The 71,493-nt window shown below is 44.5% G+C and overlaps 1 protein-coding gene, 1 long non-coding RNA gene and 1 pseudogene across 5 annotated transcripts; 1 reads left to right on the top strand and 2 right to left on the bottom strand.

Moving 5' to 3' along the window:
• Window positions 1-25,820: 25,820 nt before the first annotated feature.
• Window positions 25,821-27,378, top strand: LOC113606246 (methionine adenosyltransferase 2 subunit beta pseudogene; annotated as a pseudogene).
• Window positions 27,379-33,079: 5,701 nt separating this feature from the next.
• On the bottom strand, window positions 33,080-35,092 carry LOC113606716 (uncharacterized). Its single transcript, XR_003427681.1, has 2 exons — window positions 34,695-35,092; window positions 33,080-34,186 (listed from the first exon to the last, which is right to left on the bottom strand). It is a non-coding gene; the product is annotated as an uncharacterized LOC113606716 (long non-coding RNA).
• Window positions 35,093-35,209: 117 nt separating this feature from the next.
• On the bottom strand, window positions 35,210-60,226 carry CEP43 (centrosomal protein 43). Of its 4 annotated transcripts, XM_027081380.1 has the most exons (13): window positions 60,065-60,212; window positions 59,298-59,351; window positions 57,079-57,133; window positions 56,512-56,600; window positions 55,922-56,059; window positions 53,510-53,590; window positions 51,043-51,102; window positions 43,079-43,305; window positions 40,926-41,038; window positions 39,442-39,510; window positions 38,011-38,050; window positions 37,014-37,110; window positions 35,210-35,445 (listed from the first exon to the last, which is right to left on the bottom strand). In XM_027081380.1, exons 1-13 carry the CDS (start codon window positions 60,164-60,166, stop codon window positions 35,371-35,373), a joined length of 1,200 nt encoding a protein of 399 aa, XP_026937181.1. In that variant the 5' UTR covers window positions 60,167-60,212; the 3' UTR covers window positions 35,210-35,370. The 4 variants fall into 4 exon arrangements, with proteins under 4 accessions (XP_026937181.1, XP_026937182.1, XP_026937186.1 ...); XM_027081381.1 differs by lacking the exon at window positions 59,298-59,351; XM_027081385.1 differs by lacking the exon at window positions 51,043-51,102 and having other exon boundaries at window positions 60,065-60,210.
• Between the last annotated feature and the right edge of the window lie 11,267 nt (window positions 60,227-71,493).

Genomic DNA, 71,493 nt, shown 5'->3' on the forward strand with positions numbered 1-71,493 from the left:
AAGACTGAAAGTTTGCAACCTTTACCAGCCTCTCCCTATTTTCCCCACCCTCAGCCCTGGCAGCCACTTTTCTACTCTCTGTTTCTATGAGTTTGACTTTTCTTTTTCTTTTAGATTCCACATATAAGTGATACCACGTGGTACTTGTCTTTTTCTGTGCAGATTATGTCACTTAGCATGATGCCTTCCAGGTTCATCCATGTTGCTGCAAATGATAAGATTTCCTTTTTATGGCTGAATAAGATTCTACTGTATATAAGGTGCCACATCTTCTTTATCCATCCATCTGTCGATAGACCCTTAAGTTGTTTCCATATCTTGACTATTGTCAATAATGCTGCTATGAACATGGGAGGAGAGATATCTCTTCGAGATAGCGACTTAGTTTCCTTTGGATATATACCCAAAAGTAGGATTCTTAATCATATGGTAGTTCTATTTTTAATTAGTGAGGAACCTCCACACTGATTTCCATAGTGGCTGTACCAGTTGACATTCCAACAGCAGGCAAGGGTCCTTTATCCCCACATCCTCACTGCATTTATCTCTTGTCTTTTTGATAGTAGACATCCTAACAAGTGTGAGGTGATAGCTCATTGAGAATTTGATTTGCATTTTCCTGATGATTAGTAACGTTGCGCACATTTTTATGTACCCGTTGGCCATTTATATGTCTTCTTCGGAAAAACATCTATTTATGTCCTTTGCCCATTTTTAATTGGGTTTGTTTGTTTGTTTGTTTATTGCTATTGAGTTGTACGAGCTCCTTGTATATTTTGGCTACTAGCCCCTTATCAGATATATGGTTTGCAAATATATTCTCCCACTCAGTAGATTGCCTTTTCATTTTGTTAATGGTTTCCTTTGCTGTGCAGAAGCTTGTTAGTTTAATGTAGTCCCCTTGCTTATTTTTGTTTTTGTTGTCTTTGTGTTTGACGTCAAATGCAAAAACTCACCACCGGGCTTCCCTGGTGGCACAGTGGTTGAGAGTCCGCCTGCTGATGCAGGGGACGCGGGTTCGTGCCCCGGTCTGGGAAGATCCCACATGCCGCGGAGCGGCTGGGCCCGTGAGCCATGGCCACTGAGCCTGCGCGTCCGGAGCCTGTGCTCTGCAACGGGAGAGGCCACAACAGTGAGAGGCCCACGTACCGCCAAAAAAAAAATCATCACCAAGACCAATGTCAAGGGGTCTACTGCCTATATTTTCTTCTAGAAATTTTACAGTTTCAGGTCTTATGTTCAAGTCTTTAATCAATTTTGAGTTGATTTTTGTGTAAGGTGTAAGATAGGGTGTCATTCTTTTGCATGTGGCTGTCCAGTTTCTCCAACAAAATTTATTAAAGAGGCTGTCCTTTCCCCATTATATATTCTTGGCTCTTTTGTGGAAAATGAATTGACCATATATGTGTGTTTATTCTGGGTTCTCTATTCTGTTTTATTGATCTATGTGGTTGTTTTTATGCCAATACCATGCTGTTTTGATGAGCAGAGCTTTATAATAGAGTTTGAAATCAGGGAGCATGATGCTTCTAGCTTTGTTCTTCTTTCTCAAGATTGCTTTGATTCCTTTGAGTCCCTAGTGGTTCCGTACAAATTTTAGGATTATTTTTTCTATTTCTGTGAATATTGCCACTGGAATTTTGACAGAAATTATATTGAATCTGAAGATCTCTTTGGATAAATGAACATTTTAACAATATTAATTCTTCCAATCCATTTATTTGCATCCTCTTTGATTTCCTTCATCAATGTTTTATGGTTTTCAGTGCACAGATATTTCACCTCCTTGGTTAAATTTATTCCTAAGTATTTTATTCTTTTTGATGGAATTGTTTTCCTAATTTTTTGTTCTGATCATTAACTGTGGGGTATAAAAATGCAGTTGATTTTTTAATATTGATTTTGTATCCTGCAACTGTACTGAAATCATTTTTAGTTCTAACCTTTTTTTTTTCTGTACAGTCTTGTAGGTTGTCTATGTATAATATCATGTCATCTGCAAATAGAAACGATTTTACTTCTTTTCTGATTTGGATGTCTTTATTTCTTTTTCTTGCCTAATTGCTCTAACTAGGGCTTCCAGTACTGTGTTGAATAAAAATGGTGAGAACAGACATCCTTGTCTTGTTCCTGATCTTGAGATAAAATTTTCAGTGTTTCACCATTGAGTATGATGTTAGCTGTAAGTTTTTCATACCTGGCCTTTATTATGTTTAGATACATTCCCTCTATACCCAGTTTGTTGAGAAGTTTTGTCATAAAAGGATGCTGAATTTTGCCAGATTATTTTTCTACATCTATTGAGATGATGATATGATTTTTATCATTCCTTTTTATAATGTGGTGAATCACATTAATTAACCTGTCAATGTTGAGCCATTGTTGCCCTCCTGAAAAAATCCCACTTGATCCTGGTGTGTAATCCATTCAATGTATTGTTTAAATTAGTTTGCTTATATTTTATTGAGGATTTTTGCCTATATGTTCATCAGAGATACTGGACTGTAATTTCTTTTCTTGTAATGCTTTTTTTCTGGTTTTGGTATCAGGGTAACGCTGTCCTCATAAAATCAGTTTGGAAGTATTTCCTCCTGCTCTATTTTTTGGAAGAGTTTGAGAGGGATTGGTACTAATTCTTCTTTGAATGTTTGGTACAATTCATCAGTGAAGCCATCTGGTCCTGGGCCATTGTTTTTTTGGGAGATTTTTGATTATTGGTTCAACCTCCTTACTAGTAATTGATTTGTTCAGATTTTCTATTTCTTCAGGATTCAGTCTTGGTAGGTTGTATGTTTCTAGGAATTTATCAATTTCTTTCAGGTAGTCCGGTTTTTTTGGTGTACAATTATTCATAGTAGTATCTTATGATCTTTTGTATTTCTGTGGTATCAGTTGTCATGTGTTCTCTTTCTAATTTTATTTGAGAGCTCTCTTTTTCTTGGTAAGTCTAGCTAAAGATTTGTCTATTTGGTTTATCTTTTCAAAAAACCAGCTCTTAGTTTCATTGATCTTTCCTATTGTCTTTGTAGCCTCTATTTAATTTGGGTCTGCTCTGCTCTTTGTTATTTCCTTCCTTCTACTAAATTTGGGCTAAGTTTATTCTGCTTTTTCAAGTTCCTTGAGGTGTGACGTTCTTTGAGATGTAAAGTTAGTTGTTCATTTGAGATCTTTCTTTTTTCTTAATGTACATGTTTATTGCTATAAACTTCCCTCTTAGAACTACTTTTGCTGCATCACAGAAGTTTTAGAATGTTGTGTTTTCATTTTCATTTGTCTCAAGATACTTTTAAATTTCTTTTTTTATTTTTTTCTTTGACCCATTTTTGTTCAGTAGCTTGTTGTTTAATCTCCACATATTTGTGAATTTTCCAGTTTTCTTCTTATAATTGATTTATAGTTTCACTTCATTATGGTTGGAAAAGGTGCTTGATACGATTTCAATCTTCTCAATTTATTGACTTACTCCGTGGCCTGACATATGATCTCTCCTGGAGAATGTTCCATGTGCACTTGAGAAGAATGTGTATTCTGCTGCTGTTGGATGGAATGTTCTATGTACGTTGTTTGGCTCCACTAGGTGTAATGTGTAGTTTAAGTGCAATGTTTCTTTGTTAGTTTTCTGTCTGGATGATCTCTTTATTGTTACAAGTGAGGTATTATTGCATTGTACTGTATGCTATTACTGTATTGCTGTCTATCTCTCCTTTCAGATCTGTTCATATTTGCTTTATATATTTAGGTTCTCCAATGTTGGATGCAAAAATATTTCCAATTGTTATATCCTCTTGATGAATTGATCCCTTTATCATTACATTATGACCTTCTTTGTCTCATTGCAGTCTTTGGCTTAATGTCTATTTTGTCTGTTATGAGTAAAGGATATAAGTATATATAAAACCCTTTGCTTTTTAAATTTTCATTTGCATTTAATATCTTTTTCCATCCCTCCACTTTCAATCTACTTCTGTCCTTAAAACTGAGATGAGTCTTTTGTAGGCAACATATAGTTGGGTCTTATTTTTGTATCCATCCTGTCACTCTGTCTGTACACATGTGGGTACATACTCCCTTCAGGGAGACACTGGAGATTTGGTTTTATTACTGCAGCGGGATGAAGGGAGAAGGCATGAGAAGTGTCCTCCAGGAAAAGTGGCAGCCAGCCCCTGATGCTCCTCAGGGGAAAGCTGGGATTTGGGGGTTCCCTCCAGATTGTGTGGCACTGTGCCAGGGATGGCAAGAGTGTGTCTTTGTCTTTCCTACAGAATTAGAAGTGGGTATTTTCTCATTCACCTGAAGAATAGGAGTCACTCGGCTAGTCCCTGTCCCTCTTTCAGAGGGAACTGCTCCCTGTGTAGCTGTGTATCTGGCATATCTCTGAGAGCATGGGAGCTCAGGAGCCTCCTACGTCACCACCTCTATTGGCTCCTGCTTTGTCGTCCTTCTTGACATGTTAGTGTGTTTGTGCATCAGGAAACACCTCCCACACTGAAGACTTTGACTTTACCTCCTGCACATCCTGATTTTATCAAATATACCTTGATTTTAGAAAAACGTTTAAAATTCCTTCTGAATAAACTGGTAAAATGTAGGCTGAATGACATTACTCTTAGGCAGATTCTCAGCAGATTGGCTTACAACCAGAAATGGTAAATCATTTTTTCAGTATGGAAATAATCCATTGGTGAAATGCTATGGGGTTATGTTGACCTTGTGGTCATCAGAATTATTTTAAATCAATGACTTGGATACAAGTAGGAAAAAAATGCCTATCAAATTTGCTGAATTATAAGATTTGAGATGGATAACTAATAGTATAGATAATGCTCAAGATTCTATATTATTTCATGCGGTTGGAATTCTGAGGTGAAAGCAATAAGACACAGAGATAAGAAAATTATAAACGTGGGCTAGAAGGACACTGTCTTGAATGGCGTCCAGCAGAGACATGATGTGAGTCACATATGTAATTTAAATTTTTCTAGTAGTCACATTTAAAAAGGTCAAAATAAACTGGGAAAAGCAATCTTCAAAAATGTTAACTCAGTGATTCCAAAATATAATCATTTCAATATGTAATCAGTATAAAAAATATCAACGGGATACTTTACCATTTTTGTACTAAGTCTTCAAAATCAGATGTGCGTTTGATACTTAGAGCACATCTCAATTCAGACTCACCACACTTCAAATGTTCCATTGCCACACGTGGCTGGTAGCCACCATATTGAACAGCACAGGTCAAGAAAATGATATATGGGGTTTTCCTGGTGGCGCAGTGGTTAAGAATCCGCCTGCCAATGCAGGGGACATGGGTTCAAGCCCTAGTCCGGGAAGATCCCACATGCCGCGGAGCCACTAAGCCCGTGCGCCACAACTACTGAGCCTGCACTCTAGAGCCCACCAGCCACAACTACTGATCCCGAGAGCCACAACAACTGAAGCCCAACACGCCTAGAGCCCGTGCTCCGCAACAAGACAAGCCACTGCAGTGAGAAGCCGGCACACCTCGACGAACAGTAGCCCCTGCTCGCCACAACTAGAGAAAGCCACGTGCAGCAACGAAGACCAACACAGCCAAAAATTAATTAATGAATTAGTTAATTTTTTAAAAAAGAAACTGATATATGTAAAAATTATCAGATAAAGGTAACTGATCACAAGTTTGATGTAAGCCACTGTAATAGATAATCCAATCTTGGGTGGCACTAGTTATATGATATATCAGTTATCTATTGCCAAAATAACACTGCATGGAAAACAACCCTGAGACCTTAATGGGATGCAACACTAACCCTTTATTGTTGCTCATGAGCCTACAGGTAAGCTAGGTGGTTATACTGATTGGGCCAGACAGCCGACGTGACTGGGCCTGCTCAGGTACCTGTGCTCAGCCACGAGGTGGGCCACCGCTGGCCGGTGCAGAATGGCCTCGGCTGGGACAGCCTGTCTGTGCCCCATGTGTTCTCTCATCCTTCCCAGGATAGCCCAAGCCTCTCCTGTGATAAGGGAGATTTCTAAGAGGAGATCAGGAAATTATAAACATGTGGACTAGACTCAGAACTGGACTCCACCCCTTTGCCACATCCCATTGACCAAAGCAAGTCTCAGGCCAAGGCAGGTTCACTGTCTGGGAGGCTGAGTCTGCCTTCTGATGGGAGATCTGTGACACCACATCACAGAGGATGGGGTGCTGGAGCCTGTTATTTGGGGCCACTGGTGCGATCAACCCAGCTCAGGTGGTCACTGCAGGCGTCTATGCTGAGCAAATGGATCATTCCTTCCAGGCCTGGGCACCACATCCTAGAAGTGATGGGAGCCGCGCTCAGGAATGCAGCCTGAACGGCTGAGTACCTGGGGCTGTGCCCCTTCATGAAGAATTACAGGAACTGTATGTGTCTGCTTCCAAAATGAGACGATCAGGGACGACCTGAGAGCTATCTTCAAATGGTAAAGAGCAGGCCTGTGGAAGGAACAGTCTTGTTCTCAGTTCCCCTAATAATTTCTGAAGGTTAATTCTATGTCAGGAACTGTGCTAAACGCAAAGACAGAAGTAGAATAAGGGAAGTTCCAGTAGATACCGGCTCCCCCAAAGGAGAACTTTCTAACAGATGAAAAGAAACTTTACAGTCTGACAACTCACCAGCCTCAAGTGAGTTCTGAAGCTGGAGGCCATGTACAGGGAATCCCTCCCCTGTGTGGGCCCTGGAGCTGCCGTCTGAGGGGTCTTCAGCTCCCAGTTCTAGCAGCGGTTGTACGGTTGTGGCTGTTTGATTTGTGGGGAAGCGCCTGAGTGTGCTTTGTGCTCACAGACACATTCAGACTCACAAAGTGCTCCAACCAGAGACCGACGACCGGTGTTAAAAGCAGCCCCGAGGGGCTTCCCTGGTGGCGCAGTGGTTGAGAGTCCGCCTTCCGATGCAGGGGACGCGGGTTCGTGCCCCGGTCTGGGAGGATCCCACATGCCGCGGAGCGGCTGGGCCCGTGAGCCATGGCCGCTGAGCCTGCACGTCCGGAGCCTGTGCTGCGCAACGGGAGAGGCCACAGCGGTGAGAGGCCCGCGTACCGCAAAAAAAACCAAACAAAAAACAAAAGCAGCCCCGAGTTACAAGGTGTTCAGGAGATTTTGTTGTACAGAAGGGTGACAAAGTACAGATGGTCAAGTGACTTAGGTCACGTGAGACCACTAGATTAAACTGGAAGTGAGACAGGCTGTGGCTACTGACCCATGCAGCTCACACGGTTCCCGGACTGTCTGACCGCAGCCCCAGAGGGAACGCCCTTGCGTCCTGGGGTCTTGGGAGACCCATCGTTCTCCTGCGGCTGGTGTAGGGGTCTGTGTCAAGATAAAGAGCATCGCACTGAATTGTTGCTGTTTCTTTACAAATACAAGATAATCGCGAACCTTGGAGGAATTCACGGTGGGAGCTGCTGTGGAAACACAGGTGACAACAGCGGATATGCTGGAGGAGGTGTCACTTCAAGGGGGACAGTCTCCGTTCTTCCGCAGCAGAAACAGTAGGAAGGCCTGGAACAGATCTCCTTGGTTCTCAGAAGTTGTTACGTAACTGTGGACCGCGCAGGCCGCGGCGGCCAGCTGCCTTGAGACCTTCTGCGCTGGCTCCGCTAGGCTGCGCTTGGACTCCGAGCATGCAACACTGTGAAGCTCTGGGGGGAAGCTGCATGAGGGGCTGCCTCAGGGCCGGGTGCCCCTAGCAGAAGAGAAATACCTTTCCTGCTTAGGTTCAGCAGGACTAAAATTTCCGATGATGCGGGTGGTCTCAGCTGAAGTCCACTGGCCAGGAGAGCATCCAGAGCTCCTGGGGAAAGAAGCCGTGAAGAAAGCAGGCGTCGCCTGGTGACCGGGACCCAACGCTCCCCCGCAAGATGGGTCCGAGGCGCCTCTGCCCCGCAGCGGGGAGCTGAGCGCACCGGGAATAAAGTCAAGCTGCGCGCGCTCAGAAGGCACCCACACTCGGCGGTGCTATCAGCTTCCCGTGACAACCCCTCTGGCCTGTGTGACGCTCTAGACCTAGCACAGCAGGGGAGCGCTCGCCCCCCGCCACGATGCCTCTTCTCCCAGTCGCGGAAGCCGTGACAACGGAAAACGCCCCCCGCCTGTTAAAACGAGGGGACGCATCAGAGGTCCCACCCCTCCCCCAGCCGTGCCTCTGCGAGCGGAGCGGGACAGGCCCTCGAGGACAAGCTCTCAGGATCCTTGGGGGATTGAGGTGCGAGCAGGGCCAGGAGACGGGAGCAGCGTAGATGCCGGGTCTCCTGACAGCGCGGCCGGAACAGCGATCAGGAAGTAACTCTGTGAACGGTCGGGACGGTGGGGGACTCGTACGTGTTTATCAGCCGGCTCCCCAGGAGTGGAAGAGCCCTGACCGGTAGGCGTGCCGATCCCTGCTGAGCAAATGCTCCCCCCACTCTGGCCGACGTCGAGCAGCCAAGCTGATGTCACTGAACGCAGGACTCTGGGAAGAGACGCAGCAGCGCCTCCAGGCCCAGGACACCCTGGATGCAAGGGCGCCCGTGGGAGACTCGGAGAGCAGCAGGCGCCCCAGAGGAGGGCCCCCTGCGTGAGGCCGTGACACGGAATCTAGGGGGAAGCAGCTAATGTCCGGTGACAGAAAAGCCATCAGCGCTGCGTGGAGCGGGGAGGGGCAGAGACCGACAGGCGAGGAGCGCAGGGAACCTTCGAGGGTGGTGGAGACATTTCCTGTTCTGGTTGTGGTTGTAGTTGCACTGGTATAAATTTGTGGAAACTCACTGAAACAATCCTGAAAATGAATGCCTTTTTGTTGTATGTAAATTACATCTCAATGAAGTTGACCTTTTAAAACACGGGACACCCCTCCCAAGCAGCTAAAGATGCAGGTAGGCCGATTTCCAGGACTGGGCCCAGGGGTAGGAGTGAGACCCTACGCCCGTGAGCTCAGCACAGCCTCATTCCCGCCTCTGCCAGAGCGACTTGCAGACTCGCCCCCAGTCTCGCCCTATTGTTTTCCACTATGACTAGTTCTAAATTCCGTTGGACTTGATGAAAGAAAAGAGGGTCGTCAGGCTCCTCTGCTGGGCCCTCCTCACCTTCTCTTCCTGGACATCAGGCTGCCCTGGGCTGGGCCCTCTGTGACCTCACCTGGACCTCACTTCAACACTGTCTCTACCCTGAGACCCTGTATTAGTTTCCTGGGGACGTTTTCACAAAGTTCCACAAACCTGATGGCTCAAAACAACAGGAATGTAACCTCTCACAGTTGCGGAGGCCAGAAGTGCAGGGTCAGGGCTGGTCCCTCCTGAAAGTCCGATGGAGACGCCACCCCCGGGCCCCTCCTGGCTGTGGGAGGGGCCTGCAGCCCGTGGGGCTCCTTGCTCTGCAGACGCATCACTCCCGTCCCTGCCCGACCTTCACACCACCTTCCTCTCTGCGTCTGTGTCCCCTCCCTTAGCTTAATTACATCTGCAGAGACTATTTCCAGATAAGGTCACATTCCGAGGCTCCAGGTGTACATGAATCTGGGGGAGACATTATTCAACTGACTACAACCCCCAAACCGTGTCTACAGTCCGGACCCCTCTCTGGAACTCCAGACACAAGGATCCCTGCTCAGAACGTTGAGAAGAATCTCAAATATCTCCTGTCTAAAACCAAACTCAGTTTTCCTTCCCTAAACTTGCTTGTCCACAAGCTCATTTCAGCAACAGGCAACCGAACCCCTTCCACCCCGGTGGCACAGGCTGTGGCCTTGGGGGCACTCCAATCCTCTCTTCCTCCCCACCGAGCACATGAGCCAATCCCCTCGGCTACCTCCTCGGGATGTAACGTAACTCCTGTATCCCAAATCCCTCAGCTTCTCACTCCTTCCCTGCCAGCCACTTGGACCGGTGCTTTCACCTTCCAAGGGGTCCCCCGCCCACTCCTGCCCTCTGCGCTCTGTCCTCCACGCGACAGACCTGTGGGACTTCTACAGTTACTCGAGTCATGTCTGTATTCTCTTCAAAATCCTCCAGGGTGCCCCCAGTACACGTCTGCACCCTAACCATGACCTACAGGGCACCCTAACACAGGACCCGCGCCCCACGCTCTCGCCCTCCCTGCTTTATCTCCCACCCCCTCCACTGTTAACGCCCGGGACCCTGGCATCCGGGCTTTTCCTGGAGTCTGCTCAGCACATCCCTGATTCAGGGCGTTCGTCCTTGGGATTTCTCTGCCGAGAACGCATCCCCCAGACAACCTCGGGGGGCCCTCCCTTCCTTAGGCGTCTGCTCCAAGTCTCCTCCCTCCCTGCCCACTGGCGGGCAGTCGATCGGCTCCAGGCCCATTCCCGGCTTTTGCTTCACTGTCCCACCGGTCGTTCCTTTGTCTGCAGCCTCTAGTGTGCACATGCCCCAGAGAGAAGGAGCCTGCTGACTCCTGCAGATGCCCAGTCACCTGGAACAGGGCCTCACCACCGGCAGGGGCTCCAGAAAGGTTTGCTGAGTGAATGGATGACTGAAGTATGATCGGCACGCAAAAATTAAAGAGTGTGGGTTTTTCAAAAGCTTATCTCAAAAGTGCTAAAAAACCCAAAAAAATCTGATCTCGTTTTTGCAGCAATCTTGAGACCTGATCAGGTCGTAGGTGGGGAGCTCGCCACAATCTGGGACAGGCCGATTTTGTGATTTGTCATCTTGAAAGGGGAAGAGGTTTTAAGGTGAAGAGAAATAAAAGTAGGTGGCCTTCCTGTGCGACATGTGCTCAAAGCTCAGTGGGGCCAAGCAACTTCCCTTCCAGCTTGTCCTCCCTCTCGACCCCTCGCTTGCCACCTTACCAGAGGCCACAGAGATGCTACGACCGTCTCGTCAGATGAAGTTCCTTAGTCTGACGGAATACACGAAGATTGGCCATTGGACAAACGCATCTCGGGGAAACAGATGGAATCCCACACTGGGCTACATTACTTTTGGATTTCCTTTTAAACTTAAAATTCCCCCTTGGTTAAACAAAGATTACAAGCCTAGGACATGAACGTAAATAACCAGTAGGACACTGCAGGATGTGACTGGAGTGGGAGGGTTACTGGGGTAGACGTACCAAGACAGAGGTCCTGACTGGACTAGGGTGTAACACAGCTCAACAGACCTTGGAATTAGATCAGCATCTGAAGCTTGGCTCTGTTGCTTATTAACTGGGAGGTCTGTGTAAGTTACTTCATCGCTCTGAGTCTCTGCTTCCTCGTGTGTGACGTATGGGGATGTAGCCACCTCCTAGGGGAGCATTTGACAGGTAGCGGATGTGACAAAGTGAAGACCTAAGAGGGGGAGGAACAGACAGGTGATGCCTAAGTCATCGTAAGAGATGAATGACGTAGATCTAATTTATGTGGGTCCAGCTCGTCAGAAGACTGTGGAAGACTTCCACTGAGCAGCTAAACTACAGCTCCAGACCTGAAGCTGATAATGCCGTTTGGGAACCATCTCTTTAGAAGGTTAATAGGAGGGCTTCCCTGGTGGCGCAGTGGTTAAGAATCCGCCTGCCAATGCAGGGGACGTGCGTTCGAACCCTGGTCTGGGAAGTTTCCACATGCCGCGGAGCAACTAAGCCCGTATGCCGCAACTACTGAGCCTGCGCTCTAGAGCCTGCGAACCACAACTACTGAGCCTGCGTGCCACAACTACTGAAGCCCGCACGCCTAGAGCCCGTGCTCCGCAACAAGAGAAGCCCCTGCTCGTCACAACTAGAGAAAGCCCAGGCGCAGCAATGAAGACCCATCGCAGCCAAAAATTAAATAAATAAATAGCCCTTTAAAAAAAAAGGTTAATAGGAAAATTACTCATTCAGGTATGAGGTTTGCAGATACAACCATTGTGTCAGCCAGTGCTTTACAGAGGAACCCCCAAAGTGGAGGAAGTAGGTATGGAGGAACAAGAAAAAAAACAAAACAGCCACGAGAGGTGGGTGGCCGCTCCTCCTCCCGCCTGGCGGAAGTCAAGGGGCCGCCAGCTTCCACTCATCTGATTATTTAGCAGAGCCTAAAAACTTCCCCTTCTGAAGAGGGAAAAAGAAAATCCTTCACCTGCTATTCCGTGGAAGGAGGGGACAAATCCAGTTCCTGCTCCCATCTGAGGTCCTCCAGTGAAGGAGTCGCCCACTCCGTCCTGCCCACGCAGCGCATTCCAAGGAGCCCAGCCTGGATGCAGCTCTTGCTTCCCCGCCAACCCCACTTCTCCACTCATCGGCTGATCCCTACTCTTGGTGATCTGGCCCAACACCGATGGCTACTTCTGCTCTCATCTTCACCTCCAGACCAAAGCCATGGTGGATTCAGGAACTCATGGCAACCTTGTCTGCCCAACCCTGGCCCCAAGGAACACGCTGCACACATGACCCAGAGCCAACCTGGGTCCCTGAAGAGACACTGCTGATCTGTGACCTCTGTCTGGAGGGAAGAGGGCAGTGGGATCTCGCCATGACCCAGAGCTTCGTATTCTGAACCACACAGAGGCCCACACCAAGAGGCTGCTGTGGTCGACCACACTTGGCCCGCAATTTCCATGGTCCCCAGGTTCCTAGATTCATCAAGGACACACAGTTGTTCCCAGGGATCCTGATTTCTCCACGCTGACCACTGCAAGAAGGAGGGGGCTTTCTGGACGTTAGCCCAGGCTGTAGTCTCTCAGCAGCTAGAACGTCCGTTTGCCCCTGAGTCTGGCCTACCCTGACTCGGCTCCATAACCAAGGACGCAGCACCTGTTCCCCTGAGGGTCACCACCATGCGCTACAGGAGGACACACGTTAGGAGGGTCCATGTGAAACAGGAGGCCTTGCCTCGGGGAGATCCGCAGCACCGGGACCAGAAGGTTCCATTTGTAGACCAACTCTTCCACGTGATTCTGATGTTGGCTGAACTGAAGAACCACTGAACTAAATGATAACAAGTATTTTCTTTTTGTTTCCTTCAAATTTTAAGTCTCAGATTGACCCTCGTACATTATACTTTTCCATGTACAACAGTGTTCATTGATACTAGCAACTGATCTGAAATGACTACTTTAAGCCTACTTATTTTGTTTTGAAAATTTCAAAGTATCGTATCTTAGTAGTTTGCATTTACCTTATACTTACAACTCCTCCCCCTCCCATCATCTGTGCAACTATTTTCATATATTTTACTTCTACACATGTTATAAACCCCATTTACTATTTTTGCTTTAGTCAACAATCTTTTAAAAAGCTGTAAGAAAAAATACTTTAAATATTTACTGTTATTGTTGCTGGTGCTCTCCATCTCTCTGTGTAGAGCCAAATTCCCATCTGGTGTAATTTTCTACAGCCTGAAGAACTTCCTGCAACATCTCTTGCAGCACAGGTCTGTTCACATAGTTATCTCAGCTTGTTTGTCTGAAAAAGTTTAAATTTTGCCTTCAGTTTTGAAAAATATTTTGACTGGATTAATAGATTGTTTTTTCCTTTGGGTACTTTAAAGGTGCCACCACACTATTACCTTCTAGTTTGCTGAACATCTGACAAGAAATCTATTGTAATTGTTTTTCTTCTTTTTGTAATGTTCCCCACCCCCATCCCCACCCCCGGATGCATTCCATATTTTCTCCGTGTCTTTGGTTTTTAACAGTTTAGTTATGATATGTTTAGGCAGATTTTTGTGCTTTTTGGGTTTTAGGAGTCTACTTATTTATTTTTGTATTTCTACTGTCAGGGTTCTCTGAACGTCATGGATCTGGAGTTTGTTATCTTGCACTATTTTTCGAAAATTCTTAGCCACTATCTCTTTAAATGTTTCTTCTGCTCTATTCTTTCCCTTTTATTTATTATACTGGGGCTCAACTGAATGTGTTAGATTATTTGATATTGTCCCAGAGCTCTTGCTGGCCCTGTTATAGTTTTTTTCTTCAGTCTTTTCTTCTTTTCGTGTATCACTTTTTACAATTTCTGTGGACCTATCTGCAAGTTCATTCACCTTTCCTCAGCTGAGACTAGTCTGCTGGTAAGCCTGCCGAAAGAATTCTTTGTTTTATATCATTTCTTTTTCATTTGTAGCATTCCTGTTTGTCTCTATAGTTTCTGTCTCTCTGTTGAAATTTCCCATCTGTTCATGCATACTATATATCTTTTTCTCTAGATAATTTAACATATTTATCTTGGTTATTTTATTTTTATTTATTTATTTATTTATTGGCTGCACTGTGCAGCTTGTGGGATCTTAGTTCCCTGACAAGGGATCGAACCTGGGCGCACGGCAGTGAGAGCACCGAGTCCTAACTCCCAGGCTAACCAGGGAATTCCCTATCATGGTTATTTTAAAGTCCCTGTCTTAGACTTCCGACATCTGGGTCATCGCTAGTTCTGGCTCTGCTGGTTGCTTTATCTGTTGGCAATGATTTGCTTTGGTTTGGTTTTGCTTTGCTTTTTAAAGTATCAACTTTGGACTGACTGCTGAAAACCATGCATAAAGAAACAGTAGAGACCAAAGTAAGTAGTTTTTATGCTCATAACAGATCATTGTATGTGTGGTTCCAGGGGTGAAGAGGTTGTCTATCTAGTCAGGAGTCGGGCTGGGTTTGAGATTTTTGGGTCTTTAATCATTACTTCCAGTGCACTACAGGCTGCCTTCCCTTACAGTGGGTAACGTGCTGGTGGGTTTCTCTCAGTGTCCCTGCTCCATCCCCCCCCAAGCCATTCCTGGGTCCCTGTGCCAGACCGAGGTTCTGTCTCCTGCCCCTGCCCCTCCTGCAGAAATAGACAGCTACTGTTTATGATTCGTGCTCAGCTCCTGGTGGTAGGAGGAGGGATTTTCTGTTGTCCTGAGCCTTAGGTAAGCCCTATGAATCTGGGCCTTGACATAAGGCAGGGGTCCCCAACCCCGGGGCCACCAACTGGTACCGGTCCGTGGCCTGTTAGGAACCAGGTCGCACAGCAGGAGGTGAGTGGCGGGTGAGCGAGTGAAGCTTCATCCGTATTTACGGCCGCTCGCCATTGCTCGCGTTACCGCCTGCGCTCCGCCTCCTGTCAGATCAGCGGCATTAGATTCTCACAGGAGCACAACTCGTACTGTGAACTGCGCACGCGAGGGATCTAGGCTGCGCGCTCCTTATGAGAATCTAACGCCTGATGACCTGGGGTGAAGCTGAGACGCTGATGCTAGCGCTGGGGAGCGGCTGCAAATACAGATTATCATTAGCAGCGAGTCTGACTGCACAGAGACCATCATAAATCAGTTGCTTGCAGACTCACATCAAATCTTATCAGTGAGTGGCAAGTGAAAACAAGCTCAGGGCTCCCGCTGATTCTGCATTCTGGTAAATTCTATAATTATTTCATTACATATTACAATGTAATAATAATAGAAATAAAGTGCATCATAAACATAATGCGCTTGAATCATCCCCAAAGCACCCCCCACCCCCACTCTGTGGAAAAATTGTCTTCCACGAAACTGATCCCTGGTGCCAAAATGGTTGGGGACCACTGACATAAGGTTTTCAAAGCATTCCTGCCCCTCCTTCCCATGGAAGCTCCACTCTGCCTGTATTTGTGGTTGGTCTTGGGTGGGAGAAAGTTTCCTGTCCCACCCCTAGCAGCAGCAGATCATTGTCTATCCTTGGACAAGAGATTTAACAGCTCTTCTCTCAGTAGCTCAAGGCTTTTGCTTCCTGGCAGAAAAGGGTAATGGGAAAAGGACAGAGTTTCATGTCTGTTTCCCAGGAGCCTGAAGTCCTCGTGGGAAACTGTGCCACTGAGTGGCCTCTCTCCAGGGTCCTGCCCCCGAGCACTCCTGTGATCCCCTGGAGAGGCTGAAGAAAAGAGCCTGCAAGCAAGTATGGACGTCCCTGTGTCCCAGGCCCCGCTGTTTGAACCTGATCTTCCAGCCCATCTCTGGCCTTTACGGATCCTTTGCAATCAGCTGCTCTCTTTGCCACGGTTAGGACAGCCAGCTCTCCCTCCTTCCCGTGCCGAGCCTGGGATGCTTCATGCATCTCACCTCTCTTCCACGGGGCTCTCCCTCTCTTCGGAATTCGGCCCACATAGCTGTCTTGCACCTGAAGCTCCCTGAAGGGCTTAAGAAACGCTGTGATTTGACCTGGAGTCGCCTTGTTGTTAGGATGGGAACAAATCTCTCCTGAGGCTTCCTTCGTTGTAAAAGGAGGTGGACGTCTAACATCCGGCGTTTAATACTAAACACCTGCGTGATTCCAGGGCTGCAACAAACAAATTCAGCCCCTTCACGGAAGAAGCTCACGTTTTAACGTGTGTCCAATTTCCCGCCTCCTGGGGTCTCGGTAGAATCCAGAAGGGCCCTGAGCAGGCTGAGGAGACGATGCACCAGGGTCAAAGCTTAGTGGGGTTGGGAGGCACCTGGAGTCACCTGGCGAGGGTGACCAGAGGCTGCAACCCAGGACGGGCAGAAGGTGAAACCAGGGGCTAGCTCTCCGGAGCAGGGCCAGATACACGAGAAGCAGCAATGAAAGCTATGAATCAAAGAAAGGAGGTGCGGTCCATATACACAATGGAATACTACTCAGCCATAAAAAAGATTGAAATCCTGCCAGTTGCAGGAACATGGATGGACTTGGAGGGTATTATGCTAAATGAAATAAGTCAGAGAAAGACAAATATTGTATGATATCACTTACATGTGGAATCTAAAAAGTACAACGAACTTGTGAATATAACAAAAAAGAAGCAGACTCACCGATATAGAGAACAAACTAATGCTCACCAGTGGGGAGAGGGAAGGGCGGAGGGGCAAAATAGGGGGAGGGGAGTAAGAGGTACAAACTGTTATGTATGAAATAAGCTACGAGGGTGTATTGTACACCATGGGGAATACAGTCAGTATTTTATAAATGGAGTAAATAACCTTTAAACACTGTGAATCGTTATACTGTACACCTGTAACGTATAATATTACAACTACACTTCAGTTAAAAAATTAGATTAATGCATAAAATGAAAGGAACAACACAGAACAAAGACAGCCCACAAGCAGATAGTTAAAGGACTGGCCGCGTCCTAAGATGGAAGCCCCTCTTACGCGTGCTGCTTCAGGAGGGTACGCTGTCCTCGGCTGGCTGACTTAGAGCGCTGCAAGTGCTGATATGCGGTCACGACAGAGCCAGGGTGGCCGGAGAGGACGGGGCCCATGGACCCGTCTAAGCAGCAGAGGCAAGAACGTTCTCACGTGGTTGTCCTCCGGTCATCTGTTACGGGCTGAGCTGTGTGTCACCTCTCTGTTCCATGAGGAGCCCCGAGTGTGGTCATTAGAGATCAAAGTGTGGAAGAAAACAGAAGACATGTCTCCTCCTACCAGAAGTTTAAAATTCAGGGCTTGTGAAGCAGGCTTTTTTGATTAGCTGTGCAACAGCCCGTTCTTAGATGAGAACCCAGAAAACCATCATTTCTAATTCTGAGAGCCTCGTGCTTCTCAAATTTAAGGAGCACATAAATCCCCTGAAATCTCGTGAACGCACGGACACTGGGACCACAGCCCTGGGGTGGGCCCGAGAGTCTGCATTTCTAACAAGCCCTGGGAGACACAGTGCTGATACAGTGCAGGGACCGCTCGCTGGGCAGCAAGTTTCCAGAACACAGACCGGGCGCTGATCTAGGATCCACCGAGCACTCCTAGAAGGTCTGCAGCCCTCCCAGCTCTCCCACCACTAAATAAACCCTGGGAGGGGCAAGAATGTGTAACTAGAAACTCTGCAAGTTGACTAAAAGGATGTCTCAACTTGAGGACCTGAAACTGAGGCTTTTGTGAAGGGCCTCGCTGTAGCAACCGGCACTTCCCCAGGTTTCCAGGACAGAGCTAACACACAGCAAAAGCGCTGATGGAGTTCCATCAAAGCAACTATCAAGCACCCACTCTGAGCCAGGCACTAAGCATTTTTAGGTATGTTGCTGCCCCCCGTGTTCATTATTTACTTACTTTTCCACATTAATACACTCTACAAATGGGACAAAATACAAGCCTATTGTTTGTCAATTTCAGTTTGTCTGCACAGCTCTAATCCTTCCCCTAACCCCTGGAATCGACCCTCCCAGCAGAAGGACGTACCCTTGTCACTCCATTACTCACAATCCCCGAGTGTTTCTGCTGTGTGTCCTTCTATATTAAGTGACATCTCAATCAGCGGACACAGTTTATGCTAAAGCCAACCAGACATCTGCTGCTATCAGCGAGATCTTCTAAAATTACCACCTACTTGAAGATGTGTACACTGGGCACACATCTGAAGAAAGACCAGTTCCCAACGTAACACAGAACTCGTGGGGTCTTATTTAATAACAGATCTGTTGGCATGAAAGTCGTCACCAAAAAATAAGTTCCTGCTGACACTTGAAGTGGGAATATGGTCCGTATGAACCCGTTGTCTTTTCCTTAGAGGTTCTGTTCTCAGCCTCTCAGTGGCAAAAATTATCGAACACTTAATTTCTATTAGGAGCAATGATGTTCAGCTTTTCACTCTAGATAAAATCACAGTTCCAGGCTCCAAGTCTCTAGGTCCCAAATCCATCTTTATCCGATCATTAGTTCCTCGAAAAAGCTATTCCTAAAAATCACTGTAAATTCAGCCGTGAAATGGTGGGTCTTGTTTGGAATTTTCCTCTGGGAATCAAAGAGGACCACGTACCCTGCCATCCCCCAGTGCAGCGCTGCCAGAAATGCAGAGTCCTTCCACGGGCGAGGTGGAATTGGTGTGCTCAAATGCCCTGCTTCTGTATACATGTCCGTACACATGCACAGGGCAGATTCCAGCTCCCCACCTAGTTGGTTTCCTTCGTGAACGAGACTGGAGGAGATCCCTCGCACTTTCAGGCAAGCCCCTTAAGTAGCCACGTCCTCTCTCCTCTCGTGGTGCTCCAAACGGGGGAGCCCTGTCAGCTTGCCTCCCCAAGTGATGGCAGCGTGGGCCAGGCCCGGGAGGGACACGGATCTGGGCGAGACATGAGGCTGCCACCGTAGCAGAATCTAGCCTACCCTGAGTGACCTGGTTGGTTTATCTTAAGTGACAAGTTCGGAAAACTCAAAAGGTAAACTAAGATCTCCCTAAAGAGAAATGATCTAAAATTTTCTTAACTTCTGAGAACACTTCTTCAAGAGGCGTACTTCAGTGGCTCTAAATCAGGGTTATTTTAGTCCTTTCTGGCCCTTAGAAGAGAGTGGGCTCCACCTCCCAGAGGGTATTAGAAAAGCTGCACTCAACTCTGGGTGCCATGCCTGGGTCCCTACCTCTGCACCCAGCAGTGTGCTAATAAGCACTTTGCATGGGTTATCTGCTGTTTCCTCCACACACCTACGAGGAGGAAACATTACAGCTGAGAGCAGAGAGGAAACGTGCCCACAGTCACATCGCCAGGAAGTAATGAAACCAGGATCGGACCCCAGGACTCCGTTATGTTCTTAGTAAATGGAGTACTTACAACATACTGACTTATCTCTATACCCTCACCCTACGTACAGAAGACATACCATCCCATCTGGAGATGCTGACTTTATACGGGTGGCCCCACAGATCTTTGTTAAAATCCACACATATTGCTTAGGAATAATAAGTCTTCGAAAACAGAGGTGAGGGGGGGACGATGAATTGAGAACCCACTGTGTGCTGGGTGCTGCTTCCTTGCTTAGTATTCACAACCTTTATGCCAATGAGGTGCTATCTCCATTTTACAGATGCACAAACTGAGGCTTGGAGGGAGATTAAGTAACTTGGCCCTAATACATGTACTGCATATCAGAATTAGATTTCAGTCCAAAATCTGTCCTTTATGTGTCCCATGCTCTCCCCACACGTGATGGTACAAGGTGTTTCAGAAGTGGATTACAAGAAAGCCAAGTTTTTCTGGAGGTTGCTAGAAAGATCCGGTGCCTGGCCAGCTGCATCATGAGGAATAAGGCCACGGGACACACCAGGGAGGAGAAACGCTGTAAAGGGAGCCGAAGAAAGCTCGTCTGCTTCGTCTTTCCATCCCACGGCCAGGCCCACGCCAGAGCAGAGCTGCCTTGTCTCCCTCTCCGATCTGACTGAAATCAGAGTACTTTTAAGGGGAGTACTCAAATCGGGTACTCTTAAGGAGAAATCAGAAATTTAACTGTTGTTTTTTTTTTTTAACTGGTTTTTTTATAAACTGATGAAGTTTTATTTTGGACAGAAAAAGGCAATTTAACTGATGGCCAGTTTTCCCACTAATTCTATTCTCCCCTTCTTTCTGGACACAAGGCACTCAGCTGGGGAACAAACTTTCAAAAACTGGAGAACCAAACCTGATTTCTATCATGGTTACTTTTAACTACGAATCAAGTAATGTTAACTAAACTAAACTAACTAAACTAACTAAAACTAAACTTAAAATATGTAAAATAGCCTATTAATATTTTTATACTTTTTGCATGATGAAGTATATTGGGTTATATAAATATGTTTTTGTATGTTGGATCTGTTGTGTTTGAGAAAATCTATTATTAAAATTAGTTTTACCTGAAAAAAAAAAAAGAAGCATTATTATAGTAGCTACTTTGACGTCTTAGTCTGAACATTACGATTATTAATTAATGGATTTGCATTTTAAACATTTTCTATGTTAAAGTTTCCAAATCTTTTATTTAAAGGTAAAATTTAATTAACGAGAGCACTCCACCTATGAGTCATCTTACTAAGCAGGGCTTTACCGCATACAAGTATGGTGAATAAAGGCTGATGGACAAGGATACCTACAGTACGGTTGCTATTATATAACAGAACACGCACTTAGCATATAAATTATTTCTAAAACCACAGAAATCCAAACCACAGTGGAAAATTCAGCTACTCTGGAGAGAAATAGCAAGATTATCTTCTGCAAAGTTTCCTATTCAGGCATGCATTCTAAGGTGGCCTATATTTCTAATGCTTCTTAAAGCCCACACGACGAGTTAGTCGCTATGAAAAAAATGTGTATTTTTGGAGAGTTTGCCTCTCTGGCCCTGTATTCAATCTCACAGACAGGCTTTAAATATTGGGAGATATTTAAAATATTTCACAGCACTACAGATCTCACTCCTTTTTCAACATGCAGAGATAGACCTCAGAGAATCCTGGAGTTTTTTATCAACTCGTTTTTTGAGAATTACTTAAGGAGTAGACATCACCTATAAAAATAGCCTGATATATATATATACCTCCCTCCCTGCCTTTCGGATTCTAGCAACCTCAGAACTGGACAAGGGAAAATCTGCTGGATTTTATATCTTGAAGCAAGTAATTTAGTAGATGATTTTGTCCACACCGCAGCAGTTGAGAATATTTCTTCCCAGGAAGTTTCTGCGGCTAATTGATCCCGAAAAGTCAATCACTGATAGAAGTGATAAGACAACTGTGTATGGTGGGTCACTACTGTATCAGCTGATGGCCCAGTCTCCTAAGAGGAAGACAAAGACAGCTTCACATTCCTTCCCTGCAGGAATCATCGATCCCCACCCCCACCACCACCACCACCCCGCCCCCCGTGGTCACTCTCCTTCCTGGGGTCCAGCCCTTGCGCTTTCCTGCCCCCTCCTCCCGCCCCCCTCCTCCCGACCCATTTCTCTTTTTCACTTTCTCCCTTGTCTGTCTCCTGTGCTCTCCTTCTCCATCCTTACTTGACCATAATGAATCAACCAATATTTATTTCTTTGTTCTTATAAAGTTGGCCATTTTATAGCCTTACAGCGTTATAAACTTACAGAGTGTTTAAACACTCTATGGCCAAGTTTTTAGAGTCTTCTGTTTTCTCAGTAAAAACTTTTAAAGGTTCTCTGCTCTTTCTTAGGAGACCCATTGCCAAATGTCTGCAGAAGCCCGTGGTAATTATTCTTTTCTTTTTCAAAGAAATGGAAATAGCTGCAGATCAACTGCACCTCCTTCTCTAGTGCTAAGACTTCAGAACGCATACTGGGTAAATGACCTAGTTTGACTCGCTCCTACTACTAGGCATATCACAACGGATGATGTTATTTAATACCTAAACATGACACAGTTTTAGGTGGGTGGTTTTTTTTGGGGGGTGGGTGGTTTTTTTGGGGGGGAGGGTTGCTTTTAATACATTAATTTTAGTAATTACTCTCAGTAACTTTGAGCAAGACTCACTAGACAACAGTATGCACACCATGTTTTCTTAGAATATGCTGGCTGCTCGCGGAGAAGTCCCATCTGCTTTCTTTACAAAACGTTGCTTTCTTCTGCCCGGCGGTTACACCTTCGGGGCAGCATGCTGACGCAGCAACAGAGGCACGCAGCCCAGCAGCTTCCCCCAGGGCAGCTGTTAAAGGGAAATTCTTCTTTGCAAATATGAGAACTTGATTATATGTCATGGGCAGATAAGTGGCTTTCCATTCCCCCTCCTCAGCCCCTGAGGCACCCTGAGAGGCCTGGGCTCCTACAGCCCTGTGTGAAAACACGGAACCAAGGGTCCAGCACCCTCAGCTGACTCGTGAGAGGCAAAGTCCACAGGAGGGGCCGAGCTGAGAGGTCCAGAACCCAGTTAGTTTGACTACAGCCCCAGGATTCCTTCTTTCAAACAGACCACTTCCAATTTCCAATGAGCATTCGTTCCTCATTATGTTTGTTTGCTAATTCCACCTAAAGTATATATCCTACTGGGCAAAAATTGACCAGTTCTTTTTCCTGTTTGGTTTCCAGTTCTTTTTCTCTAATTATTAGAGAAATGCAAATCAAAACTACAGTGAGGTATCACCTCACACCCGTTAGAATGGGCATCATCAGAAAATCTACAAACAACAAATGCTGGAGAGGGTGTGGAGAAAAGGGAAACCTCTTGCACTGCTGGTGGGAATGTGAATTGGTACAGCCACTATGGAGAACAGTAAGGAGTTTCCTTAAAAAACTACAAATAGAACTACCATATGACCCAGCAATCCCACTACTGGGCAGATACCCTGAGAAAACCATAATTCAAAAAGAGTCATGTACCAAAATGTTCATTGCAGCTCTATTTACAATAGCCAGGACATGGAAGCAACCTAAATGCCCATCGACAGACAAATGGATAAAGAAGATGTGACACATATATACAACGGAATATTACTCAGCCATAAAAAGGAACGAAATTGGGTCATTGTAGAGACGTGGATGGGTCTAGAGACTGTCATACAGAGTGAAGTTAAGTCAGAAAGAGAAAAACAAATATCGTATATTAACACATGTATGTGGAACCTAGAAAAATGGTACAGATGAACTGGTCTGCAGGGCAGAAATAGAGACACAGATGTAGAAAACAAACGTATGGACACCAAGAGGGGAAAGTGGCGGGGAGGTGGTGGTGATGGGATGAATTGGGAGATTGGGATTGACATGTATACACTCACATGTATAAAATGGATAACTAATGAGAACCTGCTGTATAAAAAATAAATAAAATTCAAAACTTCAAAAATAAAATAAAATCATATCCACCTTCATCACACACACACAAATGAGTGTTGGTGAGCATGTGGGGAAACTGGAAGCTTCACAGACTTCTGGCAGGGATGTAAAATGATGCAGCTGCTGGGGAATGCAGTTCAGCAGTTCCTCGAAATACTAAACGTGGGGTTATTGTACGACTCAGAAATTCCACTTCTAGGTATGTACTCAAGAGAAAACGTTCTCCCAGAAACTTGTATGTGAATATGGTGCGAATATTCTTAGTAGTAGTATTCATAACAGCAAAAAGTGGAGACAACTCAAATGTCCATCCGCTTACGAACTGACATATCAAATATGGCATATCCATACAGAGTATTATTCGGCAATGAAAAGAAATAAAGTAGTGATAGATGCCGCGACACGGATGAACCCTGAAAACATTATGCTGAGTGAAAGCAGGCAGTCACGAAGGAACACATATTATAACATATTGTGTAATTCTATTTATAAAAGAGGCAACTCTCGAGAGTCAGGAAGTGGTTGTCTTGGGGGAAGGTCGGAGGGGTGGGGAAAAGGGAGAATGACTGCCAATGGGTATGCGGCTCTTTTTGGTGGTGATGAAAATATTTTAAAACTGACTGTGGTGACGGTGGCACAACTCTGTGAATAGACTAAAGACTGTTGAACTGTACACGTGACAGGGGCGAACTGCATGGTGTGTGCATATCTCAATAAAGCTGTTCAAATTGCTGGAAAGCGAGAGGAGCTGCATTACGGCGCGTTCCGGCCTGCAAGGCACACCCTGACCATTTTCTGGCCCCGAAGTTTGTCTCAGCTATTCCAGCTTGTTCTTTGGTGAGTTACAACCAGCAACTGGGTGTGGGACTGTAGGCTGCAGAGAAAATATTTCTATATTTCTGCATGGTTAGGGCTTACGGAACAAATTTTACTGGGACCTTGGACAAAGGGCAGGTCTTCACTGAATAGAGATTCACCTTTCTCATGATCTGTGCTTACATTTCAAAAGGGTTTGAAGCCCTGGAGCCATGGAGATATTCCAGCAATCTCTCCTCCTGGAGACATTGAATTACATTCCAAAGAGTAAGAACCCAGGAGCCTTCCCCCTTTCTCCCTGAGGAGGATTTACTTATACTGGGAGAATCAAGTTGCTTTCCCTCTCTCAGGAGGAGAGAGGAACAATGTGCATATAAGCCTGCAGATTCTTATTTCCGGGTTTCTCACCTACAGTACAGACCCCCGAAAGGGGTAAGGTGACAGCAATCTGGCCCTCACCACCTCACCACAGAAGGGGAAACACTAGAGCAAAGGAAACAAATCTGGTTATCGCTCTTAGGGATAATCAGTCCCTACCCAGGAAACCCCAGCTCAACTTTCAGGACAACACAAATAACCATGGGCGTGGAAAAATTACCAAGGTATGTCCACTCCGGCCCTCGCCACCATCAGAATCAGGTCTAGGCCACTGTACAGATTTCAACCAAAACTTCAATGCAAATCAGTACCCGATGTGTCTGCAGCGAGCAGCCCCACTCCTCAGACTCCACAACTCGCTCTCTGAACTACGTCCTGGTTCTGCTGGTGGATAGAAGCCCTGCTCATCCTGTCAGAAAATGCTGAGGTCCCACCTCTACAACTTACACAGTCTTACCGGTAAAAGAGGAATAAGTAATTCCCCCTGAGCTGTTGGGAGCATCTGTCACTGACCTAAAGGGACGGCGGTGACTGAAACAAAGTTCCTGCCTGGTGAACGCCCATCCTCCTGGGAGAGCGCTCCACCAACTGCAAAGGTTGTCTTCAGCTGTTTTTGCCTATTACTATGAATGGTGGTTATTAGTAACAGTTGCCAATGCAAATCGTTTTAAGAGGCAAGTAAAAACAAATGAGAATACATCTATCATTCCTTACATTTCTCTGGCATGTACTAAACAGTCTTGCTGGCTGAGAAACTTTCAGGGAGGGGTCCTTATAAAGGTCAAATTTAATACAGTCTGATTTCTGATGAAGGAGTAAAGGCAGTTCGGTGGAGAAGGGATAGTTTTTTCTCCACTGGTGCTCGAACAACTGAGCATCCAAGACGTATAGGGTTGGCCAAGAAGTTTGTTCGGGTTTTTCCATATGACGTTACGGAAAAAATAAAATTAAAAAATAAAAATCCTGCTGCGGTACCACCAGGCTGTTTCTTTACCCATCTTCCTAGGCTCCTGGCTGGTTTGACGCCTGATTCTCCATCCTGTATCTCTCCAAGAAACTGCATTTCTGTCTAAGTTAGGGATAGACTGAGACTGTTGTCTGCAACCAGGAAGCTTGCCATTGAACCAGAGGGTACAAAACAAGCAGCTGACGGCAGCAGACTGCCGAGTGCCTCTGTGACGCTGAAACCCCTGGAGCAGGCGTGATGCCCGGGAGACGACCAGATGTGTCCCTCTGGACGGGTAGCCAGCAGGCCGCATGCCCGCTGCGTGAAGGCTTGTGAGAACGGGGAGAAGACGGGTGCCAACGGCGCTGCGGACTCTCCCACCAGAGGTTCTCAGGATTCGAGTTTCATGAAGAAACTTTCAATATTTCTCATTTGATCTACAGAATCTGCTCAAATTTCAGACGCCTACATATTTTCAATGACCAACGCTCCTTGATAACAGACTTAAACTGTTTTTCCGTCTCCACTGTTTTCCGTTGGCTAGACTCCTAGCCTACTGACTAGGGCAGGGCCTCGCTTAGCAGCCCGTAACATCTGGGATTACCTTCTGCTAGAGGAGGGATACGAAATGACCTATACAAAGCTAGCTATAAACATACATACTCTGAAGAGACACAAGAGCCCAGCAAACTATAAATTTTAAAAGTCTGACAGATCGGCCGGCCCGGACCTAGGGGAGGAGAGCCGAGGGCGCTGGAGTGAAAACGAGTCTGCGGCGACGCCAACACGGCGGGCACGGCGGGCGGGAGACGGAGCTCTGTATCCACCTTGTCCCCGTGAACTGCCCTTTGGTGGAGGGGGAAGTTAGCAGCCCCAACTGGCGGGTTCCGATTACTGGTGCCACCAGGCTTCTTGGCAGAGCTAAGAATTTAGCAGAATTTCAGCAGAATAATCGGCATGCCGTCGGCTGTGGTTTTAGAAGAGCAAGACCAAAATCTGAGCAGCTTAATCTCTTGGAGTCTGAAGCAGTTCATCACATCACTTATGACTTTCAGCCCCGTGTCCTAGTACATTGTGCAGCAGAGAGAGGCCAGATGTTGTCGAAAATCAGCCGGATGCTGCTTCGCAACCTGACGTCGATGCTTCCGGGAACTCGGTGAAGAACGCAGCTGCGGTCGGAGCATTTCTAATCTACATTAGCTCCGATGATGTTTTTGCTGGAACAAGTCCACCTTAGAGAGAGGAAGACGTACCAAGTCCCCTAAATCTTTATGGCAGAACAAAACTAGAAGGAGAAAGGGCCATCCTGGAGAACAATCTAGGAGCTGCTGTTTTGAGAATTCCTGTCCTGTACGGAGAAGTCAAAAAGCTTGAGGAAAGTGCCGTGACCGTTATGTTTGATAAAGTGCAGTTCAGCAACAAGTCTGCGAACAGCGACCACCGGCAGCAGCGGTTCCCCACACACGTCAAAGATGTGGCACTGTGTGCGTCAGTTATCACAGAAGAGGATGCTGGATCCATCAGTTAACAGAACCTTTCACTGGTCCGGCAATGAACAGATGACTAAGTATGAAATGGCACGTGCAACTGCACACGCCTTCAAGCTCCCCAGCAGCCACTTGAGACTGATAACTGACAGTCCTGTCTTAGGAGCACAACGACGTCTGAGAAACGCTCAGCCTGACTCCTCCAAATTGGAGGCCTTAGGCATTGGCCAGTGAACACCATTTCGAATTGGAATCAAAGAATCACTCTGGGGCTTCCCCGGTGGCGCAGTGGTTGGGAGTCCGCCTGCCAATGCAGGGGACACGGGTTCGTGCCGCGGTCTGGGAGGATCCTACGTGCCGCGGAGCGGCTGGGCCCGTGAGCCATGGCTGCTGAGCCTGCGCGTCCAGAGCCTGTGCTCCGCGGCGGGAGAGGCCGCAGCGGTGAGAGGCCCGCGTACCGCAAAAAAAAAAAAAAAAAAAATCACTCTGGCCTTTCCTCATTGACAAGAGATGGAGACAAACGGTCTTTCATTAGCATTGTGTGTTGTTGTTGTTTAAATGAGATGTGGCACTTTTTAAAGAAAAAAGGAAACCGTTCTGTACCAGTGCTCTTAATTGTGACTCATGATCTTTCAGGTGAATGATGCTCTTGCACTGGTGAAACTAAGGAAACCAAGGACAATAATGCCTTGTTTGAAGTCATGAGTTTTCTGTTTATCATTTTGTTCTGGCTTAACTTGCTGTTTGAATATAGTAAATTATGATTCTCAAATATTTGAGAGCCAGGATGAAACACGTCTGCTGTAGACTTTTTTTTTGGATGAAATGCATTGTTCATTCCTATAAATAACCTCTACATTTTCAGGACTTTTGCATCTGTTGGTCCTTTTCTGTTTTAAAGTGTGTTAAATAGTATAAAACTCATTGGTGTTCATTATTTGCTTTGCTTGAGCTCAGATCAAAATGTTTGAAGAAACTTTATTTTTGCAATTGAAGTGCAGTTTTTCTGCTTGAGATGTTTCAACTTGTCATGTATACTGGAACTCCTGCAGCTTGATGCTTCCTGCTTCTGTAGCGGTGAGTGGTGAGCCTTTGAGAGAACATGTGTATGTATTTCTTTAATATATATGAAACTGTCCTTTTCACTCCATGTCACCAAGTGATATTTCGTATGTGTGGTTATACTAATAGTAAGGAGCCTTGTAAGTCTTTTGACCATTCATGAACAATAATAAATAGGTACTGCTGGCATGATAAAAATATAAAAAATAAATAAATCTGACAAATACCACAAACATCGCAAAATACAGGAAAATAAATATTTTCATTAGCGCTGTACTTTTGTAATACATACATTTTTCCTACATTGCTTTAACGGCACACTTTCTGATATCACCTCTTCGTATCAGAATGACTTAAAAACATCTTCCTATGGAGATAAAAAAATAATTTTACTCTAGGATGACTGATCAAAATGGTTTTTCAATTACTGACATATTTTAAGAGTTTCATCGATGGATGAGTTCAATTACAATTCATTTTGGAAACGTCATGCATGTAAGTTTTAGAACTGTCAAATTTTGGAAAACTTTTTCGAGTTCTTTTTTCACATGGGTTTGGAATTTATAGCGTTTCAATTTTTTTTCAGTGACTAGTAACATTTTAGTAACATACATGCTCTCTTTTAATTATGTCCATTCACCAGTTTTTATTAACGTTCTTGTCATACAGCATATCATAGTGTTAATATGGTCTGCATCAATATATTGTGTCAAATCAGTAGTAAATCTAAATGTTTTTACAGTGTATTTATATGATGTACTCCTCTTCATTCATTGGGTTATCAAATAATACAAGAGCCTAGTGATTATTTCTATTCAAAATCTAACTCATGAATTACTACGTTTGGTACGATCTGAGAAAGTATCCTGTTACAATTAGCTTTTAACTCGGGATAACTTCTGATGTTCCATCATCTTCATCACACAGACCCCCAGCAGCAAGACTGAACAAAGATGCTCACCCTGTACATTCAAGCTTGAACCTCACCCTTAACAGCTCAGCCTGTAGTGCACTAAGAAATTACTTTTTAATCCCATAATTCTCTTGTGAAAGGAACTACAACACATTTTGGGGTGTTAAAATCATAGTTGATATAAATTTTTATGGCATACTGTGACTTTTCAAACAGTCTGGGTGTTTTTCATTCCATTACCACACCAGGTCTCCTTTAAGTGGTGTGCAGTCACAGCTAGAAACCCCCGTTGGGACACCACTGACGGGGACACAAGGAAAACCCAGACCATGAACACGTTACACTGCGGGTAGCTCGAGGTGGGGGGAAGAAGGCTTGGTGGGAAGTGGCATCTGAATCAGGCCTCGGGAGAGGAACAGAAATTCATCTGCCATTACCCAAGGCACTCTCTCTTCTCCTCCCTCCACAACCAAGTTAAACTACGTCCCGTGACTCTTACCTTCTTAGTAAAAAAAAAACATTAATATTTACTGAGTATTATTTGCCAAGAACACTGCTCAACACTCTGCATACGTTACTTACATTACACAACAACCGCCCCGTTCGGTCAGGCAGTATTCACTCCCCCTTGTACTGAGCAAACTGAGAACATTGATAATAAATAACTTGCGCGACAGCACTCAGCCAGGAAGTTAGGTGTCCAGGATCCTGATCTGTGCAGTGGTTGCAACATGTACACCCAACCCCTCTGCTACTCAACCCCCTGCACCTCTGCTGCCCCACACTTCCTTGCTGGTGACACCCTTCCTCCTCAGAAGGGCCCTTGGCTCATTCCCCGTGAGTCCGGCAACCCTGGGCAGAACCCATCAGCCCACCAGTTTCCAGGGAACCGAAGTCCAAAGATCATCTCGGACATCATCTTTCTGGTGGTCCTGCTGTAACCTTCTCACAGGGCCCGTGAGCAGCACGCGGTGGCACAGATGTGGTATTTCCCAAGTCCCCGTTGCCGACTGTGCACAGAGCGTGCGCGCACCGGCACAGCACCTGGCACCCAGCACCTTAAACGTTTGTAAACATCGGCTGGAATTCTGGTATACTTCCCCCACAACGGGATGTGCAGGGAGTCAAAGGGACAGATGACAAGTACCTGGCACACGAAGGAGACAAAACACTTGCTTCCTCTAACCTGGGCCTTGAAAGAGGAGAAAGGGTAAGCGTAGCCCAGGTGTGTGCAATGGGGAAGAGGGGTCAGGGAAGGTGGCACCCCAGCCAAACAGCCAACACACCTGGGGCTGCAGGAGCGCCTGCCATCGAGACCCAACACCAGACTAAGGATGGTGGGCGCAGCACAGCATTCTGTATACCAAAATTTCAACAGAAGATCAGATAAAAAATCACACATCACATGGACTGAGACAGAAAGGGGAGAGAAATGCTAAATGCCTGAAGTAAAAATGCCTGAAGTAAAAAGGGAACTCATTCATCAAAAATTTCTATTTTGGAAGAGCTACCATTCAGTTTTACAAACTATAAATGATTTAAAAGAGAGTTTAAGGTCCATATCCAATAGTCTAGTGATTTATAAAACATGCCTAAATTGGCTTTTAGCAACTAGAAGGTTTGAAAATTAAACATTTACAGGAAAAATAATTTCATTATCAAACCGTAAGATTTCATAAATTGCCAAAACAACAAACTCAGGTGAAAATATCCAAAATGACCCCTGTATATAAGGCATGGCCCAGACACCTCTATCCTGCTGCTCCCCTGTCCCTATTCCTCTCCATCCACCCTGAGATGCAGGCCCGGGAACCCCCTGCCCTCTCTTCTCCTTCCTGGTTCCGGGGAAGCAGGCCCAACTTTACCCAGAGTTACCATTCTGCAGAGGCAAAGCCCTGGTAAAGGCCCAGTGTGCTCCAAAAGGTGGGGAGGGGTCCACAAGTCCCCTCCCACTGCCGGTAGCAGCACAGACTGCCCCGCGGAGACGTGACGTGAGCCTGATGCCACGTGAGAGGCCAGACCCATCTTACCTTGCTTTGCGATCCATTTCCGACAAGGCAGGAAGGTTGCTTTTTTTTTTTTTCCATCAGGGTAGAAATTCTATGCTCAAAATTCATTTTCCCTCCTAACTCTGTAGTTATTGCTCTATTACTTGTAGCAGCCGGTCAGGCAATTTCATTCTCGTTCCTTTAAAATGATCACTAAGCAGGATCCACCCAGCTGTGGACCTGGCTTTCACTCATCCAGACACTCAGGTGTCTCTGAACCTGTGCACGTTTCTGCCAATGTTTCCTGCCTCAGTTTTAACCCTGTGGATGGACACGTAGCTGCTGCAGTCCTTAGTCAATCCTCTGTCCGCATCTCCTGACCGTTCTGTTTCCACCTTGGTCTTTTTGCTACACGTGCAGGGAGTTCTTTACCTTTGAGGTTACTAATTTTTTTTTTTTTTTTTTGCATTATCCCATCATTCAATCCGTCCACCGAATGACTTGGCGCAACAATTTTTTAATCAAAAATCATTTTGGGGGCTTCCCTGGTGGCACAGTGGTTAAGAATCCGCCTGCCAATGCAGGCAGGGGACACAGGTTCGAGCCCTGGTACGGGAAGATCCCACATGCCGCGGAGCAACTAAGCCCATGTGCCACAACTACTGAGCCTGCGCTCTAGAACCCGTGAGGCACGACTACTGAGCCTGCGTGCTGCAACTACTGAAGCCCACACACCTAGAGCCCGTGCTCCGCAACAAGGGAAGCCACTGCAATGAGAAGCCCGCGCACCACAGCAAAGAGTAGCCCCCGCTCACCACAGCAAAGAGTAGCCCCCACTCACCACAACTAGAGAAAGCCCGTGCGCAGCAACAAAGACCCAACGCAGCCAAAGATAATTAATTTTAAAAGATCATTTTGACTGCACCTTTTTCATAGCGGCCTTTTGTAGGTACAAACGTTCTCAAATCTCAAGTAGTTCAATTAGGTTTTTACTTTAAAATTACTTTGTTCTCTGAATCGTTTCCCCCAAGAAAAGCCATTCTGCTGGTTCATCTCAGCCTTTGTCACATGCTGTTCACTTTCCTCCTCCGTCCAGCGTGGATGACCAGGAGAGTGGCTGCCCTCATTTCCTCTGCACTTGTTTCCACCAAATACGCCCCTTCGTACAATGGGGGCTGGCAGTGTAGACCATGTCAGGAGGGCGGCGTGGGTTAGCGTGCAAGGGCAGAGACCAGGTGGGGTCCCAGGCAGCCCGAGGCCGAGTCCAGGAGGGTCTGCACCTGGGCCGTGGGGCGTGCTCTTCCCCAGGTGAGCGCTGCCCTCCAGCACATCCAACGGGGCCGTCAGTGCACAACCTCGAACCCCGCTGCTGCCCTGTGCCAGTGTCCACGCTGAGCCGCAGACAGGAGGCCTGCCCACGTCCGTCAGGAGCAATGCTCCGACCAGCCTGGGGGGGGCGGGGCAGCCAGGCCCGCTGTCCCTGAGCCACTCCTCAGACTTGAAGCGGGGGCCTCCCTGGGTTCAGGGTAAGGATGGCTGTCCCCCTGAAAGCGTCCTCGGGCGGCAGCTGCCCAGCCCCAGCCTGTGCTTCCCAGACCCCTGGATCTGTGCATGTGGTCGCCTTGGATCCTCCCCGGGCACGTACTGGGGCTGACTTCCGCTCCAGGCACCAGGGATACACACTGCTTACAAAGTCCCTGCTCCAACGGAGCTTACGGATGATAACCCAGCGCATCTCAGACAGCAATGAGAGATGAAGAAAATACACAGGGCAAACGTGACAGTGACGGGAGGGAAAACGGGCACCCCCTTCCGGCTGGAGCTTCTCTGAGAACGAGACGGAAACAAGCCAGCCCGGCAGGATTCTGCGGGAAGGACGATCCAGACAAGGAGAGGCAGATACACCCCAGACAGGACCCACCTTGGCAGCTCGCAGGTGCTGTGCGGCGCTGGAGCGAGGAAAGAGGGGCGAGGGGCAGAGGCAGGCGGCGGCCATCGGGGCAGGACCAAGGTCAGCACAACTGGGGCCTGGTTACTGTCACTATGAAATACAAAGGGCGTGAGTTTTCACTCACTTTAGTCATCATCAATAAAACGAGACTTTTATTGACATCTGACACACAAAGAAACATTTGAAAAACTCCACCGTACAATACAGGTTTTACCATAAAAATGTTATTTCCTGGGTTAATGTTTCAATATGTACTTCTCAACAAAAAGAAAATGCTAATCACACTCAAAACCTTCTATCTAATCAAGGGACACATGTGGAAAGAGAGCTTTTTCACAGCTGAATTTTAAGCTATTAAAACTATCGGATCAGATGTATGTACTGCTGATGACAAAGCGAGTCTCATAGTTGGCATTTTCTCCCCATCCTCCCAGATACCATAAAAAGATCAGATTCTGTGGGTAACAGAAAAATGACAGATTTCAGATGCTACTATTCAAAAGTTTTCTGCAAAATTAAAGCGCCACACCCCGATGATCATTCCATTGAAACAATTTCAAATCATTGCACAGAAACCTAGCTCCTATCGAATATCAAAAATAAATCACACATTTGACACAGATTCCAGAGGGCCAGAACAGAACCACAATCTTTATAGAAAATGACTTTTTACAGAGATGACATCCAAGGAAATACATTTTACAGTGAGCACACTGGGGGACTTTTAGCAACAGACTACATCTTCACGCAGCGCTATTTCCTCACGTGAAACAAAAAGCCTGACCGAGACTGAGATCACGGCCCACAGACTGAGGGCAGCTTGGTGGAGCGGCTCCCAGGCTGCCCTGGCCCACATTCTGTCCTGCTTCCTCTTGGTGTCCATGGCTCAGCTTCACTTAAATGGTATAAAATCAGATTCTAATGTCACATAACCTTGATCCATACATGATCACTTCCCTTTACATTTCGGAGCCTAGTAAATATTTCTGAAGTGTTTAGGCTAGTATGCAATGAAAAACTAACATTATACAAACCACAAAGTCTGTTCACTTCTTGAGATCAGTGAATTAGGTCTAATTCGCTCCTTTTATTAATAAAGGTGACAATAAAAAGCTTTAATTTAACTGAAATTAAAAAGTACAAAATTCAACACAGTCACAGCTTTACTTACATCCACATGAACACGCATGCATCACTTCCAACTGTGCTTGTTGATACTTCAGGATCAGTAATGTCTGCAACCTACATAAACAGCAGCACAATGGGTAGAATGTAAACGAGACTGCCTGAAATGCTGTCATTGGCTCAACTTTTAAGGGTTACAATGAAACTATGTACAGTGTATAAAGCTTGTCAAACTGGATATGGTCTTAGGCCATTACTACTGTTACAGTCCAATTTGGATTTTAATATAACCAACTTATAGATCTGAAATAAAAGCACTGCTTAATGGTTTCAGATGCATTTTGGTATTTAATATGTTTCAAGGCATCTTTACAAATAATAAATTATGACTATGACAAGGAGAACCTGTGAATAAAGCTTCTTACATGGACATAGCGCGGCGACTGCAAGTGCTGTCAGAGACAATTCCATGAATCAAAAGTCATAACCACATCTGGATTTTAATCTTTAGAACAAGCAAAACTAAGTAGCACACACGAGTAGTTTAATATAACCTTAATGGTCTAACAAACCTTCCAAATGGAAGGAAATATAAAATAAAGTCAACCTATCAAATGTAACTTACAGTGATGGGCTTCAGGACTGCAGAAATCCCAGGCCACCTGCCAACTACCTGCAGAACCACCTGCTGCCGAAGTGCCTGACCCCAGGCGGCTGCCCCACAGGTGCGCACGCGGAGCTTTGGGAACCTACGGCTTTACTGGCGCCTTCGTTATGCACTTAATACTGGCATTTCACAGACTCGCTCCTTGTAGTGAATTTGAGCGTAATCAACTTCCATAGAGAAGCACGTAGCTAAACCAAATTAAGAATATTGAATCTTCCACGCATGGTCTCAAATAGGAGTATTTTGTTTAGTATAATGAAAAGTTAATTTTTTTTTTTTTTTTTGCGGTACGCGGGCCTCTCACTGTTGTGGCCTCTCCTGTTGCAGAGCACAGGCTCCGGAAGCGCAGGTGCAGCAGCCATGGCTCACGGGCCCAGCCGCTCCGCGGCACGTGGGATCTTCCCGGACCGGGGCACGAACCCGTGTCCCCTGCATCGGCAGGTGGACTCCCAACCACTGCGCCACAAGGGAAGCCCAAAAGTTAATTTTTTTTAATATCTGTAATCTTTTTGGAACACAGGCACCAACAGGGAGCAGACATTCCAGCAAAGAGAGATTGTCCAGGATAAAAAAAAAAGAACTGATCAGAGTCCTTTGTCCCTTTGCCGATTAGAATACTTCCTTCTTTCATCGCCTAGGCAACATCTTCCAGATAATCCGCAACGTCACTGAGCTGGGACACAGTCAGGTCCTGTGTCAGGTCATCAAGCTTCGTTGTTCAAAAGAAAGAAAAGAACTAGTGTCAGGATGCAAGCAGAGTCTTAAATAATGTTTAACATCTACGCTGTAGCTTAAGCGCCGTCTTATGTTCTACAAACTGCTGCACAGGCAGAAGTCCTCGCCCTCACTTTCTTCTTCCTTTTCTGAGATTTTTTTGAAAGCTGAGCTAACCGTTGAACTCTACATGAACAAGAAGACTGGCTGTTAAAATAACCCATCTGTAGCTCTTTTCATAACTTTAAAGCAACATTTTCAGGCCTCTTTAGGATGACATAAGGTAAAAAGAGAAAGACAAATTATTACAAACTTATACCGTCTCAAGAATTAGAGAAGGCACGTTATATATTATCACTTAACCTTCAGAACAAGCCTGTGAGGGAGGCATTGACACCTCCTCTCACGAATAAAGAAACCGAGGATCAAAGGTTGCAGCTCGCCTGAGAAAGCACATGCATGAAAGAATAGGAACGCGGGCCCAGATTCATATAAAACGCTGCTTCTCTCCAAGGCCTTCTCCCTGCATGACAGTCCCTGACAGTCACGAGCACTTGGAGAGTCTCTCCTCATTCTGGAAAGCAAGGTTCACCTCCAGGCTGTAGCGACCTACAACCTCAAAGGCAGACTCACCCCCAGTTTACCGTGGGCACTGATATCTGATCCTGAGATGCTACCTTACATCGCAGATCTATCATACACCTAAGTATCTGCTCTCTGCCCAAGAAAAGGTCAAATGTGATCTCCAAAACGCACTCCTAATTTTACACCCTGACTCCCCGTTTCTGCTGTCTTGTCTCCCTGCCTGCTCAGAACAGTCCACACCCCAGTCTCTGCTTCAGCTCCTGCATTCACAGGGATCTTATATACACACAAACCTTCGATACTGACGTCTCTTAACAGGACCACCTACCTACAGTGTCTACACCCTGAGGTGGTCGATTCTGACTCTCATCCTGACCCACCATGGCCCAGTTACACCCACAGCAATTGAAGCCCCAGTAATAACACGCCAGCATTTCACAAGCACTCAGTTAACAAAGCAGGCGACAACTGAAAACAATTTTACACATTCATTACAGACATTCTTTTTAGATTTGGACCAGGAAACTCCGTCATAAACTTTACGGAACTTTCAACTGCTTTTCTCCTAGTTAGTATAATTTTTATTTTATTGGCGTATAATTGCTTCACAACGTTGTGTTAGTTTCTGCCTCACAGCAAAGTGAATCAGCCCTACGCGTACACACACCCCTCCCCCTTAGACCTCCCTCCCCACCCCCACCCCACCCAGCTAGGCCATCGCAGAACACCGAGCTGAGCTCCCTGTGCTACACAGCAGGTTCCCACTAGCTATCTAGTTTACACGTGCTAGTGTATTTACGTCAAACCTAATCTCCCAATTCATCCCACCCTCCCCCCTTCCCCTCCTGTGTCCCACATCTGTTCTCTAAGTCTGCCTTTCTATTCCTGCCCTGCAAAAAGTATAAAGTTTTGAAGCTTTACAGTAACTCAAGGCAACAGGCACAGATAGCACTCCATGGGAGAAGCACAACATCATACTTTATCACTGGTATTGACGTCATCTATTTCCACAGAGAGGTCTTCCTCGATCTCTTCACCAATACTTAGCTCACTTTTTTCTGAGCGATGGCTGGTACTAATTTCAGGGGGGGAAAAAAAAGAAAAATAAGAACTTTGAGTATAAACATTTAGAGAGAGTAACTAGCATTCTTCAATCTTTCATGTAATTATTTTAATTCTTTAAATAAAATAGAATCAACTATTAACACATCATTAATTCCATACATCTCATCTCACTTGAGCCTTAAAATAACTCAGCAAGGGCACAGGGATAGTCCAGTCCATTTACCAGATGAGAACACTAAGCTTCATACTAGTGACTATGGTCACAATGGCATGAAAGAAGCAAACGCAGATTTTAAAAATTTCATCTCTCAAAAAACTGTATGTTAGGAAGTAAACACAAATTCTAAATTGGGGGAAAAAACTATCAGTTACATAAAATTCTCAAACTCTGATTTAAAATTTCTAATCATATCTACAACAAATATTACTTCCAAATTAATTATTAGCTAAGTCATAGGTTATATTTTCTTTACATATATAAAAAAATTACCTAAAACAAAATATTAAGAAATGTCACATGAATCAGAAAAACCATTTGAGGGGGCAATTTGTTTAAGCCGAATGTAGACAATTCCCCCCACTGAGATCAGAAAGGGGAGAACGAAAGCACTGACAACCCAGTGGCCCAACTGCTTCTGCTGGCTTCTGAGTTGATCCTTCAATGTTACTTCCTTTTCTTATTCTTATCAAGTTCCCTGCACATAATACAGATGTTCTTATTCTAATGTAAAATCAAAAACACGCTTCAAAGTCCAATGTATAATTCTGGATTAACTATCTTTCATTCACCTTCAATCAATATGAACAAGAGAATCAAAGACTAAAATAAGCACCAACGTAATTCTGTCATACTTTCCTGTTCAGAAACTGTTTACAATTTATGTATTTCTTGTCCAACCATTTTTCTTACCTGTTAAAATCATCAGCATAGTCATCTTCCTCTCCAGTCCCTGGTAAGTTTAAGAAAAAATATATATGTTATATTTATATAAACACACCTCACAATTTATCTACAATTAGACACACATTTCCTTCAAAAACTACACTACTGAATTATATGGCATCATTAAAAAGAACAGCTGGGCTGCAGTTTGGATTTGGGGGAAACTAACCACCCACTCCCCCACCTTCCTCCGGCTTCTGTAGCCAATTCAAGGACAGAACAGTCACTGAAGAGTGGGCTGGAGCCTCACATTAGCCTCTGACTTCCTGGTCACACATACAAGCCTGTCCTGCAGGCCAAATCCGCCCACAACCTGTTTTTCTACGGCCTGCAAGTTGGGAATGGCTTTTACATTTTCCAATGATTGTAAAAATACAAAGAACACTCGGAGACCATGTGTGGCCCGCCAAGCCTAAAATGCCCATTCTGCCCTTGACGGAAAGAGCTTGCCGACTCGTGCTCTACACGTGTGAAGCACCTTCTGTGAGCAGCAGTGCCTTTGACTAATATTTTTGTCTCCCAAACTAAACTGTGCTCTAAAGCCTTATTCCAGAAGCGTCAAGGTTCTGAAGGCGGTACGGTGCCCACAAGTGGCCCAGGGCACTCGGAGGCTTCTCCTGCTGCAGCAGTACCGCTCCCGCTGCTGCTCCAGGCCACAGGACGGGGCACAACACCCCAGAGTTCCTGTTACACGTCCATCCCCATCAGACTGACTCCCTGGGGCCCGGACCACGTTCCGCCAGCCCCAGGGAAGCGCCTCTGCCTCGGCACGCACTATGCTCGCGGTCCGAACGGCAGGCTCTCCCCTCTGCCTGCCCCAGCAGGTCTCGCAGAGCAGTCACTTCCTGGGAGAGGCTCCCCCATCGCCAAGGCTAGGCTAAGTCAAACTACTCCCCGCTTCCGTAAGGCTGCGGCCTGACTCTTCTAACACTCAAAGTACCCGTAAGGCACCTGTTTAACACCCATCTTCCTGCTAGGTTTAAACCCCACGAGGACAGAATCCGCTGTGGTTACTACTCCCTCCACCCCTGGCCGACACAGTAACCCTGGATACATAAAAACCGTCCAACCATCTGTGCGTGAGGTGCTCACGGTAGGCTGACCGACACTTCATTTAAGATTTTATTCTAAAAAATAATCGCCTTAGGGCCTCCCTGGTGGCGCAGTGGTTGAGGGTCCACCTGCCGATGCAGGGGACACGGGTTCGTGCCCCAGTCCGGGAGGATCCCACGTGTGGCGGAGCGGCTGGGCCCGTGAGCCATGGCCGCTGAGCCTGCGCATCCGGAGCCTGTGCGCCGCGACGGGAGAGGCCACAACAGTGAGAGGCCCGTGTACCGCAAAAAATAATAATAATAATCTCCTTAAAGCAGTCCATACTGCGACTGGAAATCTACTGACCTAAACCAAGTGATCCGATTTTATCATTGACCAATTTAAGATCTTTCAGAATTGTGTTTCCCCTTTTACCTGTGAACAGGAAAAAATAGTCACATTAAATTGACTTTTAGAATATAATAGTCTCTAAACCATGTCAACTTTTTTTTGCAGTACAGGGTTTGTTGATACATCATAACCAAAAACTAAGAAGAAAATTACAAACTGTGATTAATTACACTGCATTATGCATTATTATGCATTACACAATAGAATACGCTTACACTATGTATCACACAGCCCTTTTTTAACCACACTATTACATATCCTTTTTGTAGCCATACTACTTTTTATTGGAACCTGACCATCAAAATCATTTTCTACCCAACTATCAGATATCAGCCTTCTATAAGAAGCCCTACTGGGTATGAATTCATGGACTACAGTTAATTATTCTCATCAGTTTTATTTTTCCTTTGAACATCTAAATTTTGCTTCAATTTAATCGCTATTTCATTTACCAAACTTATCTCCTCATTGGTTTTTATTTCTTCAGTGCCCAGTTCTCAAGGCCCTCTCTAAATCATTATTTCCTAGTCAGTGTTAAGAGTGACATGATCGTGACACTCTGGATTCCTTCACTGAAGGTGACAATACCATGGGAAAGGAGAAGAAGAGGGAAACTGGGCCGAATTAACAGACTCATGGCTAGTTTACTTTATGTGCCCCAAGAAATCCTACTACAGTGCTATCACGTAACACAAAATGGTTAGTAAGTACTACAAGATTATGCAAAACCCCACAGCAATTTCCTAATAAAGATCTACTCAAAGAGGCACATTTATACTCTAAACACTCTGCCAATTAAATCCTATATTTACTATGATATAGTGTACAAAGCTCATCTGCATGATTACATGTTTAAGGCTTTGCTTTTGAAATCCTTGGTCTTGTCACCATCTGTGTGCAGTAGGAGAGCCATTCCACGTCTAGCTAACAATCCCTACCTCTGCTGCATATAAAAAATACATCTGATCCAAATCCCTAAAGGGAGAATAGCATTTTAACATTCTTACGATGATTACTGTGCTATCTACGGAATAAAGTTTTAAACAAAAAAAAAAGTTTTAAAAATTAATTGTAAGTAAATCCTACATAAGTCAATTTAAATGTCCAAAAAAGAGATGGCTTAAAAATTATAATGTCTATTTATTATAGAAGACGGTTAAAAAGTCAATTTCCTAAAAACATTTCCATGGCATAGGAAAAGCAGAATACAAAACAATATAGAGAATATGACCATGCTCAAAAGAAATTTTAAAAATAAAATATTAACAGAAAATATCACTGAGTAGTAAAATTATGGGCTATTTTTATGATTTTACATATATTTTCCTGAAAAAATAAACAATGATCAAACACTACTTAATTAATTAGAGAAAAAAATATCATCAGCATTCAAAGTCCACGTCTTCAGTCAGCAAACCTAGGAACTTCCAGACACTCACTTTCAGAGTCTTTCAATGAGGGAGCTCCAGTAAGGGAGCTGAGTCCACTTTTTAAGGGGGGGGCGTCCGAGAGCGATGCAAGGCTTCCTACTTGCTTACTAGGTTCACTTCTCCTAGCAAGAAACAAGTGTACAGTTAAATGGGATTCTTACATTCTGCCATTAAAACACAAGCAGCTTGAATATATCTTGTAGGCAACACAGGAGCTGGGCAATAAAGAATATACATTTCACAGATTCAAAATCATGAAGTACACCCGGCAAGGCAAAACAGACTAAGAATCACTGCAGGTTCGCGCAGGAAGTTCCCCCTCTCTAGAACTGCGTGTGATGTCTCACAAATTAAACCGCTCCGCTTCATGGGCTTCACTGTCGGGGATTTTATCGGAAGTCCCTTCCGTGGCCCAGAGATGCAGGCAAGGGACAGCGCAGAAGCTGACGAACACAGCATGACGGCCCAGACGTGCCCCGGAGAGCGGGCCGCAAATGACGCCACCAGCTGACCTCAGCACACAGTCCTGACCGCCAGCCTGCAGCGGACGCGGGGCAGTGCCCAGCAGCCCGCAGGCTCGCCCTCCGGCCCGGCGCCCTCTCACCTCCTCCGGCGCCGGCACGGAGGAGGTGCAGCATTCCAGGAATTCCCCTCTCCCGCTCTTACTTCGTTCATCTTTCCTCTTTAAAACCGGATCATTCTCATCAACACACGTACGTGCTACTGTTCTTCGCAGTTTAACATTTCTAGCCCCATGCCCGCTCTCCAGCCACCGCGCATCCCTCTGCACCCTGTACAGGAAAACTCATCAGGAAATCATTCTGCCACATACAGTCCTCTCGCCTCAGGCTTTCCTGAACCCACGCTAACCCTTTAACACTGCCCCAGGGCCGCCCGCGAGGGGCATCGGGGCTAAGTGCAAAGGGCGACTTTCAGCAGAACTTAACTCAGCTGCTCACTTGGGCCTCCTCCTCCAAGGACGCCTCTCCCTCCGGTTCTCTGGGTCCCCTTCCCGCTGCAGTGCCCCTTCCTTGGTGACCTCTTCCAGTCTCCCGGCTGTGACCTCAGCCAAGACTGATGCCTCCCTAACTGTCACCTCTAGCCCAGACCTCTCCCTGAATGCCCACACCCACACCCGAAAACAGGCTTCACCTGTCCACTGACGACCTTCTTGAACTCGCTGGTCGAGAGTGAGCTCTGGACCGCCGCGCGGCTCACCTGCGCGATCCAGCCTCGCTCCCCCTGCTCTTCACCTCGATCAGTTGGAAAAACTCCTAGTTACTCACCCTGGGAAGAACCCCGGAGCTGCCCTTGATATTGCTTTTCCTCTCGCACACTTACCAGCAAATCCTTTTGGATCCAAACTCAAGATACATCCCCTACCGCCTATTGCTCACCACTTCCGCCATCACCCCTCACCTGGAAAACCCTAAGAGCTTCCCGCCTGGAGACCCAGCGTCCAGGGGGCCGTGGCACTGCGCACGTCGGAGCAGTCACGCTGCTGCTCACAGCCCGGGGCTTCCGGGCCCCTCGGGTTCAAGCCAAGCCCTGCGGTGGCCCCGGCCCCTGGCCCGACTCCACCTCCTGCGAGCTCCTCTGCCGCAGGTCCTCGGACCCGCCGCACCACTCACCTCTGCCTGTGCAGGGCTCCGGCAGCCCAGCTTAACGCCTGGCCTGCTCTCCCCTCCATAAGCTCGCCCTTATGGAGGGTGAGGCCTTCTCCAACAGCTACTGAGAACCGGCCGCCCTCCACACCCACACTCCCGCCCTCCGCCGTTCCGTTCTCTCAGTTCCTGTAACACGGGCTGCATCTGGGCGACACAGCACCTGGGGACTCTTAACTTATTGCTGCTGCCGTCCAGAGTATGAGCTCCGGGAAGCAGAGATTTTGCCTGTTTCATCACTGTTGCACCTGTACCTGAAACGGTACCTGGCATACAGCAGGCACTCAGTACAAACCTACCTGCTGAAATCATTAACGTCTAGGTCCTTCAAAACTTGGAATTGTTTGACAACATAAAAGGCTCTAATGACACAAAATCAGACTTACAAATTCACTAATTACAGAACCATTGGTAGCTCATTATTTCTTAAACATAAAACATTTAGAAATTCTATTTTTAAGCCGCTAGTCTGATAATATAAAAGCACAGGTTACTCACCAACCATAGGTTTTTTCTGGTTTAGGAATGGGATCATCAAAGAAAGAATCTCCTTCCATATCATCTTCATCTGGACAAGGACCAGCTTTGTCTTTGACATCTAGACTTTTGTTGCTTAACAAGGATCCAATTTTTGTTTCATGGGCCAGTAAGTGAAGACTACTTTTGCTCTTTGGTTCTGATGATGAGATACTGGTATCACTCTGACTAGCATCATTGCTGGCCTTCTAGAAAAAGAGAGGGAAAGAGAAAAGGTCTCCTTGGCGAAATAAAACTTTAATAAGACATCTTAAATAATAAAAAAAGTCACGTGAACATACGCAATTCTGTGTATGCACATGCATACACACGTGGGGTCTTGCAACTGCATGAGGTGCAGTGGGACCCCCCGGACCTACCAGTTCATCCCCAGGCTTCAGAGCATAACTAACTTTTGAAGGGGAAAAACGTCAAACATGTTTGTACCATTCCTCTCCTCCCTCCCTAAATGGAAATACCTTTACCTAGCCCATTTATACACAAACTTTCCCATTTCCTCTTACATATATATCACTGCTTCATAAATTACCTTAATATGTTTTCAACTCGCAAATAAAAAGCATTACTAATAAAGGATATAAGGAAGATTAGTTCATCATCATTAGTTCATCACATAAATGAACCAAGCATTAAAACAAAGTGGTCGTCAATAAAACTAGCAGTTTTCCATCCAGTGCCAAATACAGCGGACATCAAGGTGAAAGATGCCGCCTTTACCGTTCACATTTCTAAAGTAAAGTTTTGCTAGTTTTATCACTGGTCTTTAGACTTTCAGAGTAACTCCCCATTCCACACCTCCCTTCAGCGTCCATGGATGCATGTATTGATGTATATGTTTCTATATATCTGAAACCAACATACAAAATTCTCAAGCATTTTTACTCCTGTCCTACTGATCTGGTGATGTTAGCAGAAAATATACTGCACACTGTATTTTCTTGTTTTCAGGTAGCCCTAACCCTCACAACCTAATTTTATTCTATCCTTGGTCAGATTTCTTTTTGTCTTTAGACACTTCTATGTCAACAACATAAAAATAATAACAACAAAACCAAAATATCATGATAGTAATAATAAAAGTAGCTAACATTTATGGAAAGTCTTCAAATGCTTCCCATGTGTTACCTCATTTTAATCCTCAAAATAACCTTATGGTGTGTGGGGCAGGTTCTGTTTTCTCTGCAGAAATGGAAAAGGAGATGTAGAGACACTGCAGTCACTTGTCAAGCCGGGGAGTAAAGGCGTCTGATATCAAAGTCTGATTCCAGAGGTTAGCTCTAAAGGCTTATGCTCTGCTATTAGGTTGAGTCATATGAAACTGTAGTTTTTATGGGTTAAAAATGACAGTTTCCCAAGATTCAGCCTTCACACTACAGAGAGCAGTGCTGCGTCAGATGCCACAGTGTGTGAGATGAGCATCTCCTGAAACATGGAATGTGTGATGTAGTCCACACTCGACTACTAACTATGTAATTTTAAGGAATTTAATGTTCTCAGGCATGAATTTCCTCAAGAATTGAACCACAGTAGTCTTTTCCAAGTCCAATTATTACCAGGAGGTAAGGAAAAAGGGATGGGCAGCTGGGGAAAAGTGGTAATAACGCCGGTTAGAAATTACTCAAGGAGACACTAAGGATGACTGCACTTTCAATCTGTGTATAGACAGAAGGTACTATGCAGTAAGATATACACTTACAGTTTTACACTAATTAGAGGCCATGATTAGTTGACAGAAGGTAAGATACATGCTGTACAATTTTTAGGGCCTTGTATAGAGCTATACATTCCATATGTTATTAATACAGATACATCAATGGTTGTAAAAAGAGATGTCTGGAGAAATAAATACCAAGTTATCACCCTTTTAGACAACATAGGATATTTTCAAAGAAGCAGACACATTTTCAAATTTCCCAATAACTTTCTTGAAGTCTTCCTATTATTATCAATTATAGAGAAGCACCACCCACCTATGTATTTCTTAAGTGTATTCATGCCCGTTATAATTTCTCATTTATAAATATTTTAAAAATTGACTTATATCTTTTCAAAGGAATATGCATTTGGAAATAAATACCCTGCATTCTTGTGCTGTTTAAACACATTTATGATTACAGATACTGAGACAGTGCAAGACTGTCTCCTTCAAAACAGCCGTGAGAAAATTCAAAAGGACACCTGACATGAAACGGACAAATACAAATGTAAAGCGCATTACAGGAAACAATCATTATTCCAACAGAGTCTTTCCTCCCCATGAATTCACAGCAACATAATTTAAGTCCATATAATGAACTATCTGAACTTAATAACCAATACAGATCCATGATTACTTTTGACAGGGTTTAGTCTTGCTATGAAACAAAACACTAGTTTTAGGAAGACAAGTTTCATGGAGTAGCACATTATGATGTTCAACACAATACGTATTTTTTAAAATAATAATTTGTTTTAAGATTATAGTTCTATTTATCTGTGGAGTAAAATTAAACTTTAAAAACACGCAATCTGCTTTGGAAGCGCTGTCAAAATCAGTTTCTAAATCACGTAGGAATGTGTCATCACTTCGTAACTGTGGCTCATTTTTTATCAAAAAGACCATTACCTAACCGGGTTAGTAATGAATTCACTAAACTTAATTCCAAATATTTTTTACTATTAAAAAAAAATCCACACTAAGAGGAGAAGCATTTATCAAAACATTCTGTAGACTGAAACAAAAGTACTGCAAAACTTTAAGAGCAATTTTCCATGGAGGAAGTCCAAAGTTTTTGAGCAACAACAGATCAACTCACGATGCATATACCCTGGGATCTATTTATTTTTTTATTTTTTAGATTTTTAAATGGTAAGTTTAATAATGGAGATACACATGGGAGACACCAAATACAAACTTAAAAAAAAGGAAGCTTTAAAATGTCTTCTTGGAGGTAAAGATGTCTAAGCTGAGTTCTAAAAATAAACAGAACTTTGAAGACAGGAGTTAAGGACAGGGTATTCTAGGCAGTGGATTAGCTAGAGTAAAGGCACAAAACTGAGAAACAACGGATACGCACCAAGAAACACAAAGAGCTCAGAATCGCTAAAGTGTGAAGTTAACGCAAGGCTCAGCAGAATAAAGCAAGACAGGCCCCAGATCACAGAGATGTTTCACGGAGGAGCCATGTTTGCAGATTAGAAAGATCCCGTGACTACGTAAAAAACAAACTTGAAGAGCCAAAACCCTTAAAAGAGGAGAGCAGTTAGGAGGCTGTTTGAGTAAAACTCCAAAAAAAAAGGTACAAGGGATTTAAGGGATTTGTAGAAGCAGCTGGATGCTGTGTGTAAATCCCAACTCTTCTATGTAACTTTACACAAGGCCCTGATCTCCCTATGCTTCCATTTCTTTATCTGTAAAGCTGGCATAATAATGCTGACAGGAATGACACAGTATCATTCCATTTTGCCTATGAGGAAACTGACAGCTAGAATAAGGGTTAATTAGATGGGACAGTTCAGACAAGTACATACAAGTTAAGTTAGCAGGACGTGGTAATGGATTTAATATGGGAACTGCGAGAGGAGTGAGATTTCAGAATGGCTCCCTGTTTCAATTTTGGAGACTATCAACTGATATTGAGAACACAGGAAGAAGAACTGGTCTAGTGAAAATATGGTCTATTTCTTATAACTGAAATTGAAATAGACTGGGATCTGTTTAAAAAACTTTTATCATGGCTTAAGACAAGTCTCATACACAAACTTCAGTTACTTAAGTCTCTATCACCTAGATGTGGACAAATTAAGACTCAGGATAAATCTAAACAGCTAAGATTAAGAATTGTTTAAAATAAAGAAATGCAAGCAAAAAAAAAAAAATTCCTATGACAATGCCTTAGAATTCATTCCCTGGACAACCTCAGAAGCCTTGGAGGTTATTATGGGTTAAACTGCATCCCCCCAAAAGGTAAGTTGAAGTCCTAACACCCAGTACTTCAGAATGTGCAGTCATTTACAAGTAGGGTCACTACAGATGTAACCAGTTAAGGGGAGGGCACAGTGGAGGCGGGCAGGCCCCTAACTCAATACGCCTGGTGTCCCAACAAGAGAGGACAGGCACACACAGGGAGAAAGCCCGGTCAACATGATGGCAGAGACTGGAGCGATGTGTCTGCAAGCCAAGGAGCACCGAGGACTGCTGCGAGCTGCGAGAAGCCGGGAGGGAGGCCGGGAACAGAGTCCCAGCCTCAGAAGGAGGCAATCCCGCAGACACCTTGATCTCAGACTTCCAGCCTCCAGAGCCGTGAGACAGTAAACTTCCGCTGTTTCGAGCTACCAACTTTGTGGTGCTTTGTTACAGCTGCCCGAGGAACTAAGAGGTAATTATAATAAAACATAACAAAGTCTTGTCTTTCCAGATCAGGAGGCCTACTGCACAGCACTACAGCAGTCACTTAAGCCCTTGGATGGACCCCAGGGCTAATAAGCTTTATGGTAAATTACAGCCAAACTGTAAGGAAGTTCTAGTGCATGTTTAATTTTCTACTAGTATACTTACACATTCAAGATTTCAATCATTTCTAGATTAACAGCAAATCAGCATCATAAAGAAGTTTCACAGAGAAATAACTACCAATTTTCCAGTAGCCAAAAACTGAATTATCAGTAGAATGTCTTAAAAACCTGGAAGAAATAATTTTGTTTTTCTAAACTAAAGGCTTAATCTGTACTGTTCATAACAGAGGAACAGCAAAGCCAAAGAAACATCTCCGTTTTGCAAAAGTATTCAAAAATACTTGGGCAATTCTAATTCTCTTCCCCGCCCACACTTCAGCCTGCAGCTCCCCTCCCCGACTCCGCCAAAGACAGTTTGTGACCCATGACTTACTAATGAATTCTTTAGAAAAGTAGTTTTACTACCATTGTATATGTGTGTAAAACACACATATATTTAAAGGTTTAATATACTTATCTAGAAAGTAAAGACTGTGGAATTTGAAAACCACAAAACAGACATACAAGCCCCTCTTTCTAAAAACTCAGTTTTTCTGTACATGCCGTATAAACAATCTGTAATTCCCACAGATGCACATGAGAACCAATGTCTGGCTGTGAAGTCGGCCTGATCACCCTCTGTCCAGCGGCTCTGCTCTCTTACCCTGTGCAGCCAGCTCGCAGGCTCGGCGGACAAGAAGTCTGGGACCTGAAGCAGAAGGCCAGGCACAATTACGGGTTAGGGCCAAGTGCTGGCATCTCGCTCACCCACATGCATCCCTTCATTGAGGGGGTGGTGGGTGTGGGGGGGGTGTGCGCGCGCGTGTGTGTACAGAGTAATACTGTTTTGTTCATCTAGAAAACCCTAAGGTGAGACTATACTTTCGGGGATCATTTCTACAGCTCGAAAACCCAAAGGCAGCCGCAAAAGATGCGGAAACACACGCTCCCAAACGTACACAACACGTGATCCCCATCAATGCCCTAAATCAACATAAAGCTGGGCTTAACCCAGAATTTTGAAAACAAGGAACAAATTTAGAAATGTCATTTATTAAGAACTTGAAGCAAAAAAACACCTCAACACAAATCAGTTTTAAAACACCTAAAAATCGATTATGAAAAGAAAGGATAACCTTCCATGCTACATTTAATGTGATGATTAAAACAGCTTCATGTTAAAAACAAACGAAAACATCAAATACCTTATTTAGTTTTTTCAACTGAATGGTTAAAAACCTTAGTGGAGCCTACCAAAAGTCTGTTGTGATAAATAAAATGCATTTATTTTTTTCAGACAACTAGCACCATGCTTGGTACAACAAAACGGTTCACACCAAAATAGATTATTACGGATGATACTCTGGAAGTGTTAATGCACATTTAAAATGTTTAACTCGTTAAAGAAATGCCCTCCCATCTAATATTTATGCATCTTGTATTCTAACTCTTCTAGCATCCTTTATTGTCCTACAACAATAACAAAAAGAAACGTAACTTTTATTTTTACTCAAATTAAATTAGTTCAAAACCCTTAGATTTTGCTTTGCATATTAACGGGCTTACAATACTAAGTACAAACCAGTTAAACATGTAACTGATTTTTTAAAGTTTATTTCTGATATGAATATAGCTTCTCTGAAAACAGCCAGAAGTCTCTGAATGAGCAGTTAATACTTGTGCCTCCCCGCAGGCAAAAGAAACAGTAAGACACAGACACTTCCTACTGGGCGCCCTGGGCTACCACTCCCAGCTCTGCCCACCCGAAGGTGCCACTACCTACCCTGTGAACGGCTCCCCCTGGAGCCTGGCTGTGGACAACCCCCATGACCAGATGCAGCTCAGGATTTGGATTATTAAGATGTTAAGAAAGTTAGGATACTAAGGGTACTGGGACCCTGCTGCACGCACAGGGCAAAAGGTGAAGGCAGAGGGAGGGAGAGCTAACGGCTCCTCTGCTGGGCTGGAAACAGGCAACGCTGGGTACAACACGGACTTCTTATAGACGCAATTTGGAAACAAGAACAGGGAAATAGAATGGAAAAGGTTTCCAAGTCGCTGAGGAAGTGTTTTGGGCTCAGGAATATAATCGTGAAATAAAAGGGGCCCGACGTGCAGCCTGCAGCTCCAGAATAAGGCCTGTGCAGCCTCTTCAGTCACCCGCAGAGCACGTGAGAGGGAGGCGCAGAGGGGGGACGATGTCTGCGCCCTCGCCCCTGCGTCCAGCACACAAAGCGAAATGTGTCTCCTAGTGGCTTTGGTTCTACGTATCAACTTCTTTCAAACGTTTTAACTTCTTTAAAACTCATGACACCAACAAGATTTTTAAAATTTAATATTACGAAATACACTTTAAAATAGTACAAGAAACTGACTTAAAACATCTATAAAAAAGCATGCTAGTTTATATGCTTAATTATTTTTCTTAAGGTCTGTCTCACGTCTCCAATTTGACCATAAACTGCTTAAGTGAGGACCCATGTTAAATCTGTCTTGCCCCCAGCACTTAACAAAGACTTTCACTATGTAAATGTTCAAACATACTCGAATACATTTAAAAACATCTTCGCATGTAGTAGTGCGTAAAGAATAGTGTGAACAAATATAGTAACAGGAACTTACCATGAAACCACCAGAACTAAAGCCAGCTAACACGGCAAATACAATTGTTCAAAAGCCTTTAATTTTGGAAGCCCTCAACTTAGTGAAAAAATCTACACATAAACCTACAGGCTCAACAAAGACTAGTGATATTCTCACACAATTGAACGTTAAATAACTTGATCTTATTCTAAATAAGTGTAAGAACTATACAGATAATTAATGCTTCTGAGAACTCCAATACTTAAATTTTATAAGCAGCTCATCTACTAGCTTAGTCGAATTCTCAGATCTTTTGGGAAGGAGAAAAAGCAGCCAAGGCGGTGACACAGCGGCGCCCCCGTGAGTCTGCTGTGGGGCAGCGCTCAGAAAGGCTAACACGTGCAGGGGCTGACGAGCTGCTCAACACAAACAGAAGTGTCTTGAAGGAAACCAGGGCTGGCCTTTACTCATCGACTGGAACTTATCCAAAAAGTAGTCTGATGTTCTAGTTACCTCAGATAAAAATCATAACGTTAAGAATACATAGGTGACCATCCATTCAAGAGGAAAGTAAGTATCTTCAACTTGTTTTTGTTGCCAAAAAAACAAGGAATTCTCAAAGCAAAACCGAGAGCAGAGTTTTAAAATACAGCACTATGATTTTCACCTGGATAAAAACTGAAAGTCAGACTACTTTTTCTTTTACGTCACCATGACTTTGGCATGTTCTGATCACAGATAAAAGAAAGTGACATTTCGAAGGAAAACGTAACCCTAGGCCAGTGGGAACTCAGCGCCCGAGGAGGCCCGCGTGAGGCCGGCGGTCGGCCCAGCCCAGGCCGCTCTCCTCCTCGGCCGCCCCGCGTTACCTTGGCACCAGACTTCCGCCTGCTTGGCTTCTTCTTACCTTGTCCTTTATACCTTGGTATCTGAGCATGAGAATAAAATGACATTTTACCACAAAGTATAAATCTTTAAAAATAAACTAATTCATACCAAACCAATACAGATTCCTATTAGAAAATTTCTTAAAAATGGAAAATGTAACTAATATGCTTCATTTTGAAATCCACTGTTTTAGTCTTTTCTTCACACTCTTCCTAAAGTGGTTCAGCTCACGTTTAATTTCTCCCTCCGACAGTCCCAGGGTTCAACGTAGGGACCAGAGCCCCTGCTCAGCTCCTGTGTGTGGGGACTCAGTCCTGTCGCGCTCCGTCCAGCAGCGCGCTAAGAAAGCCAGCCTGCACACCTCAGCAGCTTCCTCTGGGGCCCGCCCTGGCCTCACCTCTCCTTCCCCGGGAGGACACAAAGCGCGCTTCTAAGGGCCTGGCTGGACCCCGTGCTTGGCCCCAACTTCCCGGAACTCTTAGTGCTCTCCAGACCGATGAGGCGCCCTGTAGGCCCTTCGTAGAGCCCCCAAACCACTCAAAGACCTCAGAGAGAGAAGAAAGCGGGCAAGAAAAGGGTGGGGCAAGGGCTGGAATCCCAAATCCAGACCCTGTAGGACGACAGGGGAACTGCGGTCTAACTGCCAAAAGAATGCCTTGTCTTAAAACAGACCCCATCCAGCCCCACTAGAGACGGGCCACGGTGTCCGGAAGTGCTCACTGCGCCCGCGGGCCGATGATGCGACTGACAGCCCAGGCAAGGCTGAAAACCATCGGAAGGTGGCAGAAGCAGGGACCACCTGGAGACACCTTAAAAATTACCATCACTTCTCTGTATTTAGAGCAACATTTCCTGACTTAAAACTTAAGATTCTCTTGATAATTCTCATGATAGAGCTTAAAACTCTTTTTATGTAGAGAGCATACGGATATGTAAAACAGGCATTAACATTTTATCTTGAAGACACACAATATGTGGAAAATTAGTACTGCCAATATGCTTTAGAAAATAATATGCTAAAAAGAGAACTTCCAAATAACTCAATACTATAGGTGTTAATACGTGTTTTGGAATATGGTTAATTTTAATCCCTCTAAAGCCAGATATTTTCACAGAAAGCAAACCTTTCTTTTTACTAAGGCTCTTATATCTGGCACTTAATTTGAAGTGAATTTTAGATTCACTCACGACCTCGTTCTCCCTGTACAGCAGGTTCCAGCCTCCAATGAGCATCACGGGAAAATGCTTCCAAGACCAACCGACCCTATTAGGAAAGGCTAACTAGGCCTCGGGAAAAAGAACAGCTACCAGCAGCGTGAGAGCCTCGTTCCCAAGGCACAGCATTCCTCTGATTTCTAAATCTAAAAAATAAAAAGGAGCAACAAAATCAAAGAACCAGCAATAAACAGCAACAGGAACCATTCACTGGTGTCTACGCCCAGGCATCTGGAAAAGCAAGGAACCTAGCAGCACAATTGCTGCCCTAATTTAAAAAGACACAACTTGTATCTACGAATAACACAGCACCAGGAGCCACCTTGGGGATGTACTCCACGGCACCTCTCCAAACAGAAGTCAGAGGAAGTCACACAACACAATCAGACCCAAGCCCGCCCTGGGGTAAGATGGGCTGGTTCATCCACCGTGCTGTGCTCAGCCAGGCACAGGAAGATGCCTTTCCAGACCACCACCTTTCTATCCATTCCTACTATTACAGAGAGCCTTGATTTTAAATTCAAAGGGTCCACACAATTGTTTTCTCCGTTAATCCAAACCCCCGAAATCAGAAGGCCTTAACTTTAACAGCTCATACAAATATAACCAGAGTGCATAGACCTTTTTATAAATCCTTAAAATATCTCATTAGTATAAAAAAATCATGGTCATTTACAATTCCAAATCTGGGCCCCTGTCTACAGTATTCAACATAACAATTCTATATGTTGGAGCCTGGTATTCTCAAATTACAGCAATTTATAAATGAAAAGTAAATTTCCTTGTTGATTGAAGGACAAAACGCTCAAAGCACCAAATGAATCCAAACATCCTACAATTCTGTTATTTAACAGCATATTTCTTTCTACGATACAATATTCAAAACAATATCAAAGCAAAAGAATTTTCAAAAATTAAAAAAATTTTTTTAATAAATTCAGTATTTTAAAAATGAAAGTGTACACTGAGATCAAAATCTCACGTGGCTCAACATATAAATTGTCGACAAAAAATCTAAGAGCGTGTTTACGTGGCGTTTAAAACCTACTGTCTTGCAATACTGGTCCCAAAGGAGCTTATTAAAGTTTTAGAAGACTCTCTAAATAAATAAATAAATAAATAAACATTAAAATACATACTTCATCAAAGACAAGAAAGCACTTTAACAACAACAAAACTTGTAACAAGAGTAGAGACAGAAAGCAGAGCCCCGTGGAGCCTTAGCCCACTCACCTTACTGGGAGGAGTGTGTGCACTTGCTTTTCCTTCTGGTGACTTTGGTGGAGAATGTACATCAGATAGATCTAGTGCACCCTGAAATATTTCACAGTTTAAAATTAAAACATTTAAAAATAAAGCATGAACATACCAATTATACCTCAACAGAATATCAGCATTTAAAACCACTATACAATATTGGCACTTTTATTTCTTCCTATTAATATAAATATCCTCATTAGATTTTCTTCAAATTTTACCAAAACACAAAGCAAACAGATTTGTGATTCTAATTACCTGCTGAGTATTTCACCCAAACACCTTGAAAAGGCTATACTCAGGCCACATTTAAACATGCCCCCAAGCTTCCTTTCCAGAGTTATTTATTTAACCTTCTCACTTTGCTTTCCCAACTCGCCACACTAACACTGTCCTGTGATTCTCAAAGATCTACTCTTTCTACCTTCCCTTGACTTGCTTCCTTACTTCACTGTCTCAAAAAAAATCAACTAGCAACTCCCATAAAAACAGGAGTACATTCCAAAAGCAGCTCCTGGTGCTGCGTTATTCATAGATATAAGCGACTCCCATAAAAACAGGTAACTGAGTGGGGGGGGGTGGGATGAACTGGGAGATTAGGATTGACATGTACACACTAATATGTATAAAATGGATAACTAATATGAACCTGCTGTCTAAAAGAAATAATAATAAAATTAAATTTTTTAAAAAAAACAGGTAACTATTACAACTATGCGGGATGAGGCACTAAATTACAGGGGCTGCCAAGAGGGAGTGAGTAAAAACAAGAGAAAACGTCCCCGAAGTCAGAGTCAAGAGAACATGGATGGTGGGGCTTCCCTGGTGGTGCAGTGGTTAAGAATCTACCTGCCAATGCAGGGGACACGGGTTCGAGCCCCAGTCCAGGAAGATCCCACATGCTGTGGAGCAACTAAGCCCGTGAGCCACAACTACTGAGCCTGCGCTCTAGAGCCCGCAAGCCACAACTACTGAGCCCGCAAGCCACAACTACTGAAGCCCGTGTGCCTAGAGCCCGTGCTCCGCAACAAAAGAAGCCTCCACAATGAGCAGCCCGCGAACCGCAACAAAGAATATCCCCCACTCGCTGCAAGTAGAGAAAGCCTGCACGCAGCAAAGAAGACCCAACACAGCCAAAAAATAAAATAAATATACTAAAAAAAAAAAAAAAAGAGAGACCATGGATGGTAACATTGCACAGCTAGGTATGGGAGAGGATGTACCATTTCAGGTGCAGAATAGATGAGAAAAGGGGGAAGGCAAGAAAGCAAAAGCCATTTCACAGGTAAGCTCCACCTGGCCTACGCACAAGGTTGCACATTTCAAAAAAAGGCGTAAGGCTAGAAAGCCAGGTTCGTGCCACATCATGCAGGATCTTCAAGTTGAGGAACCTGGAGACTATTCAGTTGCCATTACATAGTCACTGTAACGTTTAAAGAGGGAAGAAATAGAGGAAGAGCTGAATTAATTCAGCAATCATGAATAGAAAAGACTGAAAAGATGTGGGCATGGCAACCTGGTTTTTAAGGGGGGGCTAAAATGCACTTCTGGTACAAGCTTCACTGAGTTCAGTGGGCTAATCCACACCTAGTGTTCTTCTCCAGCATCACAAGTCCAAAGCCCATTACCTTCCACATTCCTACAGACCAACCTGACCTAAAAGCACACATTCAACCAGGTATCTGGAACAGTCACGATGTTGTCTACATCCATGAAACAGTATCTTTATGTAACACTAATGTTTGTAAAGGAAATCAGACCATTAATCTCATTAGCACGATTTCTAAAAAGAAAGGATAAGAAAGACAATGGCTAATCAAAAAAACGAAGTATGAAAATGTTTAGAAACTGCAAAATCAACAGCTTAGAGTTTTAAGCCTAGTTTAAAAAAGCCTTTAAGTTCAAAAAATTGTTAACTAGTCTATAATTCAGCCCTTCTACGTTTAAAAATAGTAGTAAAAGTAACAACCAACAATTGAGTGTTCTCAGCATTTCACATGCACTAACTCACGCGTGGACTAACTCACGCTTGTAAGCCCCACGACGCCTGCAACGAAGGCTACCATCCTATCCACAAAGGAGGACCAAGGCCGGAGGCTAGTTAGTGGAGGAGCTGGGACTGGCTCCACACAGCCCAGCCCCTGAACTCCCTGATCTGAGCATCACTCCCCAGGACAGGTGCGGCAGCAGCCTCAGAGCTACCGCATCTCCAATTATCATCAAAATGTGCATTTATACAATCTCTGAGTATGTCTTCTTTTGTTTTGAAGGAATAACCTCTTTTTATTTAAATCCGACTCATTACGTATGCACTAATCTGCGTGGCCGCACTAGACAGGCAATGACTGGAAAACAGAAACAGGTAACAAAGGGCAGGACTGTACTTACTTCCCCACTGGTTGGCCCTTTTTCTTTCTGTTGACAGCGTCTGATCACTTCTAATAATAAGGGTCCACCCACCGTACCTTCTGCTTCAATAATTCCTAAATCTCGGGCTAAATTCTCTCGACCTTCGAGACCTTGAAACTGGGAAAGAAATAAGATATAAAGAAGTATAAATGCACCAAAATATAGAAAAGTTATTTTCAGAGATTAAAGAAAAATATTTTCAGAACTTAAAGACATCTCTAAACTCAAAGAGGCCATTTTTCTAAGGAATGAAACATCCATTTTTAAGACTTATATATTTCTTTTACCAAGTCTCTGCATTCAAAGTCTCCATTACCAGGTATAGGCTTAGAGCAGAACAAGTTAACTCTATAACAACACTTCTGTCAAGTTATGTGAAGCAGGGACACTGATGCCAGCTATCTGACAGCTCAGATGGCTTTTGAGAAAAAGATAATCAACTATAAAATATAATCTTTATGCAAGATTAAACTAAGTAAGTTGTCAAATTTTGTTAACTTTCAGCTTGTAATGAACCCATCTGTATCAAAGGCAGTTTCAGAGACAGACGTAAAAAGCATCATTCTTACTGTGCTAGTTTCAGGTTGAAAAACAGCCAAGGTAAAATCAAGATTGAAAAACTGAAGAAATTCGGCAACGAGACTCGCCACCAGCCGGCCTGCAAAGAGCAAAAGAGAAGGTGGGAGAGGGTCTTTAGGAGCCCGAGGCCTCCTCACTGACACAGAAGTAAGATAACTACAGTAAAGGGAGAAAAGAAGTTTCTCAATGTTTCAAAGTGCAAATTTCTTCTCTTGAATAATACAATGAAGTGATGAACATCTCAGTTCCGCCATTTCTGCATTAGGACCATTGGTCTGGAACTATCAGTAACACAATGTGACATTTCATAAATGGATGAGTGTTTTGCTTTTCACAGGAAAATCAGCTTTTTACAATAAAATTGGCTGTAACCAACAATTTCCCATGACCACTGATATTTAATGGCAACTCAGTTGTACAATAATATACAATTTAAAATGAGCACCTAGAAGAATCAGATACTTCAAAAACTAATCTGAAATTCCTCATTTCTCCCAAATGGAGTCAAGATTTGAAAATTCAGAGACAGACAAAATAAACAACAACAAACATCTTACCATCTTTCGTATTTAAAAACTTTTTCAGGCTCTCATTGACTAAAGGAGTTTTGTTCTGTTAAAAAATGAAATATTTTAAGTGTTATACATTTATCCCCAAACGACTACAAAATGTAGACTAAAGTTTAATTTTTTGGCAAAGATATTAAGTTAAATACTGTCACTCACAAAATGATGGCTAAACCCATTCTATAACTACTGATTACTACAGGAACTACTTTTTGCCAAGGTAAGGACTGAGACAGGTAAGGACTGAGATATACTCAACTAGGAGATTCTTCTTGACAGCAACAAAAGAAATTACTTAGGTGTAGTAGTGATGGATTTAAGATGTTAATGAATTAGAGGGTGCCTGGAGCACAAGGAACGGTATAAGACAGACACAGTCTTTCAAAACTGAGGGAAAAAGTTGCAGAGGTATTAAAAAGCAGAACATGAGTCCAGGGAATCAGCTTTCTCCTTGACAGAGATGTAAACATGTTTCCATGCTCAACAGAAGAGCCAGCAGAAAGGGAGAGGCCAAAGATTAACAGCGTATAGAAGAGGCACTGACCTAACACCTAGAGGTAAAACCCAGAGAAAGTGATTATTCTTGGACAAGATAGAGTCGCCTCTACTAAAGCAGGAAGGAACGAGAAACAGAGGAACACAGATGCGGGGGAGCTTTTTCTGAGATGAGTGACAGATTGTGGGGGAGGACACAAAAAGTTAGGATCTGATGCTTCTATTATTTAGTGAAGGGAGAGACAAGACCGTCCGTCAACAGTGAAGGAATCAGGTGATGTAGGACGCTAACGTGAAGGCGAAGTGGGAGTTGCTGAGCAGAGACGAGAATCAGGGTCAGCAGCTCACGGCCTCAGAGGCTGGAACCGCCAACCAGGAACATGAGCAGTCCAGCGCGGGGACCGCTCGAGCGCAGACGGACACAAACGGGGAGGGGCGTTAATCGGCTCAACTAAATGACCCTTAAGATTTTTCCCCAAATCAAGTATGGCTGGAAGGCAAGGTAGTGAGGATTTTTTTTTTTTTTTTTGGTACGCGGGCCTCTCACTGTTGGGGCCTCTCCCGTTGCGGAGCACAGGCTCCGGACGCGCAGGCTCAGCGGCCATGGCTCACGGGCTCAGCCGCTCCGCGGCACGTGGGACCTTCCTGGACCAGGGCACGAACCGGTGTCCCCTGCATCGGCAGGCGGACTCTCAACCACTGCGCCACCAGGGAGGCCCGAGGTAGTGAGGATTTTTGAGATATGGACCATGGGGTCCAGACCAGCTAAGAACAAGAGGCAGCTAAGAGAAGACATGTCTGGAAAAACACAGAAGTGAAGACCTTCATGAAGTGACAGAGGAGCAAGGCATCTAGGTCTAAAGTGAGAAGGAGAAGAGGCTGATTTGTCACAGAGGAAGCTGAAGGCCTCGATTATGGAGTAACGCTTGCTGACGGCAGGTTCCAGGATATTTACTCAAGATGGTGGCAGGACGTGCCGTAGAGAGAAAAAACTAAATACACTTATACAGAGAGAAGTGACAGGACCTTTGACATACGAAAGACTACATGATTTTAAAATAACTGAGTGGGGCTTCCCTGGTGGCGCAGTGGTTGAGAGTCCGCCCGCCGATGCAGGGGACATGGGTTCGTGCCCCGGTCCGAGAAGATCCCACATGCCGCGGAGCGGCTGGGCCCGTGAGCCATGGCCGCTGAGCCTGCGCGTCCGGAGCCTGTGCTCCGCAACGGGAGAGGCCACAACAGTGAGAGGCCCGCATACCGCAAACATACATACATACATACATACATAAATGAAATAAAATAACTGGGTGACCGGATAACTTGGAGAAAAGCTGCATACGATATTCCTCCCACCTGGTGGGGATTCACAGTGCATATTAGCATATTAAAGGTTCTAAGGGGTCCCGCAGTAAACCCACTTACTGTGAAACCGTTTCTTCAGGTGTTCTGGATTTCCCCTAGGGAAAGAGATCTATGAGATTTACTATTGGCCTCGGAGTTGTGGTGCCTTAACTTTCTTTAGATTACTCCAAACCTCTAAAATATACACGAAAAGAGAATAATCTTGACCCTCTCCCAACAGTAAAGAAGTTTAATCCTTAGTTCAAAATTGTCCCTGGCTACACACTCCTCTAAACACTGTTTTAGAGTGGCTTTTAAGTAATTAGAAATTAAACATAAACGAATACAGTCATTAAACTTTGTAGATTTCGTACCTCTACTTTTTCTTGCTCCTCTAGCGCTAAAAACACAGCTGCTCGGAGTTCAGCCTTGAAAAAAAGCGGGGGGCAGGGGTAAAGGAACAAAAATGATCTCAGGACATTTTCAGGACAAGAAGCTCACCAGCTGAAATTTCAAAAGGCAAAGGGAAAACTAGCAAGATGATAACGCTCAGCAGGCAGGTGCAAAGAGAGACCAGAAGGCGTCCCGAGACGTCCTGACGAAGGGGCGCAAGCTCTCTGTGCCCCGTGCCCACCGTCTGTCCCCCGGCACTGTCAGCACCCATCACTCTGGCTGCGATCCTGATTTCCGGTCCTTCATGACGCCCATCGGTCGCGTCAAGGTTGCAAAGTACACTCCGAGAAGCAGCCCGCCACCCGCTCGTCACCGCCAGCGGGAGGGGCTCGCTGCGCAGCAGTAGAGGCCAGGGGCGGGGGAGACCCAGGGGCGGGGGACACCCAGGGGCGGGGAGCAACTCGACCACCGGGCCTGGAACGGGACCAGAGTGGGTAGCGGGCGACTCGACCACCGGACGCCGCGGTCGGCCTCCTCCGACGAAGGCTGGCCGGGCCCCCCCCCACCCGCTCGCCGCCGCGCGGCCCGGAAGCTCCCCGGGAGAGACCCTCGACCCGAGCGCGGACCGCCCCGAGGTGGCCCGCGAGCTCGGACCTCAGCCCAGGCGGCCCGCCGGATGCGTCCCTTGCCCCTTTGTGACGCCCGCGGCCGGCCTCCCCTCCGCCGGCCCCCCGGCCTCCCGCCCAACCTTGATGCGGTTCAGGACCCCGCTGTTCTCCAGCGTCTGCACCAGCAGGTCCCGCAGCTCCGTGTCCTCCTCCGCCACCACCGCGGCCGCCGTCGCCGCCATCTTGCTTCTCCAAGACAACCGCCCAAGCCGCCCCGACTGCCGACGGTTGCCGCAGCCCGCACGGCGCGCGGCAACGCGGGTCAGCCCACGCTCCCGGCGCCGGCGCGCAGCCAGCCGTCACGTCGGGGCGGGGCCTCGAGCGGGGGCGGAGCCTCGGGCGTGGGGCGGGGCCTCGGGCGTCTCCGGAGGCGGGCGCTTTGGGGGCGGTGGGCGAAGCGGAGGAGGTTAGGGTGGCCGGTAAAAGCCAAAGCTGACACCAAGTCACCTCAGTGCTGACAGCTGGAGGCTGACCCGGGTGCAGAAAAGGTTCAGCTGAAAGGCATATGCGAGCTGCCTACAGACCTGCTGTACCCCTAATATCGTGAATGCTGCTGAGTGTTTTCAGTTAATTATGGGCAAAGTTTGAAAGATGTAATCATAATTGCAGAGGCGAATGCAAATTCTTGACAGTATAAAAGTAGAACTCAGACTTGTAACGTTGGTGGGGGGGGGGTGAGAGAGAGTAAATATACTAATTTCCTCATCTCCCTTTGCAGGGAGCCAATAGGGAATATGTAAGTTTATAAAAAATGACTTAGGTAAATAAAGTCACAAAATCTTCCACCATTAGAACTAAAAGTAATGTAAGTTTTAAAATTAGGAGCTGAAAGAGAAGATAAAATTTTATCCTTTGAAAATATGCTATTTACGGTTGATGGGTCAGGATGTATATTATTTAGAGTTATAATGAAAAGAACTAGAAGAATTAAAAACAACCTTAACTGTAGCTGAGTCTAGGGTATGGTACCAGGTGGTGCGTAGGGGAACAGGGAGGACTCAGACCTTTCAGTATTTTCCCCTTGTGTTTGTAACCACTGATATGAGTAACCTCCACAGCAACAAAACAAATGCAAATGGACCATAGTCTAGTTACAAAGCCTAACTGTGAAACATCCTTACACAGAATGCAGGAGTTAAAGAGAATGAGGCAGAATAGAGAGAGAGAGAGAGAGAGAGAGAGAGAGAGGGAGGGAGAGAGAGAGAGAGAGGGAGATGATTAGGAATTATGAAGTGAAACTAGTAAATTAAAAGACAGTAAGTGGGGCCTCCCTGGTGGCGCAGTGGTTGAGAGTCCGCCTGCCGGTGCAGCGGACACTGGTTCGTGCCCCGGTCCGGGAGGATGCCACATGCCGCGGGAGCGGCTGGGCCCATGAGCTATGGCCGCTGAGCCTGCGCGTGCGGAGCCTGTGCTCCGCAAGGGGAGAGGCCACAACAGTGAGAGGCCCGCGTACCGCAAAAAAAAAAAAAAAACACGGTAAGCAAAGGATCCAAATTAGGGAAGTAGAAAAATTACTTGTGTGTTTGTAACATGTCTATGAAAAGAAGCTGTCTGCCTGCAGGCAATGAGTGGGTAAGGAGCGCTAGCCCCTCGCCCCTGGGGTCAGGAGGCACATCTAAGTTGTGTCCACTAGCTTCCAGTGTTTCGGGTTTGAGCTCTAGTTAAACAGAAACGTGCTTGAAAACACAGCCTTTATTAGTTCCTTCCCTGCCTGGTCCCCTTTCCCTACTTCCCCACTGGTGCTTCCTGGCATCCTGTCCCAAATAAACTGCACCCGAAGCCTTATCTTAGGCTCTGCTTCTGGGGCACTCAAACCAAGACAGTCACCCCAGATCGGGTCATGTGAAGCAGACCTGGGAAGGGGGTTCTGGAATCGGGGTACTCACCAGCCGAATGGCCACGAGGACCCACCCTTGGTAGTAAGCGGGGTGGCCATACCCCCCGGGGTGGTGTCACAGCTCTGCAGTTGTGACTAAGCGGGAGGGGATGCACGTGGGGCGGGGGGCTCTGACTTGTGCGATCTCTCCAGCATTTGTGGAAATGGGGGCAATGGTAAATTTTAAAGACTGTAGAGTCAGGTTTTTTTTCTTAATGATAGAAAAATGTTGAAGGAAGAATATGACAAAAAAAAAAAAAAAAAAAAGAATATGACAGCCAACTATCAACCCAAGGCGTGTTCCCATGATATCACATTGGTAGCTTGAAACCCACTATGGTAGGAAACACTAAGGAAACGGACAAATACTGTAAATGAGGGCTTTAAAAAAAGAAGAAACAGAGAGCCAGGTGTTAAACGTTTACTAGCACATCTGCCTTCGCTGGGTTTCCTGGGTCTGAGGATTTGTACCGTTTGTTACTTCTCAAGGCCTCTTGGCCTTTCTCAGCCTCGGTTTCCTCAGCTGTCAAGTATTAACCTACCTCATAGAGTTTTGTAATTTAAAATAACATAAATGTGGATCTGATTTGCTGCTGATGGGGGTGAGGGGAGATGGACGCGGGCAGAGGGAACTTGTGGGCAGTGAGTAGGCCACGGTGCACTTGATCTTTATTTGCCTTTTTGTAGGTCTGCAACTAGAGTTCCTCTTTCAGCTAAGCTACGGTTCTCCATTTCGATTCTTTTAGCAGCTTTGTAAGATAACTTTCAAAGTCAGTAGGGTATTATTTCAATTACTACTCTATCATAAAAGTTAGTATAACTCCTCACTCCCAGGGAGTCGTTTATACAACGGGGGAATTTGCCTTAAAACGCATGCGTTTTTCCTATCATAAAGTCAACAAAGTAGAAGCTCTGTGCAAAAGCATTCACTTCCTTGAGCACTTTAAGGCCAAAGATGTCACTATTTATCCTTTGTAAACATGGGATTTTTAATACTACTGCTTAAAGTTTATTTTACTAACTGAAGGAAACATACCATTAAATTTTTAAAATGTCCCAAATAAGCCTTAAATTAAGGAAGAAGAAATGGGAAATGCATTATTGTTTGAGTTGGGAGGTAAGAGAGCTATTCATTTATTAATTTCCATATCTCACCCAAACTGATGGATTAAAAGTTTAAAAAAATACTTACAATGAAATGACAGAAAAGATCCCCTTAGATGTGGTACCAGTTTATGTGCTCACATTCCGCTTGTTCTTGTATTTTCTAATTTAGCCTCCGTGTTTTATTTAAGAGAAACAGCACACAGTTGATGATTTGACATTATTGAACTCACCTCCTTATGGGAGTTATTCAGTGTATCACTCTGTCACAGCTTTGTGGAGAAATAATTCATACGTCGTACATTCGTCCATTTAAAGTGTACAAGTCAATGATTTTCATACATCTGCAGAGTTGTGCAACATCACCGCATTCTAATTTTCATCCATGTTGTGGCATTGACTCTGTACTTCATTTCGTATTACTATTAATAAGGGGTAATATTGCATTGTATGGTTATAACATTTTATTTATCTACTCATCAGTCAGTGGACATTTGGATTGCTTCCTAGTTTGGGCTATTATGAAAAACACTGCTGTGAACACTCACGTACAACTTTTTGTGTGAACATATATTTTTCAATGTATTTCTGATTGACACCTAAAAATAGACAATTTGCTTTAAAAAAAAAAAAGAAGAAGAAGGGCCTGGACTCATGCTGCAATGCTGCGGAAGTGAGGGTACAGAGAAGATGGACTGAAGAGATGTGACTATGTTACAGAAACAAACTCTTTTACTAGATTCTGATAATAAGTTCAGGAGGCTGGAGCAGGGGAAATGCCTTCTGACTTCCTACTTGCATATTCTTGGCATAGAAAGTCCCTGTTTCTTTAATATCAAGAAATTGAAAATGCATATTGACTCATGGGGCTATAGTCCCTCCATCTGCACTCAGGAGTATTAATGCTTTCTCTCTTGAGGTCAGCCGTCCTGTGCTTGAGAGGTCAGGATGGTTTAGACAGAGGTGAAGAATGAACAAAGTGCTTCATGACCTATGAGTTCTCATAAATGCTTCATAGATTGTGCGAACGACACTAACACGCTGGAAAAGAGAAGTCTGTACTTCCCCTGTTGGCATATTCATCATACATTTCTGAAATTACTTAGTTCATTATTTCAACGAAGATTTTTTGATAACGGGTTTTGTGTCGTGGTTAAAAGTATGGAGTTTTGGGGCTTCCCTAGTGGCGCAGTGGTTGAGAGTCCGCCTGCCGATGCAGGGGACAAGGGTTCGTGCCCCGGTCCGGGAAGATCCCACATGCAGCAGAGCCCGTGAGCCATGGCCGCTGAGCCTGCGCGTCCGGAGCCTGTGCTCCGCAACGGGAAAGGCCACGACAGTGAGAGACCTGCGTACCGCAAAAAAAAAGAAAAAAAGTATGGACTTTTGAGCCATGTTGCTTGAGTTCAGATCCTCTTACTGGTTGTGTTGACTGTAGCAAGTTCCTTAATCTCTCTGTGCCTTGGTTTCCGATTTGTAAACGGGGTAAAATTCTCCGTGTGTGGGAATATGTATAGTTAGAAAGATTGCTAGATAGTATTGAATGTCTAAAACAGAGAGCACGATAAGAATATTAACTATTATGAGTTGGTTTTATAGACAGCCTCATCGCATTTTTTCCATGATACTCTGAGCTAATTTTTGTGTTTTCTAAGCTCTGTTTTATGGATGAGACAACTAATGCTCAGAGAAGTTAGGCAGCTTACCCACAGTCACACAGCAGCTAAGATGAACCATCCAAGTCTACTTGGTTCTCAAAATAGTTTATGGAAATACTCCTCCCAATGTTTAGATAATGTAACTTGATTAAATCAAATGGAATTAAAGAAATAGAAAAAAATGATTGGTTGAAGACATGGACTGCAGGCGATAGGAAAGGGGAGTCTACCTTCTCAAAGATGCATTCAGAGCCACCGGGGGCAGCGTGCACCAGGACAACTGGCAAGGATCACCTTTCTCACTAATTTTCATTAACTGCTCTAAGATATGATAGCTAATGCTGTCAGATAATAGATTCACCACTTAGCTAATGCCTTTAAATTAGATGTTCTTCAATGCCAAGGACAATATGAAAGTGGTTTTCTTCTACTGCACGACTTCTCTCAGGTTTTATTTATTTATTTAGCTTTACAATGTTTAGCCCTCTTTATGAATTTAATTATCTTGTTGCTAAGTACACGTCTAAGCATAAGTGGCTGGTACAAGAAGCCATCTCTATGGTACCATATCAGTGTATGGTACATTCAAACCTTGGAAATGTACGTTCTCTGTGTTTTAGAAGCTGTGTACTACTCATTCTTGAAGAATTGAGATTTTAAAAAATCACTTTGAGTTGTCGTTCCTATTTTGATCCATTGTTTTAACCCATTAGTTAAATACCCTTGACGCTGAAGTTCAGAATTTGACCAGTATGTTAGAGCTAGGATAAATTAATTAAAACCATTAACTTAATTAAATCAAACAGAATTTAATACTATTATAAGTCCAAGATAGATGTGAATTCATTCTCTAAAACATGGGTGATATAGAAAATTAGGCTCCTTTAATTGGTGAATCTAAAAAATAAACAAGAAGAATAAAATATACACAACACACAAAGATGAGGATATGTCCATTGAAAGAAACCCCAGCTACTTCAAATGTCTCATATATACGTGTATATACATATACCATCTCTTCTTTTTTTGTTGTTTTTGTTTTTGTTTTTTTGCGGTACGCGGGCCTCTCACTGCTGTGGCCCCTCCCGTTGCGGAGCACAGGCTCCGGACGCGCAGACTCGGCGGCCATGGCTCACGGGCCCAGCCGCTCGGCGGCATGTGGGATCTTCCCGGACCGGGGCACGAACCCGTGTCCCCTGCATCGGCAGGAGGACTCTCAACCACTGCGCCACCAGGGAAGCCCTATCATAAGACATTTTAAAGAAAATTTTAAATCTTTAAGAAAGGCCACTTCAAGGTGCTATGAGAGCCTTAGACTAGAGAGCTACATCCTGTGTGACTTCTGCGAGTCAGTCATGTTTCCAGGGCTTCATAGCCTACAGCATATTAGAGTTGGAGCTTTTTGTTTCTGTTTTGTTTTTTTTAATTTAAAACGTACAGAAAGTGACAAGAATAGTACAAAGAACTATTTACCCAGATTTACCAAAGGTCACCATTTTGTTGTATTACTGTATTATTGTCTATCACCTGTGAATGTGTATCTCCGTATGATCGATTAATTGATCTATCTTGACCTGTTTGAGAGCAAGCAGCAGACATTGGGTCCCTTTACCCTCAAATACTTCCCTGTGGACTCCCTGAGAAAAAGAAGGTCGCCCTACACAGTAGAGTGACCAAAATCAGGAAATTGAATGTTGTCACAATCCAACTGTCACGTGGCATGCTGGTGCACTGGGGGTGAGGCAGGGGGAGTCCTAATTCCTAACACTTGCCACTTCCAGGGGAAATGGCTCGCCATGGCTGACTTCAAGTTACCGACAATTTAACACCCAGTTTGCAAGATTCCTCAATATTTAACCGTAAGCTCTGGGCCACCTGGGCCCTCTACCACTGGTATCTAATCTGCCATTCATAGTCAAACTTTGTTCCCATTTGTTTGTTCCCATAGCAGACGTTGTTCCCATTTCAGGATTCAGTCCACAGTCACCACTGCTCAAGTCCCCTTAGTCTCCTGTAAGCTGGAGTGGCATCAGCCTTTCTTGTCTGTCATGACATCGCCGTTTTTGAAGACTACAGGTTAGGTCTTTTGTAGAATGTCCTTTAATTAGGGTCCATATGTCCTCCCACACTGAACAGGGAGGACATAAGTGTGCAACCAGTGGGATGCGAGGGAAATGGTGACGTCTGGCTTCGGAGGCTGGGTTCCAGAGGAGGGCGCTCTCTCCTATGTTGCTCTCTGGGATCACTGGCTCTAGGGAAGCCAGAAAGTCATGCCTCCCACATAGGTGGGAACGATAATCTGATATTTTAAAATAAATTAAGGTGGAAATTATTAAAGGGAAACCTCACTGAAAGAGTGGGGTGGCCAGAAGGGGGCGCTCTCATGCACGTACCACTCGAGGTCAATACAGACGCCAACAAAAAGAGATGCACCTTGCATCTCCCCCAGGAATGGATGCTACTTTACTATCTCCCGCAGTGGGGAGAAAGATTTTTTTTCTCCTTATCTGGAAACAGCTCAGCCAATGAACAGCCACTATACTTTAAACTAATTTCCTCCAAGGGAATTTTGTTTGTTACAGCCTCCAACGTCCCCTTGTCCTCTAGAAAAGAGTTTTCTCTCATTTGCTTTACTGGGCTTGCATGTGGTTCACCATAGTTGCCGGTCCCAAATAGCAATTCTTTGCTGCTCCTGAATAAACCTGTTTTGCTGGTAAAATAACTGGCTGTTTTATTGTTTTAGGTTTATAGCAGACATAAAGAATGACATAAGATATGGAAAAGCAACATATGTCAGATTTAGAAAAACTCAGAAAGGAAGTGACAAACTCAGGAAAGAATTTAAATTTGTATGTGTTAAAAATAACGCATGAGGGCTTCCCTGGTGGCACAGTGGTTAAGAATCCGCCTGCCAGTGCAGGGGACACGGGTTCCAGCCCTGGTCCGGGAAGATCCCACATGCCGCGGAGCAACTAAGCCCGTGTGCCACAACTACTGAAGTCCATGCGCCACAACTACGGAAGCCCGCGCATCGCAATGAAGAATAGCCCCCACTCACCGCAACTAGAGAAAGCCCTCGCGCAGCAATGAAGACCCAACACAGCCAAAAAATAAAATAAAATAAATAAATTTATAAAAAATAATAACACGAGAGCAAATTAACCAAACTGATAATGCATTAAGAGAAATAAGTGAACAAAATTAGGAAGATACAAAAGATATGTAAGGTGGCCAGAATAATGGGTACCCAAAGATATCCGCATACTAATCCCCAGAACTTGTGTATATGTTTTCTTATCTAGCAAAGCAGACGTTGCAGGTGTGATTAAATTAACGCTCTCAACACATTACCCTGGATCATCCGGATGAGTTTAATCGAATCACACAGGTCCTTAAAAGCGGAGAATTTTTCCTGGCTGTGGAGATGCAAATACAGCAGAAGTGAGAAGTGAACGGAAGTCCTGGGAGGACAGGTGTATAGAAGGGTTAGGAAGAAACCTATTTCTACTGGAACGGAGGATGATGCCAGAGAGACTAAAACAATAACTCCCCGATGTGCTGATATGCTTGGCCATTTGGAAATAGCAATTAGTTTAGTTTTGTTTTTTAACATAATTCTTTTGGCGAGCCTAAGAAGAGAAATGATAGAAGACACCTAAATTTTTAACCCTAGGAAAAGCAAACACTGTAAAAGAAAGAAATAAGAAATAGAATCATGGTATACAACTTGTCTCGGAGGAAAAAGTACTTATAGTTTCATAAAGGGTAAATTAATGTTGTTTTAATCCTTACTGCATGGCAGGAAAGGGGAAAATTTGGGAAGATGATGAGAGAAGCCATTAAGTCTTTATCTTCCATTATTGGATGACCACCAAGAATGTCTTAAACAGAGTGAAGTAAGTCAGAAAGAGAAAGACAAATACCGTATGCTAACACATATATATGGAATTAAAAAAAATGTCATGAAGAACCTAGGGATGAGACAGGAATAAAGACACAGACCTACTAGAGAATGGACTTGAGGACACAGGAAGGGGGAAGGGTGAGCTGTGACAAAGTGAGAGAGTGGCATTGACATATATACACTACCAAACGTAAGGTAGCTAGCTAGTGGGAAGCAGCCGCATAGCACAGGGAGAGCAGCTTGGTGGTTTGTGACCACCTAGAGGGGTGGGATAGGGAAGGTGGGAGGGAGGGAGACGCAAGAGGGAAGAGATATGGGAACATATGTATATGTATAACTGATTCACTTTGTTATAAAACAGAAACTAACACACCATTGTAAAGCAATTATACTCCAATAAAAATAAATAAATAAATAAAAACTTCACTTAAAAGTAAAAAAATAAATAAAGTGATACAGGGAGAGATGTAAGTACAAACACAGAATGAGGGAAATGAGTATCTGTGGAAACAGCAAAAGGAGTTGAAAAAGGCTGCTTCTGGGAACAGTAAGATATGACTGGAAACTATTCACGAATCAGTTGGGACATAATTTAAAATAACTTTGAAAGGATAATAAAATGAATGTTTTAATTAGAAACAAAGTATGCTCTACTTTAAGATTTTCATTTTACTTTAAGAATATTTCTTCATTAAGTGAAACTACTATGACACATGTTATAACATTAAAATGTTATACTTTTTTCATTTACTAACTTCTTGTGTTTAGTATATATTTTATAGGAAATTTCATGTGGCAGACACTGGCCTCCAAATGTTACTTAAAAAAACAAAGTATTATTCGGACTGATAATCAGTCATTTCGTGCAGCTTGAAAGATTTTAATTTGGAGGTTTGATTGAGCGTTTTTCTATATACTTCTATTCTACTTTGAGTGAGAATTCTATGCCTGCTTTTCAGTATTGTGCCCAGTATTCTAGAACAGCTAAGACTTGTGAATTTAATTAGATTGACAAGAAACCAGATGAAGATGAAGTTTTGTATTTCTAGATTTTAATTTTTTAAATTGTATCTCTGTTTACGAAAGTAGCATGTGGTCATCATAAAACCTTGGAAAATAAATAAAAGAAATTTTTTCAGAGTTTTTCTCTAGGCTTTTTCTCAATACATATATATTATGTATACACATATGTGTTTATATCTATATTTAAAACATCATTATTTAAGACAAAACATTCTTAATGAGAGAACTTCTAGAATGTCATTTACATCCGGCCAACCCCGTTATAAAGGGACATAATGTTACAAAGGAAAAAATTAGTTTGCCCGAACCTGAGTTTTATATTTAGGGCTTCTGATACCAGAACAAGGGCTACACCTAGATCCAGATGGATTTCATGGGGTCCTAAGTTTCCCCAAACCCAAAACTAATCGCCAACTGTGAGGTTTTCTTGGGATAATTGGTTATCGCAAAACTGGATTCCAAATTTCTCTCTTAGAGCCAAATCTCTATATGTTTTCCTCAACAGTAACACCGCACACCCAGTTTTATGGGAATAACTGGATGACATGGCTTTCAAGGCCTTAAAAGAAAGTTTGATGAACCCACCTTCCCTTGGGCATCTCAGTTATCACGTTCCTCTTTGTACGTGAAAAGGAAGGGAATGCCCTGTGGTTACTCACCCCAAAACATGGGGACCACCATTGACCCATAAGGTTATTATCCCTCAAAACTAGACCCTCTGGCACAGAACTACCCCCTTGCCTCAGAGCCATTATTGCCTTTGCCCTTTTGGTTAAGGCCACCGACAAAATCCTGGTGGATTCTCTGTAACCATTTTTACCCCATGCAGCAGAAGCCCTCCTGAATTCCCACCACACTCAACATTTCTCAGCCAGCCACCTCACCTCTTAAGAAGCCCTTCTGTTAACTGCCCCCCACATACCTCTTTTACACTGTAATAACCTTAACCTGGCTACTTCTCTGCCCTCCAACAATGACAAAGTCCCTCATGACCATTTAACACTGATGGACCACATCCTGATTCCTTGTGATGGGCCACAGGCAATTCCATGGTTCACAGAGGGTTCTTATGTAAAAGATGACAGAAGAAGACATTGTGCTGGGTGTGCTATTACAAGCCCTTTTGATGTCGTCTGAGGTAAGGACAACAAGAACCTATGGCTTCTTCAGCCCAACAGGCTGAATTATATACTCCCGTGCTTTAGCCAAGGACAAAACTTCCAATATTTATACTCTTAGTAGGTGTACATTTGGAGTAGCTGATGATATTGGAATCTTGTGGAAGCAACGTGGCTTCCTTACTTCCAGTGGAAGTAAAATTTAAAATGTTCCCTATGTTCAGGAATTATTAAATGCAATGCTTTAACCTGCCACTTCAGATATTAAGATTCCAGGGCATTCTAAACTTGACCCTCTAGGGATCAAGTTAATATTTGAATAATTATTAACTTATTAATAATATATTAGGAATGCCGCCCTTAAAAGGACCTACAGAAGCCAAACCTCTGTCATGGTCCAAAGGGAAATTTCCCCAAATAATAACTTAGAAAAATTGCCTAGAGAAGGCCAACAACTGGCTTCAGAAAAGGAAAAACAAGATTGGAAATTCAACAACTGTTGGTTTGATAGAAAGAGAAACTCTGGTTGGGACCAAATAAGCCAGTCCTACTGGAGACTCTGAAGTTCCCACTCTCCACTGCTGTACATGCATCAAAACATTGTTCTGGCAAAACGATAGCTATTATGAATCAGTATTGATGGGGAAACTTTTTTTTTTTTTTTTGGCTGTGTTGGGTCTTCATTGCCGCGCATGGGCTACTCTTCGTTGCGGTGCGCGGGCTTCTCATTGCGGTGGCTTCTCTTGTTGCGGAGCACGGGCTCTAGGCATGCGGGCTCAGTAGTCGGGGCACACGGGCTTAGTTGCTCTATGGCATGTGGGATCTTCCC

This window comes from Aethalodelphis obliquidens, unplaced genomic scaffold, assembly GCF_003676395.1.
Source record: "Aethalodelphis obliquidens isolate GAN/ISIS:26980383/991018 unplaced genomic scaffold, ASM367639v1 scaffold3, whole genome shotgun sequence".
Taxonomy (NCBI): Eukaryota; Metazoa; Chordata; class Mammalia; order Artiodactyla; family Delphinidae; genus Aethalodelphis; species Aethalodelphis obliquidens.

Bases quoted from the DNA above. Each gene is read 5' to 3' on its own strand.
- CEP43 (XM_027081380.1), bottom strand. From the start codon at position 60,166: ATGGCGGCGACGGCGGCCGCGGTGGTGGCGGAGGAGGACACGGAGCTG. The intron at 53,591-55,921 runs GTAAGTACAGTC...GAAATATTTCAG, and splicing joins AAGGGCCAACCAGTGGGGAA to GGTGCACTAGATCTATCTGA. The intron at 51,103-53,509 runs GTGAGTGGGCTA...TCTCATGCTCAG, and splicing joins CACACACTCCTCCCAGTAAG to ATACCAAGGTATAAAGGACA.